We start from the raw sequence: 72,089 nt of genomic DNA, 5'->3' as shown, positions 1-72,089 counted from the left end.
AACTGTGCGTGACACAAGGAGCAAACACACAGTGGTGTGAAGCGTGCACCCATGCAGAGATGCTATAAATGCTTGTTTTGCTACGTGTTTTTGAAAGCAATTCGCTTTTCGTTATAATGGAGCACATTTCTTTTATTTTTGTTTGTCTGTGGCGCTCGGAAAAGACTTCGTTATAACGGAAATTTCGCTAATGATATGTAACCATGTCCGTTATAAGCGAATTTTGTACCATAGACTTTAATGGTAATAATTTTGGGACCAGAAGATTTACTTCGTTATAACGAAATTTCGTTATAACTGTGTTCGTTGTAACGGGAGTGCACTGTAATATCAAGTACTTGTAGTTGGCATGAAGGAGTATGAGGGATGAGCAATTTGAAGGTACAAGACGACATCCTCAGAGCACTAGACAACAAGCTCATTACCTTCATCGTCTTCTTAGACATGTCTGCTGCATTTGACCGTGTTTACCATGATATTATGCTGGCTCGCTTAACGAGCCACTTTGGCATCTTTGGGAGTGTGAAATCTTGGTTCACCTTTTACCTCTCCGACCGCAGCTTCAGGTTGAAGGTTACAAGTGAGCTTTCGGAACCAGCGTCTCTTGCTTTCGGAGTTCCTCGAGGTTCCGTACTAGGCCCGCAACTTTTCAGTCTATATACTCAACCCATGGCTGACATCAATCACCATGAGGGCATACGGCACCATAGCTATGCTGATGACGTGCAACTCTACACCTCTGCAGACCCGAAGGACAGTCGGGCAATTGAACTTGCTCTCACCACATTATCTACATGTGTCAGGGACCTACAGCTGTGGATGGAGGGTAATCTGTTATAACTGAACTGTGACAAAACTGAATTCCTTGCTGTTGCTAATCCACGGCTCCATCCCTTGATATCTGATGTCACCCTGACCGTTGGTAATGTCGTCATTCATCCATCAAGTTCAGTTAGAAGCCTGAGTGTCGAAATTGACTGCTCCATGAAGCTGAATCACCATGTTTCTTTTCTAAGCAGTTCACTTCATTTCCATTTCTCAAATACAGTGTATTGCATGTATCAGGCCTTTCCTCGATCAGGAAGCTTGTGAGCATGCTGTGAGAGCTCTCATTGCCTCACGAATAGACTACGCATACTCCATGCTGTCTGGTACTTCTTCAAGTAATGTCCAGCGCCTTCAACATGCTCAAAACTGAGCTGCAAAGCTGGTTTTTCTAGCCAAAAAGCGTGACCATGCCTCTCCTCTTCTTCAGCAATTGCACTGGCTCCCTGTGCAAAAGCGAATCATCTACAAAATCTTGTCAATTACGTACAAATGCCTTCAGAATTGTACTCCATCTTACCTCCTGAAACTACTTTCACGTCACCAATCTGAAAGACAAGGAATGCGGTCAGGCCAAGACCCAACCCGGCTATCTGTCCCTAGGACTCTCACTTGGACAGGAGACAGATCTTTTCTCAGCAGCTGCCCCGCGCCTATGGACTCAGATCCCTCAAAGTATCAGGGAATCACCATCTCTGTCAGTGTTCCAGAAATCATTGAAGACTTTCCTTTTCAATAACTGATTGATTCATTATGTACTTTTTTTTTTTGCTTTGTCTGTTGTATTTTTTTTTCTCCTACCTCCCAAGTGTAAGATGGATATTCTGTGAACTTGTGAAGCGCTGTGATACATGTTCACTCATTGTAAGAGCGCTATATACAACGTAAATACCAATATTGTATTGTATTGTATTCATTTCTTCTTCAGATCAGGTACATTTAGTTTGTAATGATATGAGTAGCCAAAACTGTTAATAACTAAAGAACACCATATTAACGTTTCATAGAATCAAACATAAAAAGGAATTTGCTACTTTGGGTACATTTACATCATGATTTGTAATTTCATCTCTCTGTATGATTTATAGGCCAGTTCGCGATTACATCATGCACATATTTCAGAAAATTACAACGTACCTGTATTTTTTTCAGTTGGCTAGGCACTTCATTTGTTTTTTAGAGCGACACTTAACAAGGCACTTCACTTTTTTTAAGCGACATATGGCGTAAGCTTGCCTGATATTTAGCAGTTAGAGAATTTATGTTCCAACAAAAATGAACTTGCATGCACCGGGACAGTGACCCAAATGACTTGCCAATGAACACTTGAGGGCATATCTATTTCATACATTGTTTTGCATTGAATGAATTGAACTTTTTCTATTGTCAAATACATGTAGGGGTACTAGGATTTGATAAGCACTTCGTTTTGCTCGGGAGCATCTGCTGGCAAGGCTGACAAGCTTCCATTCTACTAGTTTGACCAAGCACTTAGCTAAAGAGATACATGTAGCTTCTAAAATCTTGATTTTATGCTTGAGTCAAATTCAGTAATTTCAGCCTTCTTATTATTGTGCAATATTAAGTTTCAAGTGTGTGTGCCCAATTCATGCAAGGTTGATTCCATGCATGTACTCTACATCCACTGAGAGAATGTTTGACTCTACAGTCAACCCTGCTTAAGTCAACCTTGCATAAGTCAAATAATCACCTAAGTGGAAGTCTTCTCGAGTCCTCTTCTCTTTATACAGGGACTCCCGTTATAACAATGTCCTCAGGTCCGGCAATTTTCTTTCGTTATATCAAAATTTCGTCATAACTGAACAAATAAGCAATAAAGAAGAAAGAGCGGATAATTTTGCGGCTGAATTTTTACTTCGTTGCAACCAGAATTTCGTTGTAACCGTGTTGTTGTTACCTGATTGCACTGTATTCTATTGATTTTAATCCCTCATAAGTCAGATTTTCTCTAAGTCGAAGCTGTTTCTTCAATCCAAACAGATTTGACTTAGGCAAGGTTGACTGTATATTGCATAATGGATAGGAGAGGTCAGTTCATGAAATAATGCAGCAGGTGATGTGGCACACAGAGTGTTCCAGAATGACTTCTTCATCTTTACAACAAATCTATGTGCATGAACTGCCTGTTTGTGCAGCTGACTCCCATTGCAATGAAGTCCTTTGGACTGGCAGTTTTCTTTTGTTAAACTGAAATCTCATTATAACCAATCAAATAAAGTATATATAAAGATATGTGGCTGATAATTTGGGGACCTAAATTTTAATTTTGTTGTAATCGGAATTTGTTACAACCGGAAGTTTGTTATAGCCGTGTTCATTATAATGGGAGTGCACTGTAAGAGAGGTATGCTGTCCTATAGTCATCTTGACAGACATTAGCCAAAATTAATTCTGTTATACATACACTGTATAATACTTTTATGTATATGTATACAGACTTTTACTGATATATGTGTATGTTTGACTACAGTCCTATGAATGAAAGAGAATATATTTGATCAAAGCAATTAGATTTGAACCTAACACAGGATCTCTGGACAGTCTGATTTTGTCTATTATGTATAAAAGTGTGTGCTTTCTGGTTTGTTTGTGGGTATGTGTGTAGATGTGTGTGAGCGTATGACTTATTAATACAGTGGAAACATGATATAAAGAGATCTGATATAACAAAATATGTTGTACTGTACCTGATATAACAAACTAATTTCTCTGGTCCCAATGAATGTATTTCCTTTGTTTTGTATTGTTTATTGACTACTAATATAACAAAATATCTGATAAAAAGAACAAAATGTCTTGGTCCCAAGGATCTCGTTATACTGGAGTTTCCACTGTATCTGCACTTCCATCAGTTTTTGTTTTGTTTTATTTTGTTTTGTTTCGTTTTTCTGGTCTGAAAGTGACCCTTTTTAGCCTCTCAAGCTGAGTGTATATGTATATATATATATATATATATATATATATATACAATTGTATATATATATATATATCCAGTTAACAACAAAATTATTCATACCCCTGGGAAATTTTTAGTTTTGAGCAGATTTCTCACAAGTAAAGGATGGAGTGATGGTAATTGGGTGTTATATCTTGACATTTCTATTCTTATGCAAATGAGGTGAAACTGGAATTAATGTCAATTTATAGAGGTCGAATAAGAGTAAAAAGTTAACACCCCATCACCAGCACTCCATCCTTCACTTGTAAGAAATCTGCTCAAAACTAATAATTTCTCAGGGGTATGAATAATTTTGTTGTTAACTATTATAGGCCTACAGTGAATGTTTAAAAATGACTACAACTTTGAACTGAATATTGTAACGAAATGTACAATGTAGTTCTGAAGCATTGTTGAATTTCCCTTATTTGTGCTCATGCACAGATCAATAGTATCTCCAGTATGCACGAACTATGAGATATAGCAAACCCACACTTGTAGATATGCACACATTTTGCTTTTCACAGTAAGACCTGCATTAAACTTAATTTGCTCTGAGTAAACAGAATTAAAGTGGAGAGAATTTATACAGTTTACATTTGCAAAGATTTTGAAAAGAAAATTCCTATACAATGTATTGTACTGTGGATGCAATTAGTAACAATGCATTTAGTTTTACCCTGACTTCATGAGGGACTTCTTACAGTAATTCGTATAAATCGTATGTAACTAGTGAACCTTCGGAATATTAACAAACTTCATTTATTTATTTTTTATTTTTTTATTTTTATTTATTTTTATTATTATTATTTTCATTTATTAAACGAACCTTTGGAGTAACGATTGTGTACATATATTCTGTACCTTCGGAATACAACTACAAGTATACCCTGTAATTTAATTGCCTTCGAAATTAAGCCTCAAATGTTCGGATCAACGAACCCTATTTCATTTTCGGATTTATACAGTGGAAATTTGTGTTTAAACGAACATCACCCCCAAAAGAAAAAGAAATACATGTAGATCGTGTATTGTCCAATAAATGATAAAGAAACAGCGTATCCTATACGCTAACAAAAGTTTCACTTCGCCTTCGGTACAGTATTGCGAAATTCGGTGAATGTTTATGTACTGGCAGTGGCGTATCTAGGGAAAACGGCGCCCGGGGCAAGCGCGAAAATTGCGCCCCTAATTTCTGAAAAAGACTATTGTTCAACCCCAACCCCATCCCAGTAGGGACTTGAAGCAAAGTCCACATGGTATGCTTTTCAAGTCCTTAAAAGGGGTCTTTTGAGGGTGATTTAAATGTAATGAATTTTGATAAATTTTGGCGAGCGAGCGCAGCGAGCGAGCCGAAAATTTGTGTATTTCAGCTGACAAAACATAGAATTCTTGTCATTTTTTGCTTATCAAATCTTACAATTCTAATCAAGATAGTGACGGCCTTATAGATAACGATTTATCTATACCAACAAACTGAGCACTTTAAAAAATATTCTAAATCAGGAGGGGGCATTTCATGAAGCATTTTGTCCGACAACTTGTCGGACAAAATTTGCTTTCAGCCAATCAGAAGCAAGGATTTCAGTAGCTTTTAACAGTTTGTCAGACGAAATATCTGACAAATTGCTTCATGAAATGCCCCCCCCCCCCCCCATGTACGCGCGAGTGAGCCGAAATTTGTATATTTCCGCGTCATCATCACGTTTTGTTATCTACTTTTTAATTTTGATAAATTTTGGCGAGCGAGCGCAGCGAGCGAACCGAAAATTGTTGTATTTCAGCTTACAAAACATGGAACTCTTGTCATTTTTTGCTTATCAAATCTTACAATTCTAATCAAAATACAATGTATAGTGACGGTCTTATAGATAACGATTTTTACCAACAAACTGAAGACTTGAAAAAATACTCTGAATTAGTACGAGCGAGTGAGCCGAAATTTGTATATTTCCGCGTCATCATCACGTTTTGTTCTTATCTCCTTTTTGTTTTGATAAATTTTGGTGAGCGAGCGCAGCGAGCGAGCCGAAAATTGTTGTATTTCAGCTTACAAAACATGGAACTCTTGTCATTTTTTGCTTATCAAATCTTACAGTTCTAATCAAGATATAGTGACGGCCTTATAGATAACGATTTTTACCAACAAACTAAGGAATTGAAGAAATACTCTAAATTAGTACGAGCGAGTGAGCCGAAATTTGTATATTTCCGCGTCATCATCATCATGTTTTGTTCTTATCTCCATTTTGTTTTGATAAATTTTTGCGAGCGAGCGCAGCGAGCGAGCCGAAAATTGTTGTATTTCAGCTTACAAAACATGGAACTCTTGTCATTTTTGCTTATCAAATCTTACAATTCTAATCAAGATATAGTGACGGCCTTATAGATAACGATTTTTACCAACAAAATGAGGGCTTGAAGAAATACTCTAAATTAGTACGAGCGAGGGAGCCGAAATTTGTATATTTCCACGTCATCATAACTTTTTGTTCTTATCTTGTTTGATTTTTTTGGCGCCCCCCCCCCCGTATGTTCGAAAGCGTTGGCTCCTTCTTTTGATCCAATTGGCGATCGCTTCAGAACGAAAGAAATTGTAGCCGCTGCTCAGTGAAACATTTTGCCTGCTGAATATAAAATGACATGTGTGAACACAATAGACATTGTCATTTTGTCCGCTTCATCATCACATTTTGTTCTTACCTTCTTCTTCTATATAAAATTTAGAGAGCGAGCGCAGCGAGCGAGCCGAAAATTGTATTTCAGCTTACATAACATGGAATTCTTGTGTGAACACAATAAACATTGTCATTTTGTCCGAGTCATCGTTATGTTTTGTTTTCATCTTTTTTTGATTTGGTTTTCTGCCCCCCCCCCCCCCCCTTCCGGTGAGTTTCTTCTTCTTCTTCTTCTTCTTCTTCTTTTCTTTTTTCATTTTTTTCTTCTTTTTTTTCTTCTTCTTCGTTTTTTTTTTTTTTTTTTTGCGCCCCCAAGGAGTGGCGCCCGGGGCACGTGCCCCCCTTGCCCCCCCCCCCCCCCCCCTAGATACGCCACTGTGTACTGGTGTCAAAGAGGTTTGATAATTACAGAACCTCCTTGACTGGTGTGGTGCTCCATCGCCTCCCACGTAACTCGCCGCCTACCATAGACGACTTTGCGTTTGGTTTCACGCCACGTGCGTGTGTGTGCAATGAAGAAAAATGCAGTAAAAAAAGCGTACCATTGCGAAACACTTCAACCCCCCAGCACACACGACACGACATTGGCAGTTCACTACCAGCGTGTAGCAGTTCACACTGAAATGCTGTGTTTGCTGTCAGCATGAGTGATAAAAACAGAAATCAACTCCCCGATAATTTGCCTCAGCTGCAAAATGTCATCAAGCGAGATCCAGAGTCGTACGTTGAAGAAGTAAGTATTTTTCAGTACTTCTTTTGGCGACGAGTTCGGGATGACGATTGTGTTGTCCCATCCATAAACGTTGGTGTGTGTGATGTGTGCATGTCCCAAATATGGCATATCAACCAGTTACAGTTTGTACATGTACAATGTATGTATAGAGAACTAGAATCTACATTCAGATTCAGGCAGATACGCTCTCCATATAGATATATCTAGTAGTTATGGGTAGTGGCTCTATATTATGGGATACTAGTATCATATTCAAACTGAACATGTCGTTTGACATGCATCCATGACCATTCATATTATAGTAGATATGGGTCCATGTCTCTGCGTCTGTAATTCTTCTTCTGATTAAGTCTGCCTCCTTCAATAGACTGAAGATTCTTGCAGACTGGTGCTATTTACATTATAATACAATTTATTTACAGATATTTACAAGCACATAGAAAATATGACGAAAATAACTAGCCACTGTGATCAACCGTTAGACGGTTTCGAAATGATCCCACAGATGGCGCTGAAACAATTTCTGACGACAGGGAATTCCAGTTCCTTACAGTTCTTGGAAAGAACGAATGGCGATGCGATTCAGTTCTCGAATGTGGTACCTGATAGGAGTGTGGTTGCGAGGCTCTCGTCAACTGAGTAGCCTGTTTGATAATAATTAATATAGTCCTGTGCTGAAAGTGGTGTAAGATTATTGTGTATTTTGTACATCATAATTAGCCTGTCATTTTCTCCGCGCTGTTCCAGAGTGGTCCAATTAAGTTCTTGTAGCATTTTGGTGACACTCGAGGTGTTATGATAGCGATTTAAAGTGAATCGCGCAGCTCTTCTCTGGACCATTTCCACTTGGTGGAAATTCGCTGCATTGACATTGTGTAAATTTATCTCACTGTGTAATTTTGTTTGAGTTTGATTCTATTTTACGTGTAGCATGTAGGTCTTCTTCTACTAGTACTACTACTACTACTACTTCTTCTTCTTCTTCTTCTTCTTTTCTTTATCTTCTTTTTCTTCTTCTTTTTCTTCTGTGAGAGTGACCACAATCAACTTGACTATTTTGTTACTTTCAGAGAGGTCTGAGTTGTACGAGTCTTTGAAGGGTTCAAGTAGTTACATGAATTATCAACATCCCAATAAGCAAATAAATAGATAATCAAGAAACTGGCAAGTCCATTAATGATTACAATAATGATTATTGATAATGATAACAATCTTGACTCTAGTGAAGAATAATGATTAAAATCTAATTTGCTAGATTGCTGGTCAAAAAATAAAATGCTGCTAAAAAATGAGTTGCAAATGCATTTATTTTTATCTTGAATACAGTTTCTTCAACAGTACCGACACTACCAGTCCACCCTGCAAGTTTTTCAGATGAAGCCATCTGTGTACTCCAAGAGTTTGGATGAGTTGATCATGTTTTTATGCCAGGTATTGTAATACAGTACCAGCAGTGGTCCATCAGTGTCTTTTATATTGTGTGAAAATAAAGCTGTTGAATTGATATTACACATGATTTATGATAGTTCAATGCTTTTCCAGAGGGACAGTCTGAGTGAAGAGATCTATTTATCAGACTCCACTCAAGTTATCCCACAGACAGTAATGTTACTTGTACTTAATACATTTCTGAAATGCTTCGTTCATAGATGTTTTGATGATGAATGCCTTTTTTCAGGACTTTCTTCATCCATCTACAAGTGTAAACACCATTGATACAGCTCAGTCAGCAGAGTTTGAAATTTTTAAATTGAATCCTCGCATTGATTAGCAATCAAATGTAAGGCATATCCCAGTCTACACACGATCATATCAGATACTCCACTCGCAAGTTTGCTGATAACTCATATATATATGTAACTTGTATATGTGACTATGTAAAAATCAGAAAATTGGAATCCAATGTACAACTATGAATTATTTTCTGTTCATATTTGATTAATGCTTGTACTGCATATAAATAGAATGATGTTGTAGATAATGCCCACAGTTTATGAATTCATGTCTTTCTTTTAATTCCACTCATGTTACAGGTTGCACATTGCTATCCCGAACATTTGTCCGAATATCCCCAACAGCTGAAAGACCTCCTCCAAACATACAGCACAGTACTTAATCCTGACATGAGAATGGTAAGTGTATGCCTGTAGGCAAAATATATTCATGCTGTCATGAAGGATTTGTCCATGCCCTATTCAGGTGTGATAAATGGTTAAATCTGCATACAAGTCACACAAATCTGCATTAAAGTCACAAAAGTTGAACTTTGCCTAAGTTGAATTATTTGTTGTTGTTTTTTAATGCAAAATATGTACTGGCCGTATTTCACAAATAGAGTTTTGCATAAGTCTTTACACTAGTTTTGGTCTTTTAGTGGCCCCAACAGATTTGACTTGTGCAGATTTACAGTATTTATTCTGCTGATGATGAGGCTGCTGAAATCTTACTAAAATGTTCTCACGACTGGCCATCTCTTTTTTCCTTTTTTTTTTTTCTTGTGATATGTTTGCAAAAAGAAGGATATGTTAATAACCATAACACCTGCTCTGTTGAACGCTAGTTGCAAATTGTTAAATGTGGATTTTTTTATTTTTTTTTGTCTGTGAAATCATTTGCTCTTGAAGGCACAAGGAGTTATGACTGTTTTTATACACAAATGTTCAAAGATTACCAAGACTCCTTTCTTCATTTAACAGTGAACCTTTATTTTATCCACATTTTTGTGATATCTTGACACTTTGCTTCTTTATTTGACCCTTAGACACTGTGCAAAGGACTCATATTGCTCAGGAATAGAGGCTTAGTCTCCCCCACCAGTCTGCTGAGTTTATTCTTTGAGCTGTTCCGCTGCCAAGACAAAGTCCTGCGCAAGACTCTGTACCAGCACATTGTGAATGACATCAAACGCACTAATGCAAAGCGCAAGGACAACAAGTTGAACACAGTGAGTCCAAGCTTTCTCTTTGTCTCAGGAATTTCTGTGTGCATCCAATTTGGCAAAGTCAAAGTGTACTCTTCACGTTCTCCGTTTATTCATATAACTGTAAAGTCTGTCTTAGATCAGTTGAGAAATATTAAGTGTATTGACATTCACACTTTTTGTCCACTATATTCTATATCCAAATGATTACTTTCCAATGCAGCTTACTGAAGGGGAAAAGGAAACCAAAAGCAATATCTGATATTATGACAATACAGGGTACAATGTTTTCACTTGTTTAGGGCTATTGATCGTCATATCAATGAAAAAGACAAATCAATGGATAAAGGATGAATGAAAGTTTGCCAGTAAAAGTGAATGTAATACAGACTTTTGGAGAAGAAACTTTCATGTACTTTAAGGGGAAAATTATATGCGAGAGCATGCAGATATGTGTTAACGTGATTTTCATAATCCTGGCTTTGTCTTGACAGACTCTTCAAAGCTTCATGTACACCATGCTGAGGGACAGCAATACTGTGGCAGCCAAAATGTCTCTTGATGTCATGATCGAACTTTACAAGAAGAACATATGGTGAGAATTGTGACGCACTGGTGTTCTCTGTCTGATACTTCTCGTGCACTATGTTTAGTATTCAAAGACCAAGTGAATGGTAATGTCCACTGGTTAAAGTGATTGTAAAGATAGGATCGTGTTCATTCAGGCACACTTTCCAAAATTAACATGAGTTTCCAAATAGAACTTTTCAAGTACACATACATGTGCAGTAATTGGCTCAAGTATCAAAATTGCATGTTTCAGTGCTGTAGTTATTAAGAATAAAAAGTGTTCGTTATGAATGTATATATTGAAGCATTGACTAGTCTGGATTAATCACCCACTATTGGGGAGGAGTATCATATAGGTACACCGTATGTGTAGATAGATTGTGGCTTATGCTCGGGTAGCTCTATATGTATATCTTCTCAGTTATTCTCAGGGTAGAGGCTTGCTTTTCAAACACTTTACAAGACTTGTCAGTAGTTCCTCCTGTGCCCTCATTTCTTTATCAAGTTTTCCCAGATTTACACATCCCATTTATTTTTTGCTCCCTGACCAGGAATGATGCCAAGACAGTGAATGTCATAGTGACAGCATGCTTCTCTAAAGTGACAAAGGTAATGTTCATGTTCTTCTATAATTCCCTCATTACATTTTGCTGTAAAAATCTCTGTATATGATTATACATGTAGATGTGTATTGTGCTTAATACGTTAAGGATATGTAAATGTAATACAAATACTGTAAAAGTGGAAATTTTGGCAGTGTTGAAATTTTCGCGCATTTTGCGCAACCAGAAACTAGCGCGAAAATAAAAGCACGCGAATATTTTTGCCTGCCATACGTTCCTGTGCATGATGTCTTGATTCCGCTGAATTAAAAACACGAGAAACTCTTCTGACCTGGCCAAGTGCGAAAAATTAGTTGCACGAAAATATCCACTTTTACAGTATGCAGACTTATAATTCCTAGATTAAAGGGACTGTACAGTACTGGTTGAGGTGAGGATTCAGGTTTATAACGTTCCTAAGTGAGATAATGAGAAACCTCTTATGAAATATGAAAGAGCATGTAGTTTTAAGAAGGATTCAATGTTTATTTGATGAAAGTTGGTTTTTAAATGGCTGAGATATCCAAAAAATGTCATAATAATAAAAGGCAACAGGCCACATCTTTTATTAGGATCTCTTTGTTTCACGTTGTTTTGGATATCAGCCATTTCATAACCGATTTTCATCAAACAAACTTTTGATTCCCCTTAGAATTGCATGCTCTTAGACATCTCATAGAGTGGTTTCTGAATATCTCGCAAAACGTTAAAAGCTAATTCCTCACCTCAACCAGAACTGTACAGTCCCTTTAAAGTATTTTTATGCCTCCGCCACGAAGTGGTGCCGGAGGCATTATGTTTTCGGGTTGTCCGTCCGTCCGTCCGTCCGTACGTCCGTACGTACGTCTGTCCGCTTTCGTTTATGCGATAACTTGAGTAATATTTACTGGAATTTTACCAAACTTGTCCAAGTATGAAGTATGATGGGGCAATTATTTGATTAGATTTTGGGTGAAATCGGCTAAAGGTCAAAGGTCAAAGGTCAAGGTCAAATCATGAAATTGTGTCCTTTTACGTGATAACTCAAGACTGGATGGAGCAAATTTCACCAAACTTTGTTGGAGGATGATGCATGATGGGACAATTTCTTGATTAGTTTTTCAGTGAAATCGGACAGAGGTCAAAGGTCAAAGATCAAGGTCAAATCCTAAAATTTATCTGTTTACGTAATAACTCAAAACTGGATGAAGCAGCTTTCACCAAACTTGGTCCAAGGATGATGTATGATGGGACAATTAGTTGAGTAGATTTTAGTGACATTGGCAGGAGGTCAAAGGTCAAAAGGTCAAGGTCAAATGCTACAAATGTTGCAATTTCCCCTATATCTATGCAATGCCTGAAGGTATTTTCTTGAAACTTGTTGTGGACATGTACTACTGCGTAAAGATTCTCCAGAGAGAGTTTCATGTCATAAGGTCAAAGGTCAAAAGGTCAAAGGTTAGGTGAAAATGTAATATCAGTTTTCTCGCAAATGGTTCAATGTATATTCGTGGAACTTGTTACATACGCATGTACTGTCTGGCAGGGATTATCTAGGGAATTTAGGGGTCATGGGTCAATAGTCAGGGGGTCAAAGGTCAAGGTCAACTCCTCAAAATTTTACTATTTCCCTCATATACTAGTATGCAATGCTTGCATTATTAGTTTCAAAACTTAATACATGCATGACCTAATGGAGATTCTTGGGGAATTTCCAGCCAGCCAGAAGGTCAAAGGCCAGGTACCAATGCCCCCCCCCTCCCCCCTTAAAAAAAAAAAGATCTATTTTGTACCGTCATCACACTCTTTTTTCATACCTTGGAAATTACTCAATGCATAAACTTCCCCAAAATTCCCCAAATATGTGTACCTGCACTCTTACAAAATTAAAGCAAACCCAGTTCAAGACATTTCTGACAAACCTGTCATTTCAATATTTTGCCAGTTATGTGAAACTGTCATGGATCACACATTGTGAAAACATTGTACTATACGCCTATTGGGAGAATCATGCATTATGGCGGAGGCATCAGTCGCCATAGCGACATTTCTAGTTTTTTTTTAGGTTTGCAAAGTTACTGCTTTGTTTTAACTTAAGAGAAATGTAAATGCATAACAGCTGCATCACATGCTACATCCAAGTGATAATCTAATGAAAGAGTGATTATGAAATGAAAAGTAGAGGAAAGGTGTCGCCATACATATTTCTGTAAGGCTCATACTACATCTTGGTTGAGAAATGAAATTACATATTTTTTGCATTGGCACTTGCTGCAAATTAGTTTCTGGTTATTGTAGGACTTTGGAGTGGTGGCTACACAGATATTCTTTTCACTTGTATCAAAATGGTTGTTTAATCACAGAAAGATTAATTTTACCATTCTTTCAGATATCATAGGCGTACCATTTGTAATTACAAAGATTACCTGTCAGGTTTGTAATCTGCAATTTATCTCATTCCATGTAAAAGATCCATTTGTAACATAATAAAATCATTCAGGAGGTTGTCTGAATATGTCTCAGAACTTTCAGAAGTTTATATTTTGTGCTCTTGCTCCTCACAGATAATGGTCACTGCGCTTCAGTTCTTTCTCGGGACAGATGAAGATGAGGAAAACGACAGTGACAGTGAATCTGAGGTATATGCTAGCTCTTGACATCAATTCACTGCTTCCTTATCAAGCACTCTTTGAAAGAATGTGATGAATAGCACCAGTGCCTCTTCTCACAGTCAGAATTTTCTATCGGTCCCTCCATTTCAGATCTCTGTAGCTGAAACAAAGTGGCTAACCTCATCAATAATCCCAGGACTAACCACAACCACAATTTGATAGGGATTGGCATGGCAGTTGTGTATATCTATGAACAACAATGATAAGCAACTCAAATAAAAAAAAGATAAATAAATCAACAATGTTTTTATCAAGCAGTATGCGCATGGACTATAAAATCCTCGAGTGTAGTCACAGTTCAGTGGTTAGATGTGCCATGTCAGCTAACCAATTTTGTCTCTCCTCCATGTCTTTGCCACTGCAGGATGAAGGCCCATCAGCCAAGCAACTCTTGATTGCTGAAAAAGTCAACAAGAAGTCCCGGAAGAGAAAGAAGAAAACACAGAGGGCGCTGCAGGTTCTGCGAGTGAGTATGAACCGTGTAGTTCGTATCATAGCATAAAAAGCTGCTGAAAACTGGGTATCAAGTAGTAGCAAGCCAACAGTCTGTAACAACCGTACTTAGTTACTATGCTTATTGTATTGATAGTCCACTTGCACATGATATCCTGCATTTATAACCGTAGAAGTACCTAGACATGCTGCAGTTTACAGCGAACAGCTGCCACCAAAGAGTGTGTGTATGAATCACTAGAAAAACAAGATGCATGTTTTGATTACATAACAGACTCTGCAGTCATTTTTCACGAAGGATTCCAGAATGCTGTGTACATCAATATAGATTCTGATATTAATGGACATAGTGGAAGAGGTTGAAAAATTGCAACAAACTTCCATGGGAAAATAATCTACAAACTTTGTACCAAGCCATCTTTTCTTTTTCCAGCATATGTAGGATGGGGGTTATTGAAATTCAGACTGTAAATAAATGAGAGTAGAAATGATGAAAGAAGAAGTAGGAAATTCTTTGTGAAACACTCACTGCTGAAAAATCATGTCTGAAAACTTTGGGACATGAACAAGCTACTTCATACACCTGTACATAGTCATTACTTTTGAATACTTCCAATTTTTATTGTATGCTTTTCTTGATACCATATCAGACCAGCTTTGGGCGAGCTCTTTTGTCAGAAACAACCACTATTTTCAATTTTTGTAAAATCAATGTGAATATGCTTGTCGACCAAGCAGTCGTGTTTTACCTATATATATATTCATCCTCCACAAGCATTCTTCATGTGATCATACACAGAGTAGTTTGTTCATCAGTTGCGTGCTTTTACTCATCCAGAAACACAAAAAGAAGAGGAAGAAGAAGGATGCCTTCAACTTCTCTGCCCTTCATCTCGTGCACGATGCTCAAGGTGATCCAAACTGTAGCTTTTCATCTTGAGCTGTCCTTGTCCCCTTTCATGGCAAATTACTGTGCACCTTGTGTGTCTTGAAGTAGTACAGTACACTCCATTATAACGAACACAGGAATAACAAAATTCTGGTTACAACAAAGTAAAAGTTCAGGTCCTAACATTATCTGCCTTTTGTTTTTTATTGCTTATTTGTTTGGGCATAACAATATTTTGATATAAAACTGCCATCCCTGAGGTCTTATTATAACGGGAATCCACTGTATGCTAAATATTGATGGTCTGCAATGAGATTAACGCAGACATCATCCTGACATTACTGTTCATCTGTGTAGTTTGTTTAAGTGTATTAAAAGGTCTTATTTATTGCAGAGATGATAAATTCATATTTGTATTATAGTTGTAATGCTTCAGACATTGATTTGATATAGGGGACTTTTGTGTGTGTCCTTTGCTCAGTTTTACCTCAGCCTGTAGTGTAAGATGAAACTGATACGTACATCACTATTAAGAAATCTTTCACATTTTTCTATATTACTTTTATGGAGAAATTCTACCAAAAGGGACTATGCTCTTATTTTACTGGAGACATTTTCTTACTATTTTACAGATTTTGCGGAGCGACTGTTCAAGCAGCTTGAGAAGACCACAGAGAGGTTTGAGGTGAAGCTGATGATGATTAACCTCATCTCCAGGCTGGTTGGCATCCATCATCTATTCCTCTTCAATTTCTACCCCTTCCTCCAGAGATTCATGCAGCCTCATCAGCGAGGTAGGCCATCCACACCTATGCCCATGTGTGCCAAAGTTCCATATACTGTAAAAGCTAGAAATTTTTGTATGCATGAAATTTTCCCAAGGAGCCAAGATTTGCAAAATTAAAATGCATGCAAAAGTTCTTGTTTATACACTTAATATGCATTGAATGCCAGTGGCAATATGTGAAAATTTCATGCCCAATCTTTTATGTACTTTCAGGGTGGCAGATTGTTAATTAATTTTTTTTTGTGTGTGTGGATATTTCCCGCATCATGAAAGTTCAGACAGCAGTAGCTCCTTTGGAGTATCTCTTAGGAGTTTGGAGAATACGGGTAGTGCTTATTTAAAGTGTACCTGTAGCCATGAGTTAACCTTTTGTTTATGGCAACTTGATGTGTCCTATACAACATCTGTGAGAATTTCTGAATCTAGCAGGGAATGGGTTAGGTTTGCACATTTTAAGGCCCCTTGTATTGTATTTTATTGGGTCCACATGTGTCTAATATGCACAAACAGGTATTTCAGGTTTGTATTGAGATTGTGATACTTTTGCTTGCATAAAAGTGATGTTTTGAAGATGGGTAATGTAGACCGCCTGAAATATACATCATGCTCCTTTTAACCCTTTGAAGATGAGTCCAGACCCACTGGGGCAGGTGTCTAGAGAAAATGCATGTTGTAGCAGTATCAACTGTCCTCAATGGGTTAATACTTCTTTTCAGAGCTCTCTACAAGAATACTCTTCCCTTTCTCTCACCCTCCTCTCACCTTTACGCTGTAGTTCTGCCTTGAACTAGATTTTGAGCCAAAGATTACCCTCATTATCAGCTTTCCACTCATCTGTCCTCATCCATTTCCAGCAATCATTTTTAATAACAACTAATACCACATGGGGCGACAAAAAAAAAAAGAACAAAAGAAAACTCCTGATAAAGTATTTCCATGCCACACTTACAGCTGTATACCCACATGTTCCATTACTGTAAAACCAGAAGTTTTCGCTTGCATGACATTTCTGCGAATTTCACAAAGAGCCAAGAGTTGCGTAATTAGAATGCATGCGAAAGCTCTTGTCTATACACTTATGCATTGAATGCCAACAACTGATACCACATGGGGTGACAAAAAACAGAACAAAAGAAAACTCTCAGCATAGAGTATTTCCATCTGTTCTTTTTCTGATTATATTTATTCAGAGGTTACAAAGATTCTGCTGTTTGCTGCCCAAGCAACCCATGACCTTGTTCCACCAGACATCATTTCATCAGTTCTCAGGACTCTCGTTAACAACTTTGTGACTGAGAGAAACTCCAGTGAAGTCATGGCTGTTGGGTAAGGGTTATTTTCTTTCATCATCTATCTCCAAAGTGCTCATGTTATATCCATAATTTTCCGTTTTTTGGCCATTAATGATCAGGGTAAAGTGACAGTTAGCAACATTTAGTAACAAGCTTTGCTTATTGTGCCATGGTAAAGAGAAAAACCACTTATAATTGGTGTCATCTTCATAACATGTTGACATCTTGGTTATATTTTGGAGACAAATCATGCTGAGCAATGTCAGTTTCATTGCTGGGAGGACTAGTTTGCATGTCTGAACAGCAGCTTCAGTGCTCTGTGTGTTATAATCTTGACTCAGACAAAAATATGAAGAAAAAAAAATCAAATTAGTGTTATGCAAGATATGAGGAAATACCTACTGCTTTGAGTTAAAAAGATGAACATTTACTGGTGAGTTGTTTTTTTTTCAAATTGTTTGATTCGTGTCTATAAGGGCAAATGTGAGGGATATTAGTATGTACTCTAGTAGCCTTTTTTTTTTTTTGTATTCCTTCATTTATATCCACAGCTAATTTTGACATTTCAATATAAACACAAGAATGGATAATTCTCAGTAAATTTACCTTTGTCCTGTGAGGTAGATGGAATGGAAACAGAGGAGTAACCCTTCCTTGTTGTGGTGCCAATTTGCTGTCGTTGCTTTTGTTCTTGTGATTTTTGAGTGGACAAATTTCAACTTCATCAGTCACGTCCATAGTATTTTGATTCTAGCTTCCATTTTTCACAGGGAGGCAAAATTATAATTTAACTTAGACCTTTATTTTGTGTGTTAACCCGTTCCATACTGAATTCTGAAATCCCCATAGACTTAAAGTTGGACGATCGTCACCCCTAATGCTACGTTATTTCGTAAACTCCCGAACGACCGAAGTTTGTGCATGCAATTGCACAATGCCAGACTCGGTGCTATATCCATAAATGTGTGGGACAATGCTGCCACTGAGACAAGTGTGTGTGTGTGCGTGTGTGTGTGTGTGTATGCATCATACGCAATCATTGTGACCGCGAGCTGCGGTGATTGGAGGAGAGAGGCCAGAAGATGCGTGGCTCTTTTGGCCTCTCTTCATGCGCATGCACACTGAGAGTGTGTGTCCATTCGGAAGCTCTTGTTGCTCGCTCGGACAGCCATTTTGGGTTAGGAGATTTGTAGCATAGAGCTCTTGTAGGTTAGCGTGTTGTTCGCTGACCCATTGAGCCAGCGCTATTCTCATTCGCTGTCACTACATTTGATACAGAATGGGGGAGGCAGCGTGTTGCGTTCGTCTCCGTGCCCCACAAACCACTCGCCACGATTGTAAGGCTTTAATACAAAGGCCACTAGGTTTCCGTACAGAAGGGGCTAAAGTAATGGGAATTTTTTAAGGAAACATGTGAGTGAAGAGGAACTGAAGAGGAGGGGAGAGTATTGTGACATGAGAGATATATTAAATTTAATGTTCTCCTCTGTTTGTTGGCAGGCTGAACGCAGTGCGAGAGATCTGCATCCGGTGCCCGCTGGCCATCAGCCCAGACCTGCTTCAGGACCTGGCCCAGTATAAGACCTACCGCAACAAGGCCGTCATGGCCGCCTCGCGCTCTCTCATCCAGCTCTTCCGAAATATCAACCCTGAGCTGCTTCATCGGAAGGACAGGGTGAGGACCCAGATTGAGGAACTGGGCCCCTGTGACATGTTGTCCACGGGGTCACAAGACCTAATATCTCCTTTAGCATGTATATAGAAAAAAATGCTTGATCAATTTTGAATATCAAAAAATACTGATTTGAGTTCCAGAACGTTCACCTATCAATGTAATCTGTAACAATGCTTCTATCTTATTTGATGTCAACACTGATGTTATTTTGTGAAAATGAAAGCATTTCCTGCTCTCCTGAAAATTAATATCAATGATACTTTAGATAAAGGTCATGTCACCCCAGGGATACTATGCTTCCTATCAATGTTTTCTTGATCAGGACAGTATATTCTCCAAACAAACAATAGAAAAACGTGTCTACGTAGATGAATAGTTCCTGCAAACATAGAAGAAATATTTGGAACAAACTATTCTTAAATAAGAATTCGTTAATCAATCATCTATCAAACTCTCTTTTTGTTTAAAAGTAGAATTTCACAATATGGATGAGGCTAGATAAAAAGATGTAGTACAGTGTATTTCAGAACCTTCTTCAGTATATATATCAGACTATTCATGAATCTCCATTTATGTAGACATTGGCCAGTTATTGCAAAGAGGGTACAGATGCAGTTCAGGTCATACCACAGCTTCAGAGGGAAGTTATGAAGCCCTTTGACTTTGTTGCCGGGTCGGTGATGGTGTTGCAGATGAATACAACCTTTTTCATGCATCACAAATAGTATAGGCATTATGCTTTATTTCTTGCTGAAATAAGAAGTACAAACAACTGAGTACATCATCAGTGTGTTTTGTTATTATTTTATTGAAACAAATCATTGTCTATACAAGCTTGTAAAGAACATGAAAGAATTCCCATTAGTCACTTTCTGCTTTTATTTTGCACCAAATACTAAATTATTTCATCTTTATCCTATCCTGTGCAGGGCAAACCCACTGAGCAGTCCACTGATGTTAGAGCTAAGGACTACGGAGAGCTGGTTGCACCTGATTTCATTTCAGGGGCTGAAGTCTTACAAAATCCTGCAGAAGGGGAACAAGAGGAAGCTGACCAGAAAAAGAAAGGTTCAGAGAAATATAACTCTAAAGTCTGAGATTAAATGATTGGCTGAGAGCTATCATTTGCCCAAAATATTCAATATTTATTGGTATTACTGTCCATAGTGTTCTTTATGGTATATTGTCAGATTGTGATGTGGTGTGCTGTGTGATTGGTCAGCACTAAACATGTCATAACAGTGTGTCATGTCAAACAATGTTTGATGTACCAATGTGATATATTGATAACAGGGAAAATTCTGTCATTGTATATTCAATATCTTCCAGGAGTATTTTACATAGGATGAGTATATACACAGCATTACTACAGAAGAGTATTGTTGCAAGACCCCCTGCAGTTGGTATTGTTTTAGACAGGATACTTATGAGAGTAGATTGTTTTCTCTCTGCATGGGATGGCTGGATGTCTTGAGAAAGAAAGAATGTGGAATGCATTCATATCTCATATCCAGCCTGTAATACATGAATTTGGATACCAATACTTCTAGTAGAAAACAACATTATCATGTCCAAATTTAGTTTGTATGTCTTGTAGAAACTTTGAAGGTAGATATAGGAAGCAAGTGCTGTGTATGGATGAATCAACTGTGTCTCCTGTATTATATTGCACATTTGAAAGTGCTTATCATGCTTGCAAGCTATGCCTCATTTTCAGAGTTGGGTCTTATGAAATTCTGTATGTGTGTTTGTGAAATGTGCCTGCAGATGGATGGGAGACGGCCAGCGACTCCGACGATGATGACAGCGATGGGAGCTGGCACGATGTGGTGCACTCGTCAGACGAGGAGGTCATCGAGAGGGAGGGGGCGGAGAATCCAGCCGCCAGCCTGACCGCCGAGGAGAGACTGCAGAGGGCAGCAGCCATCAGCCAGACGAAGATTCTGACACAAGAAGACTTTCAGGTATGCTTACTACTTTTAGAGTAGATTGCTTGGAAATGTGGGCAGTGGATGTACTGATTTACTATCCTGACATAAACCATGGGGTAGCTCATCAATTCTCGGTATCGCCAAAAAAAAAACTTTCTGCGCACACTGAAGAGCCTTGTCACAGATGCACTGTGGGATTCTTTGGTGCCATTGTTCGCTTCTGGTTGTCTTGCGCAAGTCTCAGTTCCCATATGATTCAATGGAGTTTAATATTTGTCTACTTTTCCATTGTTATCCCCTTTTTTTCTTGGCTATGATTCAGCTTAAAAGAGTTGAAAGTTTCTACAATGTACGTTACCGATTTGTGGTCACTAGAGTCATGGTTCACTACTGCAGGGCTTCAATGTGCTGGTCACGTGATGAAAAGCGAAGAAATCTTCCACAAAAGATACCCCTGGGTAAAGACAGAGTGTGATCTGACTGCATGTGCAGCCAAAACCAGGGCAAGTTTTTCTCCTGAGCTATCCCATGATGCATCTAAAACGCTGCTCTGCGGACAGCTCCTAGGTATTGGCGATACCGAGAATACCGGTACTGTGGTGTTGAGTCTGTGAAGAAGTCAGAGTATAATTACCAATGCCTTCAAGTCTTTGATGTGGTATGGAGTGCAGTGATAGATGGTCTCTTTTTAAAGTGTCAGTTATGCTTCCAATTTTGTCTGTTTTTTTAGGGGGTGGGGAGGGGTCAGTACTTACTGAAAATGTATTAAGCCGTCTTCCATTTCTGTGTACATTCTCCCGTCCTTCCCATCCATCCCTCCTGTTCTTTTTTCCCTTCTCTTTTTTTCTGTCCTTTCCTTTTCTTCGTCCCTTTATCTTTTATTCTCTTTCCTTTATTCCCTTCTTCTCTTCTTTTCTTCACTTCCTGTATTCCAACCCATATGTCAGAACAAACTTCAGGGGGAAAACGGTAAAGTGATAGATGAATCATCATATGATTACATAACATAAGGAATAAATGAGTGGAGATAATTGTCTGCTCTGTTTGAAAAAAATAAATTGACAAATGAAATTCTTCACAGGCCATTCGGACAGAACAGATGAGGAAGGAGGTGGCGTTTTCCAACAAAGTCAAGTCCGGTCGAAAACGGAAACATGTCGAGATCAGCACGGATGACAGAGAAGGAGGGGAATTGCTGCCGTTGAGGAAGATTGAGTCGATCCAGTCTAAACCCAGACATGACAAGGAGACCAGGATGGCTACCATTATGGCAAGCAATATTCTTTCTCTCTTATATCACTATAGCGGGGGACAAAACCTCGTATCTCAAATATGTAAAATGCTCAGGAGAGCGAAAAAAACATGGCAGCCAAAGCACTACAGTATGTCCCAAAAAAAATTACAACGGGAATGATATCTGTAGAAATAGTGAATCAATCTATATACAAATTCAGGGTATGAAACTATAAATCATTGCCCACATCTTACAGAAAACCCCATTTGATTTGCTTCAGTGGTCAAAGAGAAATGAGGAATTTTGTAGAGGATGTCGGGAATCTCTTTTTTCCAAGTTCTGTGTATTATTCACGCTCTAGAGCATTGAATTGCTGAAATTGGAAAAATTAGTCTCATGACATGCTTTACAACAATCTACATTTCTCTGTGACCGCTTAACCAAATTGAATGAGGTTTTCTGCAAAGTAGAGCTAAGATGTAGTATGTTAAGACCCCGAAGTAACACTCAGACAGGTCGATCATTTTGGATGTTTTCAATTCGAAAATTTGATTGTAATTGTTGAGGGACATACTGTAGTATGTCCCACAAAAATTGCAATCAGATTTTTGCATTGATAACATCCAATATGATTGTTTTTTTTTCAATGCTACTTCAGGGTCTTGAAATATAACATCTTAGCTCTATTTTGCAGAAATCCCCATTCGATTTGGTTAAGCGGTCACAGAGAAATGGGGATTGTAGTAAAGCATGTCATGAGTCTGATTCTTCCAAGTTTAGCACTTCGATGATCTTGTGTGTGAACAATAGACAGAACTTGGACAAAAGAGATTCCCGACATCCTCTACAAAATTCCTCATTTCTCTTTGACCACTGAAGCATATCGAATGGGGTTTTCTGTAAGATGTGGGCAATGAGTTATAGTTTCATACCCATAATTTGTATGTAGATTGATGCAATATTTTTAAAGATATCATTGCGTAGGGCCCCATTGTAATTTTTGTTTTGGACATACGGTATAATGGATAGGATTGGCTTTCCTTCATCATACCCTGGTGGCTTCATTTTTGGAGTAAGACAATTAGGGTTTGGACAGGACATTATATAAGTGATTATCAGACAATCCACCAAAAAAAAGTGATTTTTCACCCAAATTTGAGATAACAAGGTCTTGCCGCCTCACCAATGATATACAATTGTACTTTGAGCGTGTTTTAGTTACATGTAAGCCCAGTTCAGTTCATCATGAAATGTATGGGAGAGTCAAAAGTGATACTTTGAGAAATTTATGTTGATGAAGAATAAATCTTTCAATGTCAAACAAAAACCACAACTTGCTCATAACATTGTCATAGGTTTGAAGAAATTTACTTGAGTGAGGGGATTACAATTTCTGTTTTATGCTCATTTTTCTGCACTTTCCTTTAATATGCTCTTTTGCAAGCTGTGCAGGATGAAAACTTTGTCAAAACTTGCTGCTGTTTGCAGTTTGTATATTCCTTGCACACAGGATAATAGTTCAGGAACGTCAGATGTTTGTAATGCGGCTAAACGTGAGATTGTATTATGCCGTTTGATTTCTTATTTCCTCCACATGTTCTCATGAGGTCTTTGTTTCTTGTTTGGAAATATTTTTTGCTTTGTTCTGTTCATGTTTTCTTTTTATGTTTGTTTTCCAGGCTGGCAGGGAAGGGCGAGAAAAGTTTGGCCCCAAGAAGCAGAAGATGAACCCCCATGCTAGCACCACCAACAAGCAGAAAAAGAAGAACAAGCCCTACATGATGATGAAGCAGAAATTCAACATCAAGTCCAAGCACAAACGATCATTCAAAGAAAAACAGGTATGTTTGTAGCATCAGAAATTTAGAAAAATGATGAATGTGCATAGAGACATGTATCATGAGTGAGACAAGAAAAGGGTGCATTATTCTAGGATGAACATATTTTGAGCACCTTTTTGTTTTACCTTTTTTTTTGTGCATGATGGGCAATTGCTTACAAAAGCACTTTCCTGCTACATACAAATAACATACATATTGTAGCAAAGAGTGGAAAACATGTCAGAACAGGGCGTAGCAATATAATTTTTGCCCAACATGTGTCAGACAGGTTGATGATTCGAAGAATTGAAGTTGATGACTTTATGAATTGAAGAATAGAAGACATGGATAATCTATGTTTTTGGAGCGTATGTGTCTATCCGAGTGTACTTAGGCACAAGTGTGGGATTCCCTTGGAAACAGATTTGTCTCTTCACTCGATCTGCTTCTACAGATTTTTCTATATTAACCCAAGAAAAAACTTGTTTGTACCACCATGTATTTGTCTGTCATCCATATATATTGTCATCTACAATAGCTCCATCTATTTACTACCTCTCCTGAAATTTATCCAGAAATAGGTTTATAAATTACTTCGTCTGTATTTATATCCGTATGTCTATTACATTTTTGTTGTCAGTGATGTTGTTCACATTTACGGAACAGACACTAAAAATGATCCAACAATCTGATGCTCTCATGTTTGGTTGTTGTTCTGTGCCATGTCTTTCTCATAACACCTTTAACTATACCTATCTCTATTCTAGATTGCACTGAGAGACTCACTGTTGAAGAGAGCAAAGAAGCTCAAACACTGAAGACATGGCCTTCCATGTACCACAAACTTGCGTTTGAACAATGCGTACTCCTCATCCTGAGAACACAAGCCTTAGTGCAGAGGGCTGGTGATCTTTCCATGCATCATCTTCAGATTCCTCAGGGAAGGAGGGGCGTATCCTTGATGTCCAGCCCCAAGGGCAGCCAGAGGCCACCACGATCCGGTCTCCGAACCCGGACTGGACTCCTGGGACATTACTTGCCTTGGCAATATGAAAGACTATGGGAAGGAATTATAATTTGAAAATTCAAAGCAGAGCTGTGCATTGGGATTTGTTTATTTATTTATCTGATTATTTTTGCAATATTTTTGCTCAGCAACTGTGCCCAACTGTATGACCATGACCAATGTAAAAGACTGCATGGATACATGGGCCAGGGTATGGACCAGGCAGACATTTAGAATGATTATCCTTGCGCTCATCCATCACTCATCTTCCTACAGAGTTATAGCTGATTTCACACAGCCCAGTAACACAATCAAAATGGGGAGGTTTTTGGCAAGATTAATGTTGCAGTAGACAGACAGGAGTAGTGCCCTTGAGGAAATGTGAAGACAGGACTATGCCAGAAAATGCCAAAGTGACTTAACCCTAATCAGGCCAGGCTTTTTTTTTTGGCTTTGCTAATTTCAATTAAGTAATTATGCAGATTAAGCTCAAGATCATATTTTAGCCTAATTAAAAGCATTGAGAGTCTCTTTTTTTTTTTTTTTGGGGGGGGGGGGGGGGGTCTGTAAATCTGTTTTAGCATATTCAACAATATTGTACATCACAAAAACTTCCAAAACTCATTTCAATTCTTATGCATTTTATTGTTTTCAGAATTTCTTATGTATTTTGTTGTTTTTCAACTTTTGTTTATTCTTTTTTTTTATTAGAAATTGTCACTGACCACTTTTCTACCATAATCAGCATAAAGTTAATCAATGAAAGTGATTAATTGTAAAAATAATCAGGTTTTTATGACTTTCATGACAGAGCACTGTTTTCCATAGAAAATGTACACAAAATCACAAAATTGTGCCTGTTTTGGGGCGACATGCCGTTACAGAAAAAAAGCATGCGTGGACGTTGCAAATTTGGTCTCAAAAGTTGTACGTTACAGAATTATAGCATGAAACATCGAGGGGGGGGGGGGGGAGCCGGATTCTGAGAACTTACAAGAACTTTTGCATGCATTTTTAACATGACAAATCTTGGCTCATGAAAAATTTGCAAAATTAATATGCATGCGAAATTTCCTGGTTTTACAATAATATCCCATGCCAGTGGGTATACAGCTTAATTTATGAAGTAAAAAACCAACAACAACCTGCCAAAGCGGCTTCAAATTTCATATGTCAATGTGAAGATTACTAGAGTTGAGACACATTGCTATAGGGGATTCTCGTGATGTCATCATGCTGTGGCATTTTAATTTTCTTCTTTTTTTTTATTTAAAGGGGTTCCCCCCCCCATATGCAGGTCAACCCTATGGACTGATGAAGTGAAAACGAATTGCATTTAGTGAATGATGCAGCTTCACTGCCCAACCTGTCAGGGTTTTGATGCAGCATGGATTTTAGACATGTTACAATAACTTTTTTTTTTGTTTCATGTATGGTGCAGTTCAGTATGTACTGATGCACTGTGAGGGCATAGAGAATTTCTTCTCCATTTTTGTGAAATGTACTGTGGTGACTGAGCACAGTGATGCCGGAAATGTATCTTTATTAAAATCAACGTCTATTGAAATGACCATGTACAGTGGACTCTCAACTTTTGTGTTATTGGTTGTTGCCTACATGGAGTTACACATATGTGACCAGCTACAACAAAAGGATCCTAAAGTCGCTAGCGGGTGAGCCGAGAAAATCGAGTGCGAAGTCAGATCATCAAAATCCGTCAAAATGTTCGGATTTCTGTTTTTGACTTAATTTTGTACCTTAGTGTATCTTCTATTATATGCTGAAATTTCGAAGCTAAATAATTAATGGAAAGACAAGAAAAATAGTGTTTTTTGGGCAATGATTTTCCGACTTTCAACGGAACAGAAACGTGTCTGCAGATTTGGATTTAGCGCCGCTGATAGACTCCGCCCCTAGCAACGAGTCAGTGCGTGACATCCTTGTCACTGATTGGTAGTGCATAGACCACTGGCGCTAAGCTTGAATGAACATCACGGAGGTTGCTGGGAGCATACCTTCCATTGTCAAAAGGTGAAAACTGTCTTGCTTCCCCCTGATCATGATAGCGTCGGTAGGAAAACTTTGAAGGCGCTTTTTGAAAGCTGATTTCCTAAACCACTCGACATGCGCTAATGAAATTATTGATATCTCCGCAACCAAGTACTTTTGAGAGTCATGTTATATATGGCATTAAAGTGGAAGAGTAAAGGAATAATGTCATGTCATTTTCAGAAAATTGTCCTTCCCCGACCTTCGGATCTTTTGTTGCAGCGGGTCACATATTATTTGCCAACATACATGTACAAATAAAACATTAATATAATTATGTACTGTGAAAGAGCCAGAGCCCTCTTGCTAGAAAATGAATTTGCGATTGTTTCCAGCAACAAGGTGCAGGTGTGACATCAAGCAGAAAATTCCCCTCTCCTAAAAATTACACATGTACACTTTGTATGGCTGTTACACTGGTACCTCAATTAAAGACGTCAGATATAACAAAACGGTAGGACCCTACTTATGTTGTGTAACAAGGTGCTTATGCAGGTCTGTTTGGGGTTTGCAGCAGGGTTGACGTCACCCTCGTACTCAAGTTTGAATCTCTCAATAAAAAGAATCCTTCGCCCACACAAACTGCCGTTCAGAGTCACTCTAGTAAACTGGGGTCTCCCCCATGCAAACTAATTTTTACAGTACGTATAGAAATATGTTGTTTTCGGAGAAGGCATTGAAAGAGAAGTCACATGGCCCAGTGAAAGGTTATAGACATGATGTAGGCTTGAAGGAAGATTCAGTGGGATGGCCAAATGTTCTTTTTAACCCTCCAAGCTGTGATACAGATATACATGTACCATCACATGCAGATCAGAGACACTGTCAAGAGGCAAAGAGGGACATACATCTGTACAATGTTCTGTAAAGCAAGATATTGGGTAGCTTTAGATTTTGACGTGCGGATGTTCAGAGGAAAAAAAACATGTTCTGAGCATGCGCAGAAGCGCGCGTCAAGTCGATCTATTTTTAGCTTGCATCGCCCGAGTTTTTCCACTACAAGTACTGGGCTATTTTTACGTCCACAGTTTGCAACGTAGAGAACTACTTCATGTACCGATCATTATGGGGGCACCATTTTATTTTTTATACGTTGTGTCCCAGCATAATCTAAAGCTACATTTCAGCACAACGCAGGGGAGAGGAGAACGTCCAGCGCAAGTGTCGTCTCAAACGTCCGTGCGTCAAAATCTAAGCTCCCTATTTTCACGAATTGGGAGCAGACAGCCTTTTTCGCGACATTAAATTTTTGCAAATTGCCACTGACATTCAATGCATATAGCATAGACAAGAACTTCTGCATGCATTTTAATTTCACGAATCCTGGCTCTCAAGAAAATTTTCGAAATTATAATGCATGTGAACATTTCTGGTTTCACGGTAGTTGCACGGTACTAAGTAATGCAGAAAAACTCAGGTTCAAGCTTCTGTACATGAAACGTTTGGGGAACATTTTACCGTGTGTTTGTGGGTGGAGGGGCAAGAGGGGGTGTGCTGTTGGTTGACTGGGTCAAGGGTCACATGTGCACACACACACACACACACACTAGCAGCTTATCACAGGAAAAAAAATCAGGGTGTAGCCCTCCAAAGTCATAGATTCTCATGCATTTTTGTTGTTTATTCACCCATATCTTATTCTTTTTTTTTGGGGGGGGGGTGGAGGGGTTCAGAACCCTTGCATGAAAGTTTTGTGATGATTAACCCTTGAATCTTGGCCACAGGAAGTGGAAGGTATATACTCGGAGGCTTTGTCTTATTGTGACTGTGAGCCTCCTAGAGTCTCACATAAAACAAGAACAGAAAATACCAACAAAAAAACCAACAAAAAAACCAACAAAACAACAACAACAACAAAACAAAAACAAATATGAAACAATAAATAAGGCTCAGGTGGTATAGAATTCACTGACTGAAGATATCTTGTATTATTTGTGCAATACAACTAACATGTACAAAACATGTCTCAAGTGGCAGAAATGCACAATATCCCATTCATAATGCCTCTTCAGTCTTGCACACTCTTCAAAAATATCTCTTTTTTCCACATCCTCTTTTCCTTCTGCCTTGCTTGTCCAACACTACAGAAAATATTTCATAGCTGATGAATGTCAGATGAGCATTCACAAAATAGATTCAAATGAAGAAGATATCAGATATAGCTGCATAACCGCAGGAACGGTGTTTAAATAGACAGTGTTGGAGTCGAAACCCTCCCTGTCATTGATGAATGCTTTGCATTAAGTCCCAACTTCAATTCAGAACAAGTTTGACTTTTGCCAACGTCAACATGCTATGCTGTACATCTGATACGAGGCCCTGTAAGTATTGCAATGTGACTAAACACAAAAATTCAAAGGCCCACATTCAGATAGAAATACATTTTACATGTTAATAGGCTGTAGTACGGAATGTTGGCTCCTGTTCATAGGAACACATTGCAACACACACAAAGAGATGTTTCTCACGAAGAAATACATAGTTCTCTCTTGAAGTTCATACAATAAGGGCAATAGAATAAATTTTTCACTACATGAGAAATTCTAAATGCATATATTTCATTTCCAAACTAAATAGAACATGGTGAGAAAAATGGGTCCAAAAATTTAAAGTATAAGAATCAAAGGAAAAAAAAAAAGCATGCTTTTTTAAGAGGACAGGACAGTCAAAACTGAGCGTTTAAATTTCTATTACAAGTACAGGAGGCATTAATTGAATGCATGGTTACTGTAAAACCAGAAATTATCAAATGCATGAAACTTTCACTAACTTGGTGAGCCACATTTTGTAAACGTTTCTGTCCACACAATCCAGCAGATTTGATATTCTGGTAATACTTTCATGGTCTGCAATACATGAAGGTTTCATGCACTAATGTTTTTGGTTTTACAGTATTTTCAAATTGTCTGTTTGCATTGTCATAGTGAAGAACGAGAAACATGGATATCAATTATAATAAATTCTGATGCTGTTGTACTGATTTATCTCTCAAAGTCTATCAACTTTTGATATAACTGAAATGCTTGAAGAAAAATGTTTATTTCATGCATACTAAGCCAAGCTCTTGTGACCAGCAACATCACTTTAAGATCTCTTATGTGCCACAAGCCACAAAAACTGCATCCACATATTATGAATGACAGGACAAGTAAAAATTGATGAAATACTCAACCTGGCTGATGTATTCAAATCTTAAGGTTCTCCCAAACAGCAAAAGATGTTGAAAATTTTGGAGTGTCTCTCACTCCTTGTTCATGGTTTGTATCTGTCATCATTACTCATTATTCCCCTGGAAATTTTTTCGCCACGTAGTACAACAGCTAAGCCTGATGGATTTTGTTGAAATTGAACGTTGTGGCAGGGTGTTAATGAAAGGATTACGAGTATGTGCATCGGCTAATATCGCCTTATTGCCTTCTGCACAACACTCATCCACAATAAGCTGTACCACCAGTCAGTGGCGGGGAGTGGGTGATGGGGACAGGGGTGAAAACCTGGACTCCTTAATATGTCAGTGCTTGCATAACAATTCAAAATGTCAGCTAGCATGGTAAAGGAAAGGCACATGCAACATACAGACATTCCTCACATTCAATGAATGGAGTTAGGGGAGAAATAAATCATTTTCATTTGGCTTTGTCCTTCTATCAAAGCCACGCAGTAGAATAGCACACCTGAACTAAACTCCATCCCACCAACAAAAAACCCAAAAAGTTTCATTCCTGTTGGCTGCCGTCGATAAGATCGAGCTTTTTAGTGGCTGTCAATATTCCTGTCACAAGCGACTTAATCGTACAGCTGAGGAAATATTAATCAGGGCTCAAGGGTATTCATGCCTATCTAAATGTGATGAAGTTCATTCATCAGTGCAATGCCCTTTTGGAAGGAAATCCAGATATCACCAATTGCAGCTGTCCTTTCCTTTGGCACTGTGCATGACAACTTCCATTCTGATGGAAAACCCTGTCATGCATATTTATGAGTTCAAGTAGCTCCATACTATCAACAATGACATCACAAAGGTACTTTAGGTAGAGTCATCAGCACATAATTCATAACATCACAACATGGTGCTGCAATGATTTCAAACTGGCATGTTGGGAGTCAGAACGGGGCAGAAAAAAAGCGATATTGCCTCTGCAATGATTACATCACAGACTGGTACGCTGTAGGTATTTCTCAGCCATGCATGTCCAGATTGCAAACTCTCCTGAATGGATAGTGACAGACTGGAAGTAACCACATCGCATCAGCACAACCTGCTTCATATCGTGAAATCTTGCCGCTTTCAGGCAATGGTGTCCAACTGCTGTGGCCTTCCATGTTTTCAATAGGTTGGATTGAATTGTCCAAGCTCGTGCAGACGAGAAGAGCACTGTCTCTCTTATTTTCTTTTCTCACAATATCTGGAGGATTTTCTTCAGTTCGATCATGACCTGCCAGTCCTGTTTCTCCAGATCTTCCCGGAAGTGATCTTTGACAGCGTCTATCGACTCGCGGCTGATCTGTTTGGGTTTAGATAATGATAACAAAGAATTACCATGATGGATGTATGAGGGATTTATCTGACAGATCAAGACAGCATCGGCAGCTTTCTGCCAACTACAGCTCCCGACTTTGAGGTTTTGTACACATGATTATTGGCTTTTTCTTCTAACATAAATGCATACAGTATATCTAATTACCCATTGAAAGCACCATACAGAAGTTCAATGAACAGACGTCTGTTTTCTTGCTCAGGTCAGTTTCGAAAGATGTTTTTGTTTGTTTTATTTCTACACTTTTCAAAAAGATATGTTGGTATTAACATAGGCACAGATGTCATATCTAGTACAACCTTACTGCATTATTGCATAATACCCTCTAAACAATGAAAGTCTTGATGAAAGTGTCATACAAAGAGGGCATGACTAAATCTCAGCTACGTTAACTTGCAAGGAATAGATATCTAATACAAAAGGACTGCTTTCCCATATGTGGATCTCACTGCAAACATCTGAATGGTACTGCATCCCAGAGTAACTGGTTCACAATCATACTGGTGTACATACACTAAGATTTATATTAGACTACTTCCATCTCTGGATGAAAATATTCCCATCATCTGTTACCTTGCTAATTAACATGTCGTTGTGGTCAAAGTGTCTGCCGTACATCTTGGGGGCGTCGCCGGACACATTTTCGATCTTGATGCAGATCTCCTGCCCCTTACGGGCCGTCTCCAGCGGCTTGTGGTTCAGCTCCAGACTGCTGACCACACCCAGCTCGCAATTCTGGAAGGAAAATAAGAAGAAACTTTACACAGCCTCACACTACATGAGAAATGAGCAGTACGCGTCCAACCAAACACCTGTTTTACACGGGTGCTGTCTCTAGGTGCATGACGTGAAGATTGGCAATAATCATCATGGCAATGAAGAAAGCCCTCACATACATGCTCCTGCTCGATAAGCTTTCATTTGTAGCCAGGAGAAAGGGTGGTGGCATACTCATCGCTATTCAATTTATCTTTTTTTTTTTTTCCTTTTATTTATTTATTTTTTTTGGTGAGGGACTGCCTTTCATGAAGGAAGATAGGCCCCAACACCTTTTTTTCTTTTAATTTGTTCCATAGTATTATGGTAGAGAAAATCAGTTTAAGTGATTCATCAAAATAAAGGCTCTGCTTTCTTTTCTCCAAACTTGCATATTCCCTGTATTTCTGAAGTTAAATGAAACGAGGTGTTGAAGACTTATTACTACTCCCTTCATCCCCTAAAAATGACAGATCATGGAAATAATCTGAACTTTTATATACTAGAGTTCTGCAGAACCACTGAAAACAGAGGGCTAACAATGCAACACAATGTGAGAAGAGATCAATGAGGCTGATACTAGTTTGTAGCAACTATTCTATTAAGCATATCATGAAAGCAAAAATAAAATCCTCCAGTGAAATACAATTGTCATTCTTACAATACTGTGTTCAATCAGCTTTAACTAGCCGTTCCTAAGAAACAACAAACTAAAACTCCAAACAGTAAGTCTGATCAAGTGTACGTGTAGGTCTCATTTGCACATGTGAGTTTCATCTTTTTGGCCACTGCCGTAAAGTCTTCCTGAATATAACAACTACACAGACATGCAATAAAAGAGCTATAGCATGCAAGATGTTCGTTTCATCACCTTCATTTTTTTTTTAGCTTTTTAATTCTTTTTTTTTGGGGGGGGGGGGAGGGTCATTGGCCTTTCTCTTTCTTTATATATATTTTAAAACAGTCTTTACCCCTTTTCAGATATGAAAGGGAAAAATATTCCACATCATCCAATTTTTCATGGCTTCCAACTAACCTCTCTGCTTGGCACGATAATGGGAGTGCCTTGCTTCACGATACCCCCTTCCACCACCACGCCCATGACGATGGGGTTGCGGGCATTGAAGATGCACTGCGGCATGATGCGTAGCTTGCAGGGGAAGATGGCGATGTGCTTGTATTGCTCGCGGTTGCGCTTCTTCACCTCGTCGCGGTAGGCCATGAAGCTGTCGAAGAGGTGGTAGATGATGTCGGCCTGGAAGATGCGGATGTTCTCGCGGTCGGCGAGCTCCTGGGCGTCTCGCTCCACCTTGACGTCAAAGGCTAGGATGACTGCGTACCTTGGTGTACGTTGAGAAAAGATTATTTCTAGCAAGACAGGTTCTCTTGGTGGAAAAGTACATACTGGTGCCTGGAAATGAATACTAACTAGCTCTCTTTCATTTCTACAGTCTGCACACAGATTAAAACATTTAAATTTCTTGGGCATGGTTGCAATGACTGTTTTTGTCCATATACTGTATTGCAACAGAGCCTTTTAAGATGCTTACTCCAGTACATCAAAAAGTGCTTTCATGGGGCTTGCATGATAATATAAAGGAAAAATAATAACAATTTTGCTGAAAACAGTTTTCTCCCGGTGCATTTTAATGTATTAATTTGATTTGTACTGATGTCAGATAATGCCTTCTGTCATAATGTTATGACAAAATTGATCTAAAAAAAAAATAAAAAATCACCAGAGTGTTTGTTACAACACTATACTTTACAGAGTGCATGGAGCTACTGATTTGAGGACTAAACAAATTTGAAGAAAATTTGAAACAAAGTGTTACAACACTATAATTTACAGAATGCATAGAGAGACTGACCTTCTTCTGCTTTACAATATCAGAATGCTTGTACATTGAGAAATTGAAATAAATTCATTGGCAAGTTAAATTCTTATTGCCAAACCTACAAGTTTTTTTTATCTGACTTTTGATGCATCCTAACTGGGTTTATGCTGCAATTTTGAAGGAGCAAAAAGAGCTTGCAAAACAGTTTGGATACTGAACATGTACGCTCAACTCATGAAATATCTAGGACAACATTCTTGTGCATATACTGCCTCAAAGAAAAGGTTTGAAGAAATTCCCATGAATCAGTAACTCAGCATCTTATTTCAGTGAAGAATAGCAGACTTACTGGCTGTCGTGTTCCAGCATGACAGAGGCCTTCATTACATCCTTCTTGTGCACTGGCCCAATGTTGATACCCGAATACTGTGGATTTAAATGTGAACATCCTTGTTAAACAGTGAAAAGATATCACAGACATGCGACTAAATCAACATTTTTTGAACACATAAACCAACTAACACCAGCTTACATCATTCACCCAATGACCTTATCAGTAATTGGCTTCATCAAGGAGATTTAAGACTTTCTGCTAGCTGTTATTATTCAAACAGTTGTAAGTTTTCTATTGATGTACAAAAGAATTCCACAGGTGCATTTGTGCCTTTGACGATTGATATTCAATGCTGCCGTCTTGCTGAACAATCTGCAGATTTATTCTGTCTACTAACATAATGTTGGCTATATTTTGCTTGTTTATCTAGTAACTGGGCTATTTGAGACCAAGTTTTTACTCCCCCCCCCCCCCCCCCCTTGATCTCGGCCGCTGATGGCGCGATTGCCGCAAAATTTTGCCTGAACATAGAGCCGGATGTCAACTACAAGATTACACAGTCATACAATCCAAAAATATTGATTTTCTATTTTTGGTAAATTAATTATGCAAATTTATGCATGAAATCATATTCTCCCCTGTAACTCCATTAAAAAGAATTAAGGATTTCTAAATTTTTATGTCAGAATTCCTCAAGACACATTAAACAATTTTCTTGTAAAAAAATAGCACAATGAAAATCAATTTCTTTTGTTTTTTATTGTTTTAATTTCTTATGTATTTCATTGTTTTTTCCAACCCTTTGTTTTCTATTGTTGTTTTCCCAAAATTTATTGCAGGCACTCTCTCAAGCTTATCTACATTAGAATTTATTAATTTCAATGATTTAAAGTTGAAATAATCTAATTTATGTCAATTTAACAAAAAAACACAATTTGCATTGGATTTGCACACGATATCATGAATTAGAGCCGTTTTCGGGTTGACATGCATATGCAAAACATTACGTAACATCAGAACGAAGTACCCGGACGTCGCAAATTTGGTCTCAAAATATGCGGGAGACTTCAATAAAAAAAGTCATGAAACGACGTGGCAAAATCTTTGCGCGTTGCGGAATCGTGGTGCGAAACAAAAATTGACCCCCCCCCCCCCCCGTTGTTAGAATAGGGTTAAAGCTGTGACATCATGCAAAGCCCGTTTTATCACTCTTCCACTTAATTCCCACAAATAAAACTTATTTGGAATTATCTTCCGGTATAATTCTTTATTGACAGATATGTCAAATTACTGACATAGCAGGCTCAAACACGTTATTTTCATTATCATTACATCATTATTTGCATAATTTCTATTCGCGCATCCCCGTGTCTTTACCATTTTATATCACCTATCTTTTGTAAGTAGGGATAGCGAAGAGTAATTACCATCACAAAAACACATCTTTCCTAGAAAGTGGCTGGTGATAATGCAATGAGACATGAGTCAATTGTCTTCCTATCTGCAGGCCAGATCGAGTTTGGCACATGCTTCAAATATATTTTAGTGGCAGCATCGAACATCTAGCAAAGGAAATAGACGGTTATGATTCCATTCTCTTGAACCTCCTTAGCTTAATTCACATAATGACCTCATCAGTAGTTGGTTTAATTCACCTAATGGCCTTATCAGAAGTCAAAATGTTCTTATCATTCTTCTTTGATATTACTTGATTGTACATTATTGTATCATATATTGTTGCTTTCATGTCTCTGGCAATCAAAATAACCCATCTTCTGGGAGCAACTGCTATAGACAATGGAGATATTGCGATGTGAACTCACTGGAATTTTTGATGTCCTAAGGAATTCGAGGAGAGCCTCCAGGGAGCCCAGGGTGGACGCCTGGACGTAGACACCTCTCTCGGAGAGCTTGATGCTGGTGAGAACAGTCTTCAGGAGTTGAGAAACCTCTTCCTGCAGAGGAGGAAGCAACAAACACATGGCACAGAGGATTAGGGATAGGTATGCGGATCCAGAGAGGGAACATTGGTATACAAATGAGGCATAAGTCTGAGAGCGTCAGTCAGAATTGTGTGCATAAGGTTAACTATGGAATGCTTAACCAACAAGGCAAAGCCAAGTGGGTTTAGGCTGATGCACAAAAACATGTGTGCACCATCTGTTTTATAGAATGTGGAAGAATTTTCTTGCCAGAAATCCATTTTGTGATTTATGTTACCCGATGGTAAATTTACTGGATGCATTTCCTTTTGGCTTGCCATAGATGAAAACCATGCATCTAGTACTTCAAAACCATGCATCCAGTAAATACTGGACGCATGGTTTCCAGCCAATAGGTGTCTCTCACTGAGTGCGGGAACGTTTGCTAAGTGTGCGAACCTTTGCGACAAGAGCACATGTTTGCAATGGTTGTCCTCTCTGAGGCAGTGTGCGGCCAGTAGAAATCAACACACAGCTATCAACCAATAAGATCGCAGGATTTTTGCTACCCATGCTATAACGTGTGATAATCATGCAAGAGTTGGGGGGGGGGGGGATAAAGATACCAGGGCTAAACTATGCACAGGAGTGGACAGAAAAAACTGACAGAGGAACACAGGCTGGAGAAGAATAATGTAAACTAAAAACCAAACAAAAACACACCACACAAAATGGACTCTCTACATTATTGATGTAGAAAGCTGCAGTATATTGTAGGGAAACTCTTTAAAAATTCCTGCATCAGCAATATTTGATAACCATGCACCAAGGGTTATCTTGAGGATCTCTACACTATCCTTGCTTACAGTATCACACTATGGGAAAGAGCTCCCCAATTCCTGCATCGGTAATACAGTCAAACCTGTCTATAAAAACCACTGTCTATAGTGACCACCTGCCCTATGCGACCACTAAACACAATTCCCCCCCCCCCCCCAGAGAAGAGCCATGTTAACAACCCTGTCTATAGCAGCCACCTGTCTACAACGGCCACTTTTTTCGTCCCCCTTGGGGTGGCCGCTATAGACAGATTTGACTGTACTTGCATTACCAATGCACACTGGATTACCTTGAGAATCTCGACCTCGTCTTGCTCCTCTGCAACCAACATTGGCAGTCCAGCTAGTGCTTTCTCCAGATCCTTGGCAGCCACCTTCACTCCCTGGGCACCGGCGATCTCCTTGTGACTCTCATACTGGTTCTACAAACACAAAGGGCATTAAAGAAGGTTACAAGTGGTAGACCGAGGGACAGAATTGGACCACATGTAAAGAGCTTCTATCCCACTGTCCTCGGGAGTACAGCTGCATTGTACACACTGTTTTCATTGAATATCCCTGCATCATAGAAATTTCATCAGACATGGACATTAAATAAGAAAGTTTGGAAATTTCAAAACTTTAGCAACGATAACTTCAAATGGCAATCCTCACATTAGTACACTGACAATTAAAAAATCTAAAATTCATACCTACTTCTGAGGCTTGGGTATGACGAAACCTGTAATCTCAACCCTAAAACAGCTGGAGGGGGTTGAATCAAACCCCCCTCAACATTTTCCACGACCATTCTGTCATGCAAAGTTTTTTGTCCAAGCCGCTCGCTGACTTCTTACTTTCAAGTCTCACACATCTTATGACAACATTTTTGCAAAAATTGGGCATGCTGATACGACACTGCACAACCTTTTATACATGCTCATCAGACCGGAAATGGCTCAAAAACGTGATTTTGTGTACAAAGTCAAATTAATGCAAATGGGGTTTTCTCACCTTTATATTTAAGGAAGGTATATGATTATTTTCATGTTCATTGGCTGTGATCAATTCATTTTTGATAGCCTTACCTTAACTCGTAGCTCCTTCAGGGGCTGGGGCATGAGGAGGCTCCTGACCTGGGACACGATGGGTCCCTCCTGGCCTGCTATCACGATGGTGTCCCCCTCCCGCAGTCTGCCATTCACAAGCACCACGTCGATGGTCGTGCCAAGTCCAGGGAGAGATTTCACCTGGTTGCAAACAAATAACAGAGTGATAGCTTGCTTTAACTCTCGGCATACTGCAGGTTGAATACACTCACTAAGTTGATGTAAAGTGTCAAGTTTCCTGATAGGGCCTCTTGACCACATTTCATAAAGTGCTTCCCAGTGATTGTGACCTCACATGCAGTTACTATGACAGCAGCTAGCCAGCAACCAAGCAGCTGTGAGCACTGAAGTTGGTGTTACGAATCCAAAGATACAAATTTATGACAAATCAAATACTTTTTGTCCATATATCTGTACATCCCTTTTCATGCATGGAAATGTCATGACAATTTTTTAGTGAATTAGTAGAAAACAGCATGAAGACAATTGTGGTGTACAAATCTAAGAGCCTGCAAATATGTCTTTGAACTGCCCATTGTGAAAATTTATTATAAAATGGGTTCAAAAATGTAGCCAATTGGAAGTACTGAAATGAGTCACGTGTGCGCTCATGATTTTCTTACTAACATGCACAGCCGTGCAAAAAGTGTGCAATGAAAAGTCATATAACACGACGTGTTATCCTATGGGACATTGCAGAGAAAGTGTAACAGCTCAGTCACTGACATCACAATGTTTACACTAGCAGTGCACATTCAATCAGTTGTTACAAGTGCGACGCGCGCTACTATACGCGCTGTCAATCCTGTAAACAACTTCTAGTTCGGGCTGCCAGCCGGCCTTTCTTGTGCATAACATGTGGCGTGTGTATACTCTTATACGTACTTATATGTCCGGGATTTCCGAGTGCGACGTGCGTAAATGTTTGGGACGAACATCTTCGGACATCTTGACTTTTGAGCGAGTGCTACATGTAGCTGACTGGTATTGACCCACAAAGGTACATGAAAAATGCTGTTAGTTTTCGACCCATTTTATAAATCAAATTACACACAGGTTTAAGTTCGTGACATTAGTGGAGATGCAGCTCACTCTCACCTGTGCATTATTTGTATAATAACATTTACACAGTAGTCTGAGGGACTGTTCAGTGTGTGGCCTCTTACCTCCAGGGTGGTACACTGCAGCTGCTGGGAGAAGGCCAGCCGCTTGGCCAGCAGCGTCTGGCTGAGGGTGATGATGAGTGCAATGAGATTACCCATCCCGTCGCCTGAATGGGCCGATGTCGGCACCAGCGAGATGTACGTCTTGACGTCCGGGTTGTCGTAAAAGAGGGCAGCATTCAAGCTCTGGCGAAAAGTCAAACCAGGGTATAAAAGCACGTATACATCAGTGGGGACCCGCAACTGCTGCTAAGCTCACGCAACAGATTCAAGTTTATGCCAATAGTAACTGCCCACTAAAAAATGTGATGATGACTAATACAGTATATCGGTTCAGTTGACCAAAACAAATTTAAAATTCAGTGATTTTAGGAAGGCAATGTGTGTTGTCATCATCTCTTCACTTCCGGGCATGACTCCTGTCCTGGGTTGAGAATGGAAACCTGTGAAGTTTGATCTGTTTTTGAGCATTCAAAAGTGAGCCCTATACAAATGAACTTATACATTGTACCACAACCTCACTGTTTTGGTGTCCAACAGAATGGACTATCCACATGAACCATAAATCAATGACAATAGCCAAAATAGAATGGATAATATGAGCCTGTTGATGCAAAATTTTATCATGTGATCTTTTGCAATCTTTTGCAATCTGGGTTTACCAAAATAGAAAGTATTTGTTTCATTTAATTGTGCCAAAAGCTAACGATGTACAAAAATATCCACACAATGGAATGTTCAATGTTAACAGCGTATGGTTTGAGTTCTGATCTGACGATTAAACAATGTGTCTACTGTCTTGGTGCAATGACACGCGAAAATGTATGACACAATGGAATTTCCCAGACATAGGTCAAAGGATATCCAGTATGTGTAGAATCACATCACATTAGAGTTTTCTATACATACCACAGTGAGATGATTAATTAAAAATAAGAAGGGAAATGGTACAAGGTGCAGTGAAAAGACAGTGCTTGCTTACTATGGAAACATTGAATTAGTTAGAAAGAATGACGAAAACTTAAAGGCAGCCGATCGCCATCCCTAATGGTACGTAAACTCCGAACGACCGAAGTTTGTGCATGCAATTGCGCCATGCTACCACTGAGACAAGTGTGTGTGTGTGTGTGTGTGTGTGTGTGTGTGTGTGTGTGTGCGTGTGTGTGTACGCATCATACACAAATATTGTCACCGCGAGCTGCGGTAATTGGAGGAGAGAGGCCAGAAGACGCGTGGCCCTTTCGGCCTCTCTTCATGTGCATGCGCACTGAGAGTGTGCGTCCATTCGGAAGCTCTCGTGGCTCGCTGGGACAGCCATTTTGGGTTAGGAGATAAGCACAGGGAGCTCTCTTGTAGCCTACCGTATTTTCGCTGACCCATTGAGCCAGCGCTATTTTCATTCGGGGGTCACTACATTTGATACAGAATGGGGGAGGCAGCGTGTTGCGTTCGTCTCCGTGCCCACTTCTGTGGAAGAGTGCATGCCACTTCAACACTGACCTGTTCCGCAAACTCTGTGATGATGTTTCGCGTCCTCTCTTCAAATTCGTCCTTCGTGTGCCGCTTCTGCTTCTTGATGGTGTTGACAACGTCTGTTTGTGGACTCGGCTTCCACTCAAATAACCTATCGATCTGTGATGGTCCACAACAGGAGAATGTGTAAACAAGAAGTCAAAAAAAAAAAAAAATCACCAACAATGCCATCCGTAAGCAGGCAACACCAGTAGCTTGTAATCACCATTTACAAGTTGAGAGAATGAAATTACAAAAGTATAAATCAAACTGCACTTACCATTTACGTTTCTACATGTTTCAAGAAACACACAAAGGACAAAGAGGTGCAGATGCAAATTGAGCTATCAAGATTATTCATAAGTTTTAGTGAACCGTCTTATTCAGATTGATAAAAGCATTTCTGACATCTGGTCATCTCTTTTAACAGCGTTTTCAGAAACTATCTTATGCATAAGGTGGAGAAAAAAAGCACAGACTCCAACTCTCCCGCTTTTAAGCCATTTTCTTACAATCTGTAATGCTCTCATGTTTGAGTTTGATTTCTCTTGCTTTGGCTATGTGTCTCCCACTTCTCCTGCTTTAAGTTAAGCTTTCTCCCACAACTTCAGTTTTGCTGTATGTGTTAAAAATCAGGCTAAGATAGCACAACAGAGCAGCTACAACCTCGCAATCGGCCACAAGGAATGTCACTCTTTGCTCTCATAATGTGCGCTACATGCACATACAGTAATAATCATGGTGTGCATTGCACGATAAGAGTCTTGCTTGCGAGGGGGTCCAGGCAGAAGAGATTTCCTGTTTAGGAGCTTAGGGTTGGAGTCTCAGCAAAAGGTGGCACAGACAGAAATAACTTCTTGATTTCATGAATATGTGCTTACCCATCATCACCTAAATGGAGACACCATGATTAACTGAAATGGGGTTTCTTGATGAAGTCGAGTAATACTATGCAATAACTCTCAAAATCTTTCATGCTCAACTGGTATAGCACAAAATGGATATACACTATAATCACTATGAAATTCATAGGGTTCTGATGTTCATTTTCTCCTTCCGTGACAATAAGTCCCACCTTGTTAAGGGCGACCACAAAAGGTGTCTTCCGTTGCTTCAATAAGTTGATGGATTCTATGGTCTGCGGCTCCAGACCGTGCATGATGTCGACAACTAAGATGGCAATGTCGCACAGTGATGAGCCCCTTGACCTCAGGTTGCTGAAGGATTCGTGACCCGGGGTATCGATGATCAGAAGACCGGGGATTTTCAGCTCCTCTTTGGCAAACTGTCGCAACACAATCCACAAATATTTCATATTATTAATAGAGCCATATGGCTACCTTTTCACAACCTTGTTACACACATGCACAATGCAATAGTTTATGGTGCCAGTTATACATGGGATTTGTCTAGGCAAATAAAACACAGAATATTCTGTACAAGTACGATAAACTTTAATGTCTTCCATCCAATATAGGTGAGTTTCCATTTTATACCCACACATTCCCACTTGATTCCAAAAGTAATCAATAATAATGAACAAATATCAACTATCTAAAGATAAACGCACTGTGCATGAAATATGCTAGTAGAACAAAGTCCTACATTTTGCCTTTTCAATTCTCTAATGAAACAGCTTGTGTGTACTACACAAGATATCATAGTGCATTCTTTTGCATTGTACACTTATATGCCCCCAGCATTTGTAAGTCATATGCTTGATTAAAGAGGGGCACCACAAGTTTTGAGGTTAAGCTGCTAACACCGACTGATCTCAGGTTTGGAATGGCTGCCCCGTGGTAGTGTGTTCAAAATAGCACTGACATTTGCACAAACACAGAACTTGACGTCCCTCAATTTTTTGTGTGCTGTCCTCACCTCTCTGCACATCTTGGTTTGGTCCTTGATGGCCGGCCGAGGGACCATGGTAGCACCAATCTGTTGAGTGATACCTCCAGCCTCACCATCCTGGACGTTGCTGTGTCGGATCTGTGTCGGGGCGAAACATGATGTTGTAGTACAGTGTACTCCCGTTATAACGAAATGCTCGGGACCGGCAGTTTTCTTTCGTTATAACCGAACAAATACAATATATAACAAAAACAAGGAAACCACGTATATATATCATATTCTGTTTGCGGAACACTCATCATACACTGGAAAGCTATGTGAAATGTGATGGGATAACTGTATTACAATAGCAAACGCAAGTTCCCCTCAGAAACTATGCGTGACACAAGGAGCGAACACACAGTGGTGTCAAGCGTTCACCCATGCAGAGACGCTATAAATGCTTGTTCCACTACGTACTTTCGAAAGCAATTCGCATTTTGTTATAACGGAGAACATTTCTTTTTTTTTTCTTTGTCTGTGGCGCTCGGAAAAGACTTCGTTATAACAGAAATTTCGCTTTAACCGTGTTCGTTATAAGCGAATTTTGTACCATAGACTTTAATGGCAATAATTTTGGGACCAGAAGATTTACTTCGTTATAACGAAATTTCGTTATAACCTGGTTCGTTGTAACGGGAGTGCACTGTACAAAAAATGTCCCGCTCGTGGCTTTTATTAGGCACATTGACATTGAGAGCCAATGTCTAGTCACGACCCCCAGAAACCTCTCCTGATTACGTACCTGGCTTTACATTTATCACTGGTGTTCATCATTCTAACTTTGTAACCATAAACTGCCAAAATTGTCATTAAGTAACATCAATGTAACTCCCCATTTTGGTTTAAAAAAAGAAAAAAAAAGAGGGGGCTGATGAAATATGTGTATTAAATGTTTCATTACACATTTCATTTCATGCATTTTATCTCACATTCAACAAATAAGTAATCTTGCTAAACTAAATCTTAATCCCATAATAAACTAGATATATCGCTACGGCTACTGATATGCCTCCGCCATAATGCATGGTTCTCCTAATAGGTCTATAGTACAATGTCTTGACAATGTGTGATGACAGTTTCACACAATTGGCAAAATATTAAAATGACAGGTTTGACACAAATGTGCTGAATGTTCACTTTCCTAGAACTAGGTTCAATTGGATGAATGATTAAAATGTAAGAGTGCAGGTATTTGGGGAATTGATGATTTTTACTTGACTTTTGACCCTTTTATAAGTTTATGCATTGAGTAATTTTCAAGGTATTGAGAAAAAGTATAATTTCAGTATCAAATGGGAAAATAGCATTATCTAAACCTGGTCTTTGACCTTTGACCTCACAGTTCCAAAGAGAATCACTGTTAGGTTGAACATGCATAAATATGTAAGTTTCATGATGATACCTTGAGTTACTTTCGAGATGTGGAAGAAAAAGTGCAATTTAGCACTTTCACTTGACCTTTTACCTTTTGACCTTTGACCTTTAGGCAAGAAACTTCCCCAAAAATATATATTGGGTAATACATGCCATACATCAAGTTTTTTTTAAAAAAACCTTCAGGCATATTGCATTTTAAGGAAAGTAGTGATATTTTGAGGAGTTGACCGCGACCTTTGACCCCCTGACCTTTGACCCATGACCCCCAACTTCCCTAGATAATCACTGCCCATCGGTAAAAGCATATATACTAAGTTCCATGAAGATACCTTGAACCATTTGCGAGATATGGAGAAAAACATGAAATTTCAAATTTTTTTTTTCACAAAATAACCTGTGACCTTTGACCTTTGACCCTGTGACCCTAAAATCCACACAAAGTATTATCCCCCAAGGATATACCCTCATACCAAGTTTGATGTAAAACCACCACACGGTTCTTGAGATATCGACAAAAACAAAACGGGACGGACGGACGGACGGACGGACGACCCGAAAACATAATGCCTCCGGCCACTTCGTTGCGGAGGCATAATAAAATGACCCCAAACACTTTTTCACCATCTGCATGCTCCAGAGAATTCTACGAGTTTCAAATTGGATCATTATGATTTTCAACTCCTTCTCTTCAAATCTTGTTGGGGAGTGTTGTCATCAACCCCAGCAACATGTTTGAGTATAAAAATCTCTTTTTCATCATTAAAAATCAAAGATGAATGGTCAGACATCAGTCCTTCAACATGGACAGATGGGATGGACTGGTGTACAACAAAGCTAGCAACGTGTCTTTAAAAGACTCTACAAAACAGAGGTACACAAAATCAATCCTAGCTTATTTTTGTAAGCACTAAGTGGCAGAATGGCATATTATAGAATTCTACAAATGTGTTCTTTCCAGGCAATAAGATAAAACATTCTTGTCAGACTCTCCTGCTAAGAAGCTAGTACTGATGACCGTATATCAACATGTCTGGAGAGTAAAGTAAGGATGGAAACCAAGATGCAGTATGCATTATATTATGAGTTTGTTTGGACGATTGGAAATAGTATGGGCTTATTTCTGGTAGTAATTTCTTTTGTGTGTGTGTGATTAGTTTGAAAAATTAAACTGCAAAAACATGGAAATTACTTATTGTACATACAGACCAGCACAAATAAATGGGAAGAAAAGAATACAAAACCACTTCTCTCATATGTCATCAAATTTGGGTCAAGGCCCATTTTTTTTAGGGGGCACAAATCCATTCAAAGGGCCAAAAATGAGTAATAAAATAACACGTAATGTGGCCATGAACGGTTTGCTTTTGTAAGGGGCATTCCAGCCAGCGGGAGGAGCATGGCAGCAAATTGCCTCTGGCCGGTGGGTATTTCGAGTAGTACTGCAAAACATATTTCCTGACAGCAATGAATGGTTCAGATTTCAGATCAGATTTCAGATCTGCGAGGTTCCAAAGTCTACCTAGACATACCTTATCAAGAATCTTGGTCTTTCCTGTGTCAACGTGACCCAAGACACAGACAACTGGTGACCTCAGGTGATCCGTGGACTTCTTGGCTTCAGCCTGTTCCTTGCGTTTCTGTCAATGGCACAAGATAACGAGGCAAAAGTTGGCATACTGGGAATGCATATTTATATTTTAAGAGGTCACCCTTTCAGTTGTTTATGTCTGCACTTTTGGCAACTCAGAATTACTGTGCAGCATGCACTGCCACAGTGCATATGTGGTAATCCATCTACTTTTTTCCCTTTTTATCATGACTAAAACATTGTCAGTTCACAACAGAAACTATGCATTTTCAGAGCTTACAACTTTTAATTATGCATTTTCAGAGGTCATCAACATGTAAAAACTGCTGAGAAAATCTACAAAACTATGTTGGTTTGGAGGTAGACATAGTGCTCAACATTTATAATGTTGGATCAAGTAGAGCTCGTAATGTGTAAAGGCACTGAGTTGACGACACATTGTTATGGAAATTAAAGGGGCATTCCAGACGATTTTCATAATTTCACATCATGCAGTACATAAATCGACAGCTCCATGTATAGATTTGTGGAATTTATTTTGGTCCTTGGGCAGAGAAACTAATAAACTTCATTCTTAAACAAACTACACTGAACAGTGTTGATGACATCAGAGCCTCACATATTTCAGAAATGTTGCAGTGTAATTCCATTACAATACTGCTAGCTCAACCAGTTCACCTATGAAGAATCTATGCATGCCTTCTTCTTTTGTTCTGCTTCCTTGAGCCCTAACTCATTGCATTCTTATGGTGAGGCTGTAATATCATCATCCTTGTTCATTGCAATTTGTTATAAATTTTGAAAACATTCTCATTCTCATTCCTCATCCCAATCATTATAAATTCTGAAACTCTGTACTCAGTTTAACTAATTTAAAGTTGTTCAAATGTAAAAGTCTGGAAATCATCCGGAGGTCCCCCCCCCCCCCCCCCCTTTAAACAGCGCCGTTTTCGTTTTTACACTTGTATACCATATGGAGTAGAGTTTGGCCTTCTACAGCAGAGTGTTGGTCTCACCTGTATCCTCTGCAACACCCTCTGCCTGGTTTTCTCCTCCTTTGTCAGTTCCTCATCACTGGAAAACTCATCACTATCTGATTCCTCATCTTCGTCATCATCATCCTCATCATCATCTTCCTCATCCTCATCCTCCTTACTCTCCTGCGTTTTGATGGTAATCTGAGCTTTGGGCATTTTGTCCTCGACAGCTCCTCCCTCTTCACTCTCTTCCTCTTCATCCTCCTCCTCATCATCATCATCTTCATCTCCATCATCCGCACTCCCTTCTGTTTTTGCTGTTACTGCTGCAAAATAGTAGCATGGCCACAAGGCATAAGATAAAGATCAAAATAAGTAGTTTCGCATCAAAGAGTTTTTGACTATGAAAACAACTGCAGCAGAGTTCTCTTTCACACCATATCTTTATTTCTAAAGCCTTGTCTTACCCAAACACTTTCTAAATAAACAACTGTAGAAATACATGTATAAGACTTTTAAAGCTGACAGGCCTTTTTAGTTTTATCAATCAAACGAAGCAGTGAATACATCATATAAAATTCAGTACATCATTTCATTATTTAAGAACATTGTTTCAGTATGTGCATTTCAGTACATAAAAATGTGTACGGAATAAATAAAAAATAACTGAGCGAGAAAAAACAAAACAAAATGCTGCCAATCTAGGCTCTGGTTGATTGCACAGAGAGCATACGTATGGTCACTGAATTTTCTGAAGATATTAGGGTATACACAATTATGGCCTTTGAGGTTTCTGGTCTTGCAATTTTGCCTCACAAAATGCACAGCACTATGACACACTCACGTTTAAATCAACTACAGAATTTAGAAAATCAGCTTTGATCTCGCAATTCTTTAAATCAAAGGAAGAACATACACTAATTAAAAGCATTCGGTATCATTTTGAGTAATCCTCTTAAACCATTGTGTCGAACAGGTGAGTACTGTCAAACTAGAAACATCCGTGGCATGACTGAAACTTTCCCAAATTGCCACTGGCATTCAATGCATTGTGTAGACAAAATCTTTGGCATTTATTTTCCTTTCATAAATCCTGGCTCCTCGTGAAAGTTTCATGCACGTGAAAATTTATGGTTTTACATTAAACTGACGGTGATCCAAGTCATCAGCCACTGTAATACAACAGCACAAACTTTGAAACAAACTGAGGGAAGATTTGACTGTATTTTTTTTTTTTTTGTTACACCCTTCACGAATCTCACCATTTTCGCCCTGGTCATCTTCCTCCTCGTCCGACATGTCATCCCAGTTGTCTGCGACATCCTCCTCGGCGTCCACTGCGTTCTCGACATCGTCTTCTTTGGTCTCCGTGGTCTCGGCTTCCATGGAGACCGTTTCACTCGCCGTCTCTGCTACTTCACTGTTCACAGCACTCTCCTCCGCAGCTTCAGTAGCCTCTGTATCCACATTAGGAGGTCAAGGGCAATGTTAAATAGCATTTCCAGTTCTAAGAAATCTAAGCTCCATGGTCCTGCACGTAAGCAGTCTCCAGGATATATCGCTAATGCAGCGACAAAACCTCGTATCTTAAAAATGTCAAATGTTCAGGAGAGTAAAAAGACAAAGTCAGCACAAGCATTATAATAAATGCAGTCGCCTTTCCTTTGACATGCCATGGTGACTTTATTTTGCAATGTTAGAAAAAAATCATTTTGGACATCTTATAATACCAAGGCCACATTTGGGGGAGTGTTTCTCTATCAATGTAATCATCATTAGTCAGTTCAGTCAGCTGGGTTCAACAATGATAAACACTGAGCCACTAAGGTAAATAGCACGCAATGCAAGCAATTGTATGCCATCATAGGTTAAAATTTGATAATTTCTCCTATGTACAGAATGATATGCAACAACAGCACAAAAAAATCTGTGGTGTAATGAAATGAAGAAAAAATGAAGAACTTTTCAAGTTAATGATGCTATGTCATTTTTTCCCTTTCTAAATCCTCTGCCAATTCTTCTATGGGATATGCTAAAGACATAGTAGCATGATGCACGGGTATCCAAACTGTAAAATTCAGAAACTTTCCTAAGTCATCAGAAACCGGTCACACTTTCGTCTTGCATGCACTGCATGATTCGCAAGATTGAATATCGTCAATATGATTGTGAATCCACTCCAAATGAAGTGTACACTTTAGGTCTCTTTTTGCTGACTCATATACCTCAGTTTTATAACATAGGTAGTTGACGGTGTTTTGTAAAAGATATTGAAATTTAGCCAACAGGTATCAATTTAACACCAATGAACAATTTCTTTAACTATGGGGTCTTTAAATATGTCTTACCGACTGACTGGGTCCTGTTCTTGTTTTTCCTTTCCCTCTTCCCGTACACGACCCTCTTTGGTTTGCTCTCTTCGCTGGTCGCTTCCTTCATGGGGACCTCCACACCCTGTTCCCGCAGAGCGTTCAGCATGGCCTCTTTCCGTGCCTTGGCTTCTTTCTGGGCTTTGGTCAGGTACGTGCCTTCCTGCTTCATCCTCTCAACTCTTTCCTGTGTGCAGAAATTGGGCAACAGGGGAACGACTTACTGCAAAGGTTTGCTGTTTTGTCATGCACATGTTCGCTAATGACAAATGTGGCCCCCTGGGATTACCCTCTTTTATTCATGAACTCTTGACGGTAATGACTTACAAAATGAGAATGGCTTTATAACCTCTCGATCTAGACTTAGTAGAATTGTGAAAATAAACATGATTTCGTCACTGATCCTCCCTCCCCCCCCCCCCCAGAAAAAAGAGGGGGAAACAAGAGAAAAAAGGCATCTGATGGATCAAACAAGGACATTTTGTGACCTTTGACTCAAATGAGCTAAACAAGAGCTGGGCAGTTGAAGGAGTTGGTTGCTTACTTCACTGTCACCTTTCAAAAACCACCGACCATTTCTTGCTTGATCAATTCACCTCAGTGTCACCAGTTTGGAATACTGCAGTGAACCAGGTTAATCAAAGGTTTTTTTGTGCAAGGCATTTTTGCCAAGGATTAGTTTCAATAAATGATAGGTTTGATTCTGAAGCCTGATAAAAGTTATAATTCTGAAGTGAGGTTCTTGAAAGGGAGATGCCTGCAGTGACCACTGCATAGAAGAGGGAGGTCACCATTTTGCAAACAAACCTTTTTCTTGAGTTTAGCCTGGGCTTTCCTCTCCTGCTCCTTCCGAAGCTTCTCCAGCCTTTCCTCCTCGGCCTTCTCAGCAGCTTTCTGCTTAGCCTCCTCCTCAGCCTTCAATCTCTCCTCTTCCTCCTTCATCTTCTTCAGCGCCTCCTGCATAGCCTTCAGCTGGCCTGGTGGAGCAAGCCAGACAAAGAACATGGGGGCACTTCATGAAGCGTTTTGGTTGGACGTTTTTTCTGACAAACTGTTATAAGCTACCAATATCCTTGCATCTCATTGGCTGAGAGCAACTTTGTCTGACCAATTTGTCAGATAAATGCCTAATGAAATGCCCATGATGTGCACGTACACATCCCAGGGTGCCACAAACCCACTTGCCTGCTTGCCCAGGGACACTAAAACCCAATGTCAGGCAAGTGAAATCTACGTGCACGAAGTTGTGTCAAGTTTGTTTGTTTGTCTGTTTGTTTGTTTGTTTGTTTGTTTGTTTGTTTGTTTATTTGTTTGTTTGTTTGTTTTTGCCACAATGGCTATATTTGCAGGTGAAAGAAATATCTTTGGTCACATTTTGCATATATGGTACAAGGTGTGGACGCCTGAGCTTTCTAGGCTGTGTAACCTCTAGCAAGTTGTGTATCATAGCAATAAACTAGAGTCAATAGTGCTCTACATGTATTTCACTCGGTGCATTGGTAAATTTAGAAAAGAGATTGGCAAGCCCTCAACATGGAAGCACTGTGGTAGTGTATATAGGGTACTGGATTCCTAAACCAGAAAATTTCGAGAGAAAATCACACCCCATATATAAATTCTTGGATGATATGTCTGACACAAAGTGTCTCTCGTTTAGATGATCAACTGACTGTACAGTGTACTAGTCAGCTATTAATGTCTTCCTTTGGTTATGGCAGGTGCATAATCCTTTCATGGGCATGTTTCAATACCCTTTGAGTGCTGCAATCGGATAGCTTGGTTCATATTATATCAACATTTCACTTCATTGATTCCATGTATCAGTTTTATGATTATTAAGGGTGTTTATCACTGGTAAACTTTTCGTTTTATGCCTCAATTAACCATACAGATACTTATAACTGTTCAAGAGCTTATAAAACGTGGAAATGAAGAAGAGCTGGAAAAAAAAATGACAGGAAATACATCAGCATGTCAACTTTCAACTAGAAATGTCGCTATGGCGACTGGTATGCCTCCGCCGTAATGCATGATTCTCCTAATAGGTCTATAGTACATGTGGACATTGTGTGATTACATTTTCACAAAATTGGCAAAATATTAAAATGACATATTTGTCACAAATGTATCGAATGTTCACCTTCCTTGACCTTAGTTTAATTGGATGAATAGGAGATCATGTATTTGGGGATTTAAGAACTTTAACTTCGACTTTGACCCTTTCATAAGTTTACACACTTGAGTAATTTTCAAGGTATGGAGAAAAAGTGCAATTTCTGTATTGAACAGTAAATTGTTATCATTTTCATCTGGCCTTTGATTCATAAGAGAATCACTGTCAGGCAGAACACACATAAATATATACTAAGTTTAAAGATAACTTGAGCCACTTCCGAGATACGGAAAAAAAGTAAGTTCAGCACTTTCACTTGCTCTTTGACCTTTTGACCTTTGACCGTCTTGGCAAAAAAAAAAAAAATCCCTGAGAATCTCTAGTGGGTTGTACATGCATACATCAAGTTTTAAAAAAATAATCCTGCTGGCATTGCATAAATATAAGGAAAATAGTAACATTTTGAAGTATTGCCCTTGACCTTTGACCCCTGACCTTTGACCCCATAAACCCCAATTCCCTAGATAACCACTGCCAGTCAGTACATGCGTATATACTTTGTTCCATAAAGATACCTTGAACAATTTCCAAGATACAGAGAAAAAAGTGAAATTTTAACATTTTACTTGACCTTTTGACCTTTGACCTTTTGACCTCATGGCCCCAAACTTTCACCAGAGAATCTTAATTGCGTAATACATTTATACACTAAGTTTCAAGAAAATATCTTCAGGCATTGCATAGATATGGGGGAAATAGTGAAATTTTAAGCATTTGACCTTGACCTTTTGACCTTTGACCTTGAGCATGTGCAGCCAAAAGTTGATAGGCACAACTTCACCCCCTAATACACATACATGCCAAGTTTCATTCGGATACCTCAAAAGGTTTTGATAGTTACCCTGTCCACAAAATTCATTACGGACGGACGGAAGGACGGACGGACGGAAGGACGGACGGAAGGACGGACGGACGGACAACCCGAAAACATAATGCCTCCGGCACCACTTCGTGGCGGAGGCATAAAAAGGACTTACATCATAGTTAATACTCTGACAGCATGTTAACAGATTGAACATAAGAGCATCACAGGGATATTCAAAAGAAGACACAAAGAGGCAGAGCAATTCTGACTGGGCTTCATTTGCAGATTGGGAAAGGTGTATGGAAACTAATTGTCAAAGAATAGGGATTACTTTATCCCCTTAATACCTATTGTGTCACCATGGGCTTCCTGTTGGACTGAGGCACATTGCTACACTTGAGTGGGCTTGTTAATACTTACAACTACGTCATGTTTAGATGGATTACAGAATGCTGATGTAAAAAATTGACAACAGGGTTCAGAATTCCCCAGAATCCCAGCGACAAGATCATTTGAGGCGCATCCTACCTTTGTTTGGTTTCCGCTTCTTTTCATCATCCTCTCCTTTCGCTCCCTTCTTGCCTTTCTTTCTCTTCTTTCCGGTCTCTTCCTCAGCTTCCCCTTCCTCACCAGCTCCACCTTCTCCTGGAAGAGAGTAGAACATGTAACCAAGGTAACAACTTAAAACAATAGATTTCGTCGTGTGCGTACATCTCAGAATGTATATCAATCACCTTTGTCAGAGCTTTATGCAACAACGTCAGCAGGACCAACAGATAATTCTGGGCCCTGTTTTATGAAGAGTTAAAATTGATTATATAGTTGATTTCACCTGTAAGTCTATGTCAGCCTGTGTAGTAAGGCAATATAAAATTGATTTTATCTTTTGATAAAACGCGGCCCTGGACCGTTACAATCACCAAGCAGACATTTGTGACAACTGTCACATTCTACAGGGGGAAAAGGGAGGAGGAAATGATTCCTTCTGCACTGACAAGTCTGAAAATCAAACAGTTATCCTCATTCTTCTATCTTAATTGCATATAAATAATAGAATATCTCCAAACAGATTTCAAAACACTCCAGAAGAAATATATATTGTAAGAAAGCTACTAATCATATGAACACAGTTTTGAAAAGAGAGAGAAAAAAAAAATGGCTTTGAAATTTAGATGCAGTGTCACATGCAAGAACAAGGAAAAGTAGAAATTACGCGGTGCGTAACATATGTCCCCGCCGGAAGTAGCATTTTGTAACAAAATGTGCAATATAGGTAAAAAATCAAGGTCAAAGGTCAAAGAAGTCAAAGGTCAAAATTCTGTGTAGAAGTTTTGAAGCCCTCACCTAGTGCCATCACATAAAGCAAATGGAATCGAAATTGGGTTAGAAATGGCGAAGGAGTAGCATTTTGTAGCCAATGTACAATATAGGTAAAAAATCAAGGTCAAAGGTCAAAGAAGACAAAGGTCAAAATTCTGTGTACAAGTTTTGAAGCCCTCACCTAGTGCTATCACATAAAGCAAACGGAATCGAAATCGGGTTAGAAATGGCGAAGGAGTAGCATTTCGTAGCAAAATGTACAATATAGGTCAAAAATCAAGGTCAAAGGTCAAAGAAGTCAAAGGTCAAAATTCTGTGTAGAAGTTTTGAAGCCCTCACCTAGTGCCATCACATAAAGCAAACGGAATCGAAATCGGGTTAAAAATGGCGAAGGAGTAGCATTTCGTAGCAAAATGTACAATATAGGTCAAAAAATCAAGGTCAAAGGTCAAAGAAGTCAAAGGTCAAAATTCTGTGTAGAAGTTTTGAAGCCCTCACCTAGTGCCATCACATAAAGCAAACGGAATCGAAATCGGGTTAGAAATGGCGAAGGAGTAGCATTTTGTAGCAAAATGTACAATATAGGTCAAAAAATCAAGGTCAAAGGTCAAAGAAGTCAAAGGTCAAAATTCTGTGTAGAAGTTTTGAAGCCCTCACCTAGTGCCATCACATAAAGCAAACGGAATCGAAATCGGGTTAGAAATGGCGAAGGAGTAGCATTTTGTAGCAAAATGTACAATACAGGTCAAAAATCAAGGTCAAAGGTCAAAGAAGTCAAAGGTCAAAATTCTGTGTAGAAGTTTTGAAGCCCTCACCTAGTGCCATCACATAAAGCAAACGGAATCGAAATCGGGTTAAAAATGGCGAAGGAGTAGCATTTTGTAGCAAAATGTACAATATAGGTCAAAGGTCAAGGTCAAAGGTCACGACTGAAATTCTGTGTAGAAGTTTCAAAGCTCCCATGTAGTGCTATCATATAAAGCAAACAGAATCAAAATTGGCTAATAAATGACAGAGAAGTAGCAAATTGAAGATTTTGATCACACACGGACGCACACACGGACACACGGACACACGGACACACGGACGGACGGACAGACGGACGGACGGACACACGGACACACACACGTACGGAGCCCGTTTCATAGTCCCCTGCTCGAACTCGTTCGGCGGGGACAATTAGATATTCCAAAACAATAGACCAATTTAAACATCCGAGTACCATGCATAATGAGAAACAAAAGAACTGTTGAATTTCAAAACAGTCACTGACTTAAATTCAAGACTGGAGGTAGTCCAGATATGATGATCTCTAACATTTTTTTTTTTTTTTAGCTGCTTTCAAATTTCTTGCTAGCCCCATCATCTCATCTTTTGCTTTTCTTGACTTAATCAATGGGGTAACACAATCAAATCTCCCACCTCATTTTCTTGTGTTTATGGCACACTCTTTTTTTCAACTCAAGTACTTGAGAAAATGTGAAAATTTGGGGATGCATTTTACACACTAAAACAAGAAGATGTATTTAAGTATTGAGCCATAGTCGATAAAAATGGCAGCGGTGACATGACATTTGCTCCTACGACAACCACAGAGTCTTTTCTCCAAGGACATAGGTTAGGTTTAGGGTCGTGTACTAGGGTTTTACGTTGGTTTGATGTGAGGATTAGGATTAGGTTGAGGGCTATGTTTGTGGGTAGAAAAGTATGTTTGGCTTAGTGTGCAGATATTTCCTAGGAGCAATTGTCGCAGGTGAGAAAATGTCACGGAATCGGCTAAGCATCTACCACTTGTAGCACCCATCAAATTCTCACTTCATTTGAGCATACCTGGTTTTGCAGCCTCCGTTACATCCTCCTTCATACTCTCTGTCTTCTCTTCCTTCTCCTTCTCCTGCTGGTCCTTTCCCCCGCTCTCGGCAGACTTTGCCTGCTCCTTCTGCTTCTTCCTCTTCGCCTCCTCCCGCTGGGCTTCTTTCTTCTTCCGCTCTCGCTCCTTCTTCTCGGCCTTCTTCTGTGCCGCCGTCTTCATGGTCGGCCCAGCATCCTCCGCCTCCTCATCATCTACTGCATCCTGCAATTCCAACAAGGGAAACAGTTGCTCCAGAATACAGAAAACAGGAGGAAATAAGGAAAAATTTTAGCCATCCCCCCCCTCCTTTTTTTAACAAAAACTCACATATCTGGTATCCCTAGAAATGCCAAAGGACATATACTGATGCCAAACAATATCATCCTTGTCCTGAATTTGTTTTGAAGTTTACTTTTACCATTGGACTATTCATGATTTCAAGCAGTTTGAATGAAAAAAAAAAAAATAATTGAGCCATTTAACAGTTTGAGTGAACGGGGTAGTTGTACACTCCTGTTGATACTTCTTTTTTTATTCTAAATCAAACTATTGCATACAAATGCTGTATTTCTGCATGCTTGTCAACACTTAATCTTCAAAGCCAATTTTCTCAAAATCGTGTTGGTCTATTGACTCTTACCTTACTGGGTCTGCAGTAGGACTTAAACAATTATGTGTTGTTGTTTTTTTTTTCATAGAAAGCATGTTAAATCATGTACACTGTATACGCCGAATATTTCGCGGTTTTTATTTTTGCAAATTTCACAAGTCAGGTGCTATTCGCGAAATTAAAGACACGCGAAAATATTGATTCTGATCCCGATGGTGAATGTGACGTACACATATACATTTCTCCGTTCACTTCAGTACTCCACAATCACGAATTCAACCACTCGCAAAATTGTCGGGAAGTCCTGATTCGCGAAAATTTAAACTCGCTAAATATATGGCGTATACAGTATTATAGTGAGCATCTGCAGAAATAGGAAATCACTGCAAGCAGTGCATCAATGATCGGCAACTCTATCAGGCTTTTTGTGGTAACAGGTCATACATGTATCCCACCTTCTTGCTCTTATCACTCTGGGCAGTTTGGTCCTGCTTTGGCTCTGGATCAGCCTTGGGCGTCTCCTTGGCAGAGGGGGGTTCTCCTGGGGCTGCCTCTTTGCCCCCCTCCTCGTTGCCTTTCTCCTTCTTCTTGCCCTTGCCCCCGCCCCCGTCTTTCCCAGCCGCCTCAATGGCAGCCACCTCGGCCAGGAGTTCATCTTCGTCACTGCACAGACAAGGAGGAACGTTACAAAATTGGGATAGGGGAATTGCTTGTCACTTGGTTTTGTTGGCCAGACTCTAATAAAGATTATGATGATCATGATACAACTACTCTTGTTTCACTTATTACTGCTAAAACTACTACTACTACTACTACTACTACTACTACTACTACTACTACTACTACTACTATGTGTACTACTACTACTACTACGTGTACTACTACTACTACTACTACTACTACTACTACTACTGCTACTACTACTACTCAACTATCTATGACAATAGCAATCATAACGATGATGATGATGATAATACTTATACTTCTACTCCCATAATAATCATAAGATACACAACAGCATATATAATAATAACACTAAGAATCATAGTTCTCTATCAACTAAACATAATACCATGGAGTCAACCCTGCACCAATGGCATGATCACCCCATTCCCTATCCAGCATCCAAGTTAGACAGCAAAGTCCTGTTTAAAACATGCTACTCATTTACACAAATTCCTGCCTAGAGAGACGCATTGTTGATATGGTGTCTCATTCAACAACACAAGTACAAATGCACCTCAGCAGAGTTTGAACCGTGAACTACCAAACATAGGGTACACACGTCAATAGTTAATTACATCTTCATGGCACTACATGTCATTGCAGGAGGCTACTTTTGTAGATTTAGCTCATAATACATGAAATGTGGTATTGTAATGAAAATGCCCTATTCACACAGACGCTAAGATACAATGTAGGCTAACATTGGGGTGCATGAACAGGGGGAGGCGCCTTTTATGCATTACACAAATTTGGTGAACTTTGAATAAAAGCACTTAATGAGTTTTGAAGGATGGTTGGTGATATTAGTTCCCTTTATATATTGGATATGCATGTTTTATAAAGAGGACATCACCAACATTGATCACTGTAGTAAACAAATAGCAGAACTGCTTCATATCACCCTGTTGGCAGACCCATCATTTTGGCAGTACAAAAAGATAATGATAAACATGACACATATGTTCATTTTCCACATGAGCACAGATGAAAGTCAAACATTCCCACTGGAGGGCCAAATCTGCAGATGAAGTGCATGATTGACCATATTCTTTACAGAAACTCTTTTAAGTTGTCTGGGCCTAAGCATCAAACTTATCACTGGTTTAAGTCAAATTATCTTCTTTAAAATCGGAAAGCTGCTTTACTTACAAGTCTTTTCTTCCTTTCTTGCCACCTTTCTGTAAAGACAAGCAACAAGAGGGAAGGAAAAGGGAGAGACAGGGGGACAGAAGGGGGTATAAGGGGAGGGAAAGAGGTGAGGGGATGAAAATCATAAATAAGGTAACAATAAACATATCACAGATTTTTTGGACACAGTGTTTCGTTCCTCTGAGACAGCAAGTGGCATACAGGAAGTTTTAGATGGTCACTTTCATATATGCATAAGGCCAAGTAATAAAAGAAAAAAGAAAGAAAAAGGTGGTTTCAACAGAGAGCAGTAAACAACAAAACAATCCCCAGTTATCCTGCTCATGACCCATAAATGATGTCATGTTCCTGCACATACTCTAAGATATACAGATGTAATTATGTCAATGTGATGGTAAAAAAATCCTACAAGTTGGTCCTTTCGTGTTCCAAACATAATCAATTCAGAGAGCTCAGCTAGAAGCATCACAAGTATGATCATCGAGTATGACATGCGTTTTTGCACAGAACACTCTGCTACATGATGATACTCCAAAATTCAGAGTCACACCTTATTCATTTGTCTGTCTTGTTGCAGACCTTTTCCAAATCATATCAATCCTGCTCTTCACTATGGCTCTCAGTCAAATAAACTGCCTTTTTTGCACAAATTCTTTGCAAGGTGAGATGAGACTTTGCTAGAAATTTTCTGCAACAACTTCAAATAGAGCAGATATACTGAAGATAGAGGTTTTCAATGACCAACAAATAAATGAACTAATCAATTAATAACAATAACAATAATAATAATAACAATACGTAATACTAATAATAATAATAATAATAATGATAATAATAATAATGTGCCTGATCGAGTGCAAACGCTCCAAAAAGCAGCATTGCTGGGGACGGCACGAATCCTGAGAAAAGTACTGGAAGTCTAAGGTTCCAGGATGGAACTTGACATGATATTGATCTCCAAGAGATATCTTGTGAAGATAGAGACAATAATAACTACAAATAAAACAATTCATGTCTCTATCTTGGTAAGGATTCTACCACCTTCTTCTTTCCAGCAGGCTGCTGAGCAGGTTCTGCACTTGGGGCAGGAGGTTCCTGGGCAGTCTGCCCTCCAGCAGACTCCAGCTCAAGGGCAGCAAAATCCTCTAGCAGATCATCCTCATTCCTGGGAAAGAAAATTGTAAAATGTCAGAAAAGGAGCTTACGAATCTTTAATCACAAAACAAACAAACGAACAAAACAAAACAGATACGAGCACAAACTGCTTGAGATATGCAAGAATGACTGCAGGCATAAAAATATGGATGAGGATGGAACAAATGGGTACATGGGTTTATTGAGAGAATGTATGCAGCTATAAATACATGGATATTTCTTGCACATAGAAATGTTAGCTACAGGAGAAGGGGGCTACATGAAAACAACACAGCTTCAATAATACATTTATCTGTTCTTATTCTGTTACATTCAAAGTTATTTTTCTTATGTGTGCAATTTTGAAACAAGTATTTTCAAACACTATTACACTATGAGATGCAAAAATGCACACTCAATAACAGCTCAAATTGTAAACTTTAGTCTTTGAACAGAAAACTAAATTAAAAATGATTGCTGACAGCTTTACAATACAAACATTAAAATGCAGTTTCATTTCTTTCTGCCAGTTCAGTAGGTACTCCGATTGCACACTTGCATACAATTCAATTCTGCACAAAAGTGCTGAATCACTCATAATTTTTTCACCTGTAGTTTTCCTCAAGCACTGGTGTCAGTTCACTGTTTTCATCCAAAACTACTCCTCATCAGGGTTAACTACATGTACACTGTCCTGTGCAAGAAATTATTGCTACACCGCATCTGCACTTCATGCATACAGTTTAAGGAATCATGAAATGTTCACTTACAGCTTGTTTTTCCTGCCTTTGCCCTTTTCTTTACCCTAGAAAAGGCAAAACAAACAACAACAAAAGAGTATGATTCAATAACATCCTTTACAGTACACAGAATTTGAGATGTCACTGCAGGCAAAATTCACTGGGTGTGACTTTGCAGCCACACACTCACTGATGACTAAGAATCAATCAACATTACAGGCACAATGGATCCGATCATTGCCCTGGACAGGAGGGGATGCCCCATTTGCTGAAGAGTGGTTTCATTTATAAATGTTCATCTTGACACAAGAGTGAAGCATCCGTGATAGAGAACACATTCATATGGCTCACTTTATATTTCAAAAGCAAAACAGAGCAATGATTCACAAAACATCAACTTTTTAAAACATATTAACATTGAATCTTATTTTTAGTCATTATTTGGATCTTTTTTTTTTCTCCAGACAGGAAGTGATTGTTTTTCTAGCCTTTCATTACACAACTTACACGTACACTACAATGTACATGTATGTAGGTTATCAACTGCCTGCAACACAAATCTCATCTGAAGATCGCCTACAATCTATAATACAATTTGGGGGATAAATGGTAACATCTGCATCAAATTGTTATTACAATGTACATGGGCAATAGCACAATATAAGAGTGTAACAGTTCTCAAAGTAGATTTTTATTAAAGGGATGATATAGCATTGGTGGAGATGAGAATTGGGCTTTTAATCCTTTTGCGAGACACCAAGAAACCTCTAATGAAAAACTACAGAGCATACCATTCTAAGAGGAATTCAAAGGTTATTTGATAACACTCAGTTTGGGAATGGCTGAGACATCCAAAAACAAAGTACATGTAAAACAAAGCAATTGTACGTTAGTCCCACCTTTTATTAGGTTTTCTCTGTTTTGGGTATCACTGCCATTTCAAAACCAATTTTCATCAAATTAACTTTGAATTCCTATTAGAATTACATGCTCTTTTACATTTCGTAAGTGGTTTCTTATTATCTCACGCAAAAGTGTGAGTTAGGTCTCAACCAAACTATACAATCCCTTTAAACTTCTACTGTGTACCACTCTCTTAAAGACTATTCTATTCAAAGTTGTGTTTCCCTTTATGCTACATGGGATGTGAGACTGGTGGATCATACCTTCTTTGGCCCCGAGATCTCGGCACCTGGCTCCTCGGCCATCTCTTCCAATGCACCATTCTCTTCATTTCTACACAAAATGGCAGTCGATAAAAATAAACAAAAATGTGTCAGTGTGCAAGGTCTAAAGCAAACCTTCATTCTTCTTGACAATATAAAAACACCAAAATGGGTTAAGATGCGATCATGCTTGTGCCTCCAAGATACCCAATATTGCCGCACTAAATATTGGGTATTCTTTCATTGTTTCGCTTTTCAAAAAGGATTTTATCTACCATCTTCTTGTTACAGAAGAAAATTGTTAAATACCACACCTGTGAAGTTATGCAATAAAACAAATGGTGAAAATCATTGTCATCAATATGTTTATTACAGATGTACATGGAACTGAACTGATCCAAAAGAATACCATGGGTATTTGTATAATCCTCCCATGAGAATATAAAGACAGAAAATATTTTAACTTGGACACAGTATATGGATGTGTAGATATCTCTAGATCAATTTGTTTTCACAGGATGTGTAGAATGAATACAGTTGTCTGTGACAGTCTGATTGACCGTATGTATCCATACTCATCTGACAAGTAGATGTTCTACACATCCTCAGTATGATTTACAAAATATCTAAAAATACTTATTTTTTAAAAAATGTACATATGTGACCGTGCATCACAAAATGAACAAAAAGTCGCACACACTGATTTTGTGTGAGGACTGAAAATAAGTGAATGGGTCAACCTAGCCGATCTTGACTTTTTCATATTTTCTGAAAGAGCAAGTCTTCTTTTACATTCTGCTAAAATTTGGGATCATAAAACGGGCAGGAAAGTGTGTTTTTTAGCAGTTTATCTCGAACATTTTCGGTAGAACAGTGTCATTAGGTGTGTCCTTAGAGTCCCCTCTTCATTTCTGAAAAACCTTGTACACACTCTTCACTTTCAACTCTAATAACTTTTGAAAGGATAATGCTACTGCCTTGAAAGTTGGCATTGATTCTGGACAGAATGTGTTAATAAGGCATGCTTAATTTCAGTTTAATCATATAATCCCTTCATTGTTGTTACTCTGGTGGATTATTTCCTGTTTTTTGTCCCATTCATCGCACAGCCAGTGTGGTTAGGTAAAGATTAAGCACTTGAATAGACACTCTACTTCAGAACCTCTTTTCTCAGTTCACACTTTTCCTGAGTTTGTGCTTTCTGTCCAATATTTAGATAGGTTAGGAGAGTCCATTTGATTTGAGTTATACATCATTTTAAAGCTTAAAGTCTGCTCTTTCAGAATATGGTCTTAACTAAAAATTCATGTCTGGTAACTTTCTGTTTGTTTTGTGGTGCTGGGTCACATACCAAAGTATATCATTCAGGGCCAGAGCAGCTCTCAACTTAGACAGAAAGATCCATCTGTCCGGAGGACTCTTTCATTTTTTTTTTGACGTTATATCGTTCTCCTCCTCTGGAGAGGATCCGTGAAGCCACACGCAGTCTCTGCGGAACATACAATACATGCCTGACGACCAGATACAGACCAATCTTTCAGTCAACTCTCAACTCTACCTCCATGAAACTTGTCAGAGGTGAGGTGTAAATTACCTGTTCAAGTAGTGTGATAGTGGTATTGATACGCGCCACTGCACTGAACTCATGTAACTTTAGATATTTTCTCACACTTTTATTAGCCAAAATTGATATGGCGTCCATTTCTATTTTAAAGCCAAGGGTCTTTCTTAGCAACCCAGCATGGCCATGGGCAGTGAGACAAGTTCATATGATGAGATGAATCCAAGTGTCAAATGGGCGAGTTTGTTAACTACAGCTAGATCTACTAGGGCCTACCCTTCGGCCGGAAGAAAATCTCGAGGTCGTAACCAATTACCAGTAGGCCTACTGTAGGTCTACTCTTATGAAAGTATGCCCTAATGGTAAATGCTAATAAAAACTGAAGCTGTATTCCTGTAGGCCTAATTCAGTCCGGGAAACCCGCTCATGAGGACCGCCCCCGCGTACGAGGATGGTCCCTCCTCATGAGGACCTCCCCCCGCCTCATGAGGCCCCCCGGGGAACGCCTCATGAGGCCCCCCATTCACTTCTTATTCATCTCACATCTGACGTATAAATTGTCGCAACTTTGCACGGTGATTTTTTGTTACACACACATGTCCACTATCCATGATGAAAAGAAGAAAAAATCCTGTCTGTTTTTTTTTTTTTAAATCGAGTTTTAATCACCCGATGCAGAGCGCCCATCAAAACACGGGCGCCAGGTATGACGAGTTCACTTTCTTCGTCAATTCCGCCCACGATTCCGCCGTTTGGGCGCTTTTTCTGGAATCATCCCGCGACGCGACGTACGTCACATCACATCACGCATCCAGCACATACTAAGTACCAGACTGGTATGTGCTGGATGCGTGATGTGATGCGACGTACGTCGCGTCGCGGGATGATTCCAGAGAAAGCGCCCAAACGGTAAGCGGGCGGCGGAATCGTGGGCGGAATTGACGAAGAAAGTGAACTCGTCATACCTACAAAGTGATTATTTTGCTAACAAACTGGAGTATGTCATCTACCCACCTACTCTATCAGTGTGGAATAGTAATTTGGAATATATGGACAAGATCAGGTTAGTACTGATTTAATTTTTCTCGTTACGAATTTGTGTAAAAAGATGTCAGACTTCAGCTTCACGAGGCTAATTCGTGCGCGGAGAGGTGAGAGCCGCAGAAAAAAGCATCGAAAATATTTAGTCGGATCAGGCCGCTAGGTGCGGCAGTCTTGCATTGTGCGAACGCGCTGGCGCCCGTGTTTTGATGGGCGCTCTGCATCGGGTGATTAAAACTCGATTTTAAAAAAAAAAAAAACAGACAGGATTTTTTCTTCTTTTCATCATGGATAGTGGACATGTGTGTGTAACAAAAAATCACCGTGCAAAGTTGCGACAATTTATACGTCAGATGTGAGATGAATAAGAAGTGAATGGGGGGCCTCATGAGGCGTTCCCCGGGGGGCCTCATGAGGCGGGGGGGAGGTCCTCATGAGGAGGGACCATCCTCGTACGCAGGGGCGGTCCTCATGAGCGGGTTTCCCGGACTGAATTTAACTTAATTTATTATAAATATAAATTTATATACATTTTTGTGTCAACGTGCCACTTGTGACTTGTCAAGAATTAGCTAGCGGTTACAACAAGGTCAAGAGCTGGTACTGGTAGTGGTAAATGTGGTGAAATATGGTGGAGCATTTGAACTTAAAGCATTAAATCAAGGCAACTTTACGTAGCCTGTAGACCTAGATTAGGTACCTGGATGTCATGGGTACTTCTAACGTTAATCGAATGAAGAGATAGAAACTTTTAGATGTCTATTTTGTATAGGGCCTAATGCAATGGTTAGACAGCATTTCTACATGTCCACTAAATGCAAATGCAACATACGCAACTACGCAAGCATGAATGACTGAGCCACAAGAACTCGGGGCTTCTTTATCCAGGTATATAATGACAGAGGTGTCTAAATGCAAGCGCTGAATAAAAACTTACGAATTCAAATGAGCGTCCTGTTTACTCTTTCCTTTCTTCGATTTACCCATTTCCGTACTATTGCGTTAACAGCTGTCTGATGTGGTTAGAACTGGTCATCGAGCACGGATTGAACTTCATTCGTGGATCGTGCGCTTTTGCCCGGTAGCGATACTGTGTGAAAGTGCCTACAGTATATCATCGCACAGCAAGCACAACGCATGCATGGCACTAGCAGCCCCGTACCGTGCATGTACACTTTGCTCCCTCCTCGTACTACAACGTGCATCATGCACACACCGTGAATCTGCCGTGAAATGGGAAGTAGAGTGGTTCGTGTCACACGACGTCCATACGGCAGTGCCAGGGCATTCTCGGCACCCACCTTGCACAAGTACAACGAACGTACACCGCGTGTACTGTGCTGTAAAGCCAAAGTAGGCCTAGTAGTATATTTATTTCGCAATTTGCTTGCATTGCACTCACATTTCGTAATGTGCATAGCTGTGTATCATTGCGAAATGTGCAGTATTTTCAGGAAGTGCGAAATATATGTGCAATGATTTCTCAACACCCAATTCCGAAAACTGTGATAAAAATGCACTCACAAGACACTGAATTTTTCCGTTTGTTTGTTTATTTCCAATTCTTATTATAGACCTACTTCACAGAAAAATAAAATAAAATTCTTAAGAGGTATATAGTCCTCACTATACGCGGACTGGGATGTACATGAAACGGAAACTTACTTGCATATGGTGTCACTGCTATGATTTTTCTTGTCTGTTGCTCGAGGAACATCACAAAGAAACTGCATCTATACAGGTCTACTATTTTTCTGATGGCCTCAAAGAGTCCGCAAACCCTAGCCTGCATAAAGAAAATAGCACTGTTAAGTTATCGAAGGTACAGAAATCAATGAGTCTGTGAGGACACTGAGTTCCATTGAAATCATCAATATTTGGCTCATACTCCAGGTCTATAGGCCCAAAAGTATTAAAAACAAGAAAAATTAGAGAACTTCACTTGGTGTTAGCGGAAAATATCAAGAGTAATTTATAAAGTCATTTTGATTTGACACACCGAAAATCAGCCAAAACCTTTCCAAGCATGCAAGTCTTCTACCTGTAAAGTGAGAACCAGTGACAATATAACAATACAAAATTCTCAAGGCCAAACTAGTGCTGTAATCACCAAACCGTGATTGTACCCAGTCACTGCCAGTATACATGGGGCCGGGGGGGGGGGGGTGCTGTCAGACAAACAAAATCAATTAATGTGCTACCAGGGAGGTGAGCTCTCACCTCCCTGGTGCTACCCACCCGCGTCCAAAAACCTCAAAAATCTCTTCTTTAACAATTTTTGTGCCAGTGAGTCCAATGTGCACATTTCTTTTCTCTTTTTTTAATCAATGTTGTGGCACGCAAAGGGTTTATGACGTAAAGGGCACGTCAAAATTTCATCCCTAGATGGCGTCACACCGGGTAAAATTAAGCTCACCCTTATAAGCTTATGATGGCGTCACCAGGGGCATCATGGTAAGTGTATACAATGGCGTATTTCGCTATAATAGTATGCCAAAATAACTTTGATACCCTTTTATGTATTGTAGATGTCGTTTTGAATGAGTGCTAGTGCTTCTTACACCAGTTGGAAACTAACAACAAAATGACACTTTCACGAAATACATTAACCCATTCATGACAAGTTTCAAGTATAGTAGGCCTATACTCCGACAGGTACGTGTCTGTGGGAAAAGTGTATTATAGCAAAATCAGCCCGTCCTCATCGGGTTAAGGAATCCACTGGTCAGATTTAACTCTATAATGGACTTATGTGATCTTCAAGAAAATTAATTCAAATTGTATAGTGTATGTTTGCTGTATGATATACTTTCTCCGGCTGAGCGTGACATAACTATAGCTATATTTGATATTGCCCATCTTGCGGGGTTTTCCATGACATTGACATAGATAATTATGGTGCCTATAGTACATGTCCCCGAAAATACGTCAATTTTCTTGTATGGACGCCCAGGTAGGCCTATATAATTATAGCCTATAGGCAGGAAATCGAAAGAAATGAACTATTCTGAGTGGGCCGAATCTAGTGAAAAGGTGCACACAATGAAGGGGATTAAACACCATGCAGCTGAACAAATGAAAATGGAAATCCTATTTGTATTCTTTTAGATTTTACCTCCCTGAATTCGAAATCGAAAACTAGTATATTTTGTGAAAAAAAGACTCGTAAATGGCAATAAAAAAAATATATAGTAAGCTGTTATTTTCGCGAACAGATATTCTCGCGAATGAGGAGATCGTCGACATTTTCGCGAGATTGACACCAATGCTATCGTAATTGTGCGCTACACTGCAAAAACATCGGTGTTAGATTTAACACCATGTGTGTTAAATCTAACAGCGATCAAGTGTCAATAGAGGACCACACCCACATCGCAGGTGTATAGAAAGTATGTTGTGATGGTGTTGAAAAGTGTTCACCTGGCACTTCGTGGTGTTAATTTGACACTGTAGCTGGTGATATTTTTGACACTGCGCTGATGTTAATTCAACAATGACGCCGCATGGTGTTCAATTGATATTGCTGGTGTTAATGTCAATGGTATAACACCCGTCCAGCTTCAATATGAGACCACACCAACTGGTGTTACTATGGTGTAATTGTGTTCACAAAAATCAACAAGAAGAATAGCGACTAAGAAACTATTCAAAAACAATTTTATATTTTTAAATGACACCCGGAGGTGTTAATCTAACACAATAAATGAGCACCGGAAATTTAACACCAGCTCGGTGTTTCATATTTAACACCGGACTTTTTGCAGTGTATAACTGCCCTATAAACGATAAACCCCAGCGTATGGCGACAATTTCGCGTGTTGTTTATAAGTCGCGATTCAACAATGATTCTCGAAATTCGCGAAAATTAGACCCTCACGAAAATATCAGCTTATACAATGATTTTCAAGGAAAACATCGACGTGACCTTTTTTTTCGGGGAGAGGGGGGGGGGGGGACGGGCGTAATGTATAGAAAGCGACCCCTCCCTTCCCAGCTGTCACAAGAGCTATCTGTGTAAATCGTACCACACAAAATGGTTGCCTATTAGTAGCTTTTATCAAATGAGTTATTATAGGCTATCATAGGAAGTGTGACGTCAGGATATTCTAAAATATCGCAAGTTCGTAAAATCATGAGACCAGGTCAAACGATTTCACAGAGGAGCGCTATTTTGGAAAATTCTGACGTCACACATGAAGTGGTGGAATTATTTTAAGTCACGTGAGCAATTCTTGGCCAATATTTTGACAAAATGTTATTACTTATTTGTTTATCTATTTTGAAAAGGCAAACAAAACAAGATTCTGAACATCAGCCCATACTTTACAAACATGTCGGAGCAATTTCTTGGAAGGAGACTCTTTTATAGCATTTCTGGATGTAGGCTTTTTAATTCTTGAAGAATCTCCTCCTTTACAGGTTTCACGAAAAACTACCTTCTTGTCTTTGTATGATCATGATATGTAATTACATGCATTAATATATTATGTACATGACTCATTTTGTATTATGTGTGTGGAGGGGCCGGGCAATCTAGGTGTGGTGTTCAACAATGACCCGTGTTTTATTTCCAAATTTCATCGATTACGGCGACGAAGTAACTGTGGACTAAGGATTTATGATGATTAAAGTGTTGTATGAATAAGATATTAACAAAATGAAACAAAATTGATATTGAACATGGGATGTGCTGTTGTAACGAAAACAAAGAAATAGACAAATTTGTAGTTTTGTTCGTATATTTGTTTGAATTTATGTTTATTTGTTTGTTTGTTTGTTTGCTTGTTTGTTTGTTTGTTGAGCGATTGGATGGTTTTCATGGGTGGGATGAGTATAGGCACTGTGGTGTAGTGGCTACGACTCTAGAAGTCGAAATGGAGGTCACGAATTCGAGTCCTGCCGGATGCTTGGTGCGCCCTTTGACGAGATTTTGTCATCCATTCCGTGATGTCCCTCTCGACCCAGAAGCATAATAATGGCTATAATCACCTGGTAACGGTAGCATGGTAATGGCAGAGCCCTTTTGAAGAACAATGCTTACACTAAACAGGCTATATACCTTGGGGAGAGGACCTGATCAAAGGCTGTGTCGTGTACATACACGTCTCATAATGTTTCTTTTTTTTGTCCGATTAAGTTAATTTACGTTGTTTCGATCAAATTCAGTTTTCACACAACATTTTCAGGAATTTGTCGGAATGTATGATATTCTAGCAAGTTTCTATCGTAGCTGTTATTGGTGGTGGTGGTGGTGGTGGTGGTGATAGTGGTGGTGGTGTGCGTGTGTGTGTGTGTGTGTGTGTGTGTGTGTGTGTGTGTGTGTGTGTGTGTATACGAGGTCGCATCGTTACGACATCGATGTGTGAAGGCGGACAGAATGCAGCGGTGTGATCCCTTGTACCCCGATCGAGCTCGGGAGGAGTCGCAACCGGGATTGTGGCCTTCTCAAACTTGTCGGAAGCAACGCCAGAGTCGTCATCTACCTCAACGGCATCGGGACAAACAGCTCGCATTATTGTCGTCACAAATCCGTGGGTTATACACTTGTTTGTTTATTCTGTATCCATTTCTTCCTCCCCCGCTCTTTTTTTTTTAATTAAAACGGAGGCGGCGTTCATTCCTTCATCTCTTTTGTGGAGACAAAGCTATAAAAAAGTGATCAAACCCGTTTGGGAGGTTAAGTGCGATGTAAGATGCGGTGCGCTATTTATCTGTTTCAGGTATCGCTAAACAATGATTTCGTGATTTCGGCGCCGGAGGAATGCAGGCAAGAACGTGGTAAGTTTGACATCTTCATCAGATACTAAAATTGTTCATTTCACTTGGTATTTTGTTGGTATTTCGTTGGTTATTATTTGTGTCATGAGTTTAGGAGGTGAAAAAAAAAGGTGAGGTGCACACATGCAAATTAATGTGCAGTATGTGCAACACGAAACATTTACTTCAGTCAGAGTAACGTTAGCCACAGCAGCTGTAAGACAAGTGTTGTCCGCTGATGATACGGCTGGCTGCTGCATAGGATGACCAATCAAGAGACGAACGATAACGTCCCAATGCAATGTGGTAGCCTCAAGCATGAAAGCTATATAAGAATGCACTGTCGTAAATTTGAAGCACAGTTTCTCATGTCAGTGTATAATATACAATGATTCATTTTGTTCTTGTTCATTTTTTTGTATACTTATGTATCTATTATATCAAGTTGTCTGTATAGACTTATTGTCATTCATCTCTACCTACATGTGTATCTTTCTATCTATCTATCTATCTATCTATCTATCTATCAACAACCTTGTGTGTCTACAGCCAGAAAAATTATATTTATGTTAACTCAATTCTATCTATTACTATTTTGTTCCATTTTGAGATATATATATATATATACTCAGATGCTTTTTATAGTCTTGTTCAGATGATATGCGCTTCTGAAGTGCGTGCACCCCTTACACGATTACTTTTTCATCGTAGGGAAAAGAACCACCTAGGCTATTAGAAAACTATGTCTCTCTGGAGGAAAATAGTGATTGAAAAGCCAGACAAGGACATTGTGCTCAAGTTAGATACTCGTACTGAATCGAGTGGAAGTGAATTAACGTTTGACCACAACGATCTATTAATCATGATTTACCATAAATAATTCATAACTTCATATGATGATTTAGTGTAAATCGATTCTTCACACATTGACAGTAGAGTTGCCAAAAACGAATGCGTGAAAACTTACACATTCAACAGTAAGGGATAATAATGACGTAATATCATCATTGTTACAATCATCATTGCCACAGTCACTGTGTCTGTGAATTTAATCATACACTACTTTTTTCTTCTTCTTCTTCGTCTTCTTCTTCTTCTTCTTCTTCTTCTTCTTTTTGATAATATTATCATTATCAGTGGCGGATCCAGAGGGGGGCGTAACCGGCGCACGCTCCCTTTATTTTTTGCTAAAAACAAAAGAAATAAGAAGAAAAAAATGAAATGAAACCCGGAAGTGGCACCAGATATATTAGTTGCGCTCCCCTTTACAGAATTCCTGGATCCGCCCCTGATTATCATCATCATAGTGATATCTATTTCTGTCATAATGATGATTGTGGTATACTTTATCCCTGGTAGATATAGTATACACAGTTGCAGTAGTAGTAGAAGTATGTAGTAGTAGTAGTAGTAGTAGTAGTAGTAGTAGTAGTAGAGTAGTAGTAGTAGTAGTAGTAGTAGTGTAGTAGTAGTAGTAGTAGTAGTAGTATAGTAGTAGTAGTAGTACCATAATCAGTCAATATTTTTATTATCACAGAAAATGTACTATGCATCGTCTTAATTGCCCTATTGGACGGGAACAAGGTATATGAGCCGTAGATTTTTACATTTGTCGAGCTAATTTGATTTTTTTAAAAACCGAGATGTCTTGATTTTTCAATAACAAAAAAAAAGATTTTTTTTTTCGTGCTTTGTTGTCAATCAAACATTTTAGCTCTTCCAAGCTTTGGAACTGTACTGTGCATAACACTGCGGAGAAATAATTAAGAGAACAATTATTTTGAGGTATATCATTTAATGTATCCTTATTCTTAAAGTATTATTGATATTATATGCTTGATATTTGATTTGTAATTTACCTTGGTATTTTACTGGAGACCATGACGTATCAAAGAGAAAAAATACACGAAATACCTATAATTTATATTCACGAGTATACATTATCTTTTTCTTCCACATGCATTCCTCTTGAAACCATGTTCATTGGTACACCTATATCCTGTTCTGTTCTCTTTGTCGATACATGGCAATGCATGAGAGTAATATCATTATGGTCAGTGGAAATCTCTTGTAACTTTGGTTACGCAGGAGTGTCGGGGTCATCCCACGAGACCGACACCCAGGAGTCATAAAGCCCACGAGTTCGACATTGAAACAAGTCCATGAGTCATACAGCTCACGAGTCGTACAGCCCATGAGTTCCACACTAGGCAAATAAAGCCCATAAGTTCGACACTAGGTAAATAAAGCCCATGAGTTCGACACTAGGTAAAAACAGCCCATGAGTTCGACAGATACATCACGAGGCCTAATGTGTCGGTCTCGTGGGCCTTTTTTGCTTAGAGTCGAACTCATGGGCTGTATGACTGGTGGGCTGTATGACTCGTGGGTGTCGGTCTCGTGACGTGCACCCATAATGTCGAGGCCACAAATGCTCGCGTACATACTGACAACTCAACCACGTAGCAAGGCACCTTTACTTGCCATCATCGTCCAGTGCATCTGTTTCTCTTCACATTTTCATTCACACAATAACTGAAATGCAGGACAACTATAATAATGTTCGCGGAAATTCTCGTTAAAAGGACTACTAACAAAAAAATAAGGATAAGAGGCGCTTCATCTAAATCAGAAAAAAAAAAGAAAGTTGGCGAATTTTCATCTATCCTCATGATTTACAGTATAGCAGTAATATTCGACTCATGTGCAAAATGCTTGGAGAGACAATGATGTCACTATAACTCTCCCGTTGTAAATTTCAGGTTTGTGGTCCATAATCTAGCTTAT

General features: G+C 39.1%; 3 protein-coding genes across 3 annotated transcripts; 1 reads left to right on the top strand and 2 right to left on the bottom strand.

Annotated features, from left to right (window-relative positions):
• The first annotated feature begins 7,047 nt into the window (after window positions 1–7,047).
• On the top strand, window positions 7,048–25,080 carry LOC139730291 (protein SDA1 homolog). Its single transcript, XM_071641168.1, has 17 exons — window positions 7,048–7,195; window positions 8,522–8,626; window positions 9,229–9,327; window positions 9,957–10,139; window positions 10,610–10,710; window positions 11,237–11,294; window positions 13,831–13,905; window positions 14,303–14,404; window positions 15,230–15,302; window positions 15,913–16,074; window positions 17,258–17,393; window positions 18,860–19,034; window positions 19,964–20,102; window positions 20,802–20,998; window positions 22,047–22,235; window positions 23,879–24,040; window positions 24,787–25,080. Exons 1-17 carry the CDS (start codon window positions 7,106–7,108, stop codon window positions 24,835–24,837), a joined length of 2,097 nt encoding a protein of 698 aa, XP_071497269.1. The 5' UTR covers window positions 7,048–7,105; the 3' UTR covers window positions 24,838–25,080.
• A 3,990-nt stretch (window positions 25,081–29,070) lies between these two features.
• Window positions 29,071–56,561, bottom strand: LOC139730290 (eukaryotic translation initiation factor 5B-like). Its single transcript, XM_071641167.1, has 19 exons — window positions 56,484–56,561; window positions 55,397–55,640; window positions 52,775–52,891; window positions 50,076–50,245; window positions 49,226–49,455; window positions 48,197–48,349; window positions 46,939–47,200; window positions 45,864–45,971; window positions 42,943–43,053; window positions 42,140–42,349; window positions 41,053–41,184; window positions 39,556–39,738; window positions 38,369–38,530; window positions 37,592–37,723; window positions 36,364–36,495; window positions 34,556–34,632; window positions 33,405–33,708; window positions 32,186–32,347; window positions 29,071–31,579 (listed from the first exon to the last, which is right to left on the bottom strand). Exons 2-19 carry the CDS (start codon window positions 55,596–55,598, stop codon window positions 31,472–31,474), a joined length of 2,955 nt encoding a protein of 984 aa, XP_071497268.1. The 5' UTR covers window positions 55,599–55,640; window positions 56,484–56,561; the 3' UTR covers window positions 29,071–31,471.
• On the bottom strand, window positions 56,445–60,042 carry LOC139730326 (uncharacterized). The gene is made up of 5 exons (XM_071641196.1): window positions 59,995–60,042; window positions 59,808–59,842; window positions 58,945–59,068; window positions 57,904–57,932; window positions 56,445–56,691 (listed from the first exon to the last, which is right to left on the bottom strand). Exons 1-5 carry the CDS (start codon window positions 60,040–60,042, stop codon window positions 56,445–56,447), a joined length of 483 nt encoding a protein of 160 aa, XP_071497297.1.
• Window positions 60,043–72,089: the final 12,047 nt, after the last annotated feature.

The sequence above is a fragment of the Diadema antillarum genome, unplaced genomic scaffold (genome assembly GCF_040938485.1).
Source record: "Diadema antillarum isolate AM-2024a unplaced genomic scaffold, OU_Dant_1.0 seq00000301_RagTag, whole genome shotgun sequence".
In the NCBI taxonomy this organism is placed as follows: domain Eukaryota; kingdom Metazoa; phylum Echinodermata; class Echinoidea; order Diadematoida; family Diadematidae; genus Diadema; species Diadema antillarum.
This window is presented reverse-complemented; position numbering and strand designations above follow the sequence as displayed.

Bases quoted from the DNA above. Each gene is read 5' to 3' on its own strand.
- LOC139730326 (XM_071641196.1), bottom strand. From the start codon at position 60,042: ATGGGGCATCCCCTCCTGTCCAGGGCAATGATCGGATCCATTGTGCCT. The intron at 57,933-58,944 runs GTGGTAGAATCC...TTGTCTTTACAG, and splicing joins AGCCTGCTGGAAAGAAGAAG to AAAGGTGGCAAGAAAGGAAG. The intron at 56,692-57,903 runs GTAAGTAAAGCA...TTGTCTGTGCAG, and splicing joins AAGAAAGGAAGAAAAGACTT to TGACGAAGATGAACTCCTGG.
- LOC139730291 (XM_071641168.1), top strand. From the start codon at position 7,106: ATGAGTGATAAAAACAGAAATCAACTCCCCGATAATTTGCCTCAGCTG. The intron at 8,627-9,228 runs GTATTGTAATAC...CTCATGTTACAG, and splicing joins TGATCATGTTTTTATGCCAG to GTTGCACATTGCTATCCCGA. The intron at 9,328-9,956 runs GTAAGTGTATGC...TTTGACCCTTAG, and splicing joins TTAATCCTGACATGAGAATG to ACACTGTGCAAAGGACTCAT.
- LOC139730290 (XM_071641167.1), bottom strand. From the start codon at position 55,598: ATGAAGACGGCGGCACAGAAGAAGGCCGAGAAGAAGGAGCGAGAGCGG. The intron at 37,724-38,368 runs GTAAGGCTATCA...TTGTGTTTGTAG, and splicing joins TGAAGGAGCTACGAGTTAAG to AACCAGTATGAGAGTCACAA. The intron at 32,348-33,404 runs GTTAGTTGGAAG...TTTTCCTTCCAG, and splicing joins TTATCGTGCCAAGCAGAGAG to AATTGCGAGCTGGGTGTGGT.